This window comes from Herpailurus yagouaroundi, unplaced genomic scaffold, assembly GCF_014898765.1.
Source record: "Herpailurus yagouaroundi ecotype Mexico unplaced genomic scaffold, PumYag 187, whole genome shotgun sequence".
In the NCBI taxonomy this organism is placed as follows: Eukaryota; Metazoa; Chordata; class Mammalia; order Carnivora; family Felidae; genus Herpailurus; species Herpailurus yagouaroundi.
The window spans coordinates 5,979,142-6,050,067 of record NW_024412418.1 but is presented as its reverse complement, the minus strand read 5'-3'; the positions used below and the strand labels follow the sequence as shown (position 1 = coordinate 6,050,067).

At 48.7% G+C, this 70,926-nt stretch overlaps 1 long non-coding RNA gene across 1 annotated transcript; it reads left to right on the top strand.

The window, feature by feature from the left end:
• The first annotated feature begins 10,670 nt into the window (after positions 1 to 10,670).
• On the top strand, positions 10,671 to 24,026 carry LOC121043427 (uncharacterized). The gene is made up of 2 exons (XR_005796828.1): positions 10,671 to 11,064; positions 23,949 to 24,026. It is a non-coding gene; the product is annotated as an uncharacterized LOC121043427 (long non-coding RNA).
• Positions 24,027 to 70,926: the final 46,900 nt, after the last annotated feature.

Sequence of the window (70,926 nt, the reverse complement as noted above, 5' to 3'; positions counted from 1 at the left end):
GGAGCACAAGAGAGGAGCCAGACAGTATTACCTACATGAGCGAGGCCATGTCTGAGACTCCTGAATGGACAGCTGGACTTGAGGGCCATTCCCAAAGGTAGCAAGGCCATCTTCTGTGGGAAGGGTGTTGCCTAGAGTCATGCTGTGGCAGAAGTAAAATGCTTCCAAAAGCCACAAAAGATAAGGGTATCTTTGCTATAGATACGTGATAAAGGCTTCCTGAAACTTTGGGGCCTTGGCTCCAATCAAATGAATGACATGTCTTGGCCTTCCTGTTGTGAATGTATTTGGGTTTTGTAGAAGTTGAATTTGGGCATGGGTGACCTGGCTTCAGAGTGTCCCGTAAGAAGAGGAGCACGGCCTTTGGTATCAGCAGAAGCGTGGATCCAAATCCACACTCTTATCTTACACCATGAGCCCCTGCTGTCTCCCCAGGTGCTTATGCTTCTTGTAACCCGTTGTGTCATCTGGAAAGTGACAGTGGTTGCCAGGCCATGAGTTATTAGGGATAATTGGGGAAGGTGTATAAGGCACCCCGTCCAGTTTATGGTGTTCAGTAGGTACTTAATTTTCCACTTCCGATATACCCCTCTTTATTAACACAATGTCTCCCGGGGATGCAGTTGCCATGTGCCCAAGGTTGGAGGAGAACTTCTCTGAAGGTGTTCAACTTTTCCTTTGAGGGGGGGAGAGAGGGAGAAAGAGGGAGAGAGAGAGAGGAGAGAGAGAATCCAAGCAGGCTCTGTGATGTGCTTGAACCCATGAGACTGTGAGATCGTGACCCAAACTGAAATCAAGAGTCAGAGGCTTAACCGACGGAGCCACCCAGGTGCCCCTGAAGGTGTTCAACTTTTATGAACCTTGATGCCTGGGAGTGTTATCTAAAGTGGCACCAAATCCTACTGCCTGAAGAGAAACTGTAGGAGATGTAGGCATAAGAGCTCTTCCTTAAGACGTGTTGGCCTGTCTGAGGATTGCCCTGCTAGACTCTGAACCACAACTGTCTCTAGGAAAGAATAATGTTAGTTAAGCTACAGCAGGAGAGCATGTGTGCGCGTGCGCACAAGATCACATACAACCAAGTGAGCCTTTCCTGTAGGCGAATAATGGTCCTGCTTGCCATTTCTCCCTGCTGGCGGGGCCATCCCAGTTCATTAAATTCGTCCTCCGGGAACCATTTACGAAGCACTAGCCACATCTTTCAGACCTAGAGCTTTGCCAGCCTAGCTCATCTCTCTTATGTCGCAATACACCTGCTGCATGTAGCTTGGCCTCATCACCAAATGCCCATCTTCTGACTTCATGCCTCGACCCATTTCTCCAGCTCATCCCATCCTGCAAACTGCTTTCCCTGAAACCCCCTCTTGCCTTGTTCTCTGATCCTGCGTTCTCATTAGAGTTTAGACTTGATACTGAAATGGTTTTCATAGCTCAGATCGGGGCTTCTCTAAAATCATTGATAACCTTGAATGTAGCTTCCTGGTATCTGGTTGCTGGGAGTCTGTTCCTGTGATTGTGGACATCAGACGACATGAAGTCATCTTTGTTGATAGTCTCACTCTGGGCTCGTTCATGGGACTGAGTATAGTGCAGGGGTTAAAACCTGGCTTTGGAGCCAGATGCCTGGATGGGAATTCCTTGTTTCACTTTGATTGTGCTCAAACCTTCCTGTGCCTCAGTTTTCTCAACTATAAAATAGTGGTGATAACGTGACTCCGCTCTAAGGTTGTTACAGGAAGTATGTAAAATAAGTATGTATCACAAAGAATTGTATAGCACACAAATTAAACATTCAAAAAGGGAGGAGAGACGTATTGGGGGAGGGGTAAGACTCAGACCCTCAGCCTCTGCCTGACCACTGAGTTGGCCAGCAGTCTTGATTTCTTTTGGGAGACGTGCACATAGCACTTAGCCTTTGCTCGCCCCTGGAGTCTGGTCTTTAGGCTTTGCAACTGTCCAACACTGTGGTTGGGGTGAGGGTGGGTGGGGACCTCTTTTCCTTTAGCCCAGGATTTTTCAGCCTCAGCACTATGGATCCTTGGGGCCCCGTTAGTTGTTTTAGGGACTGTCCTGTGCGTGGTAGGATGTTCAGTGGCATCCCTGCCTCTGCTCGATGCCAGAACCCCCACCCCCTCCACTTGTGATAATGAAAAATGTCTCCAGATACTGCCAGATGTCCCCCGAGGGGGACAGCGTCCTGGTTGAGAGCCACTGCTTCAGGCAATGCCTGTTGGGAAGGAAAGGTATAGATTGCCTGCACCTGGCAGTCTCAGTAGTGGGGACCCACCCTTCTTCCATTTTCCATGTGACGCTGTTGGTAACTGACTTCCTCCTACCAGTGAGACAGTAGCTATAAACTAAGCACAGTGTTTACAGATGCGACAAACAGCCAGGTTGCTCAAGAGAGGCTTCGCATCTGACTCCCTGCTTGTTTTAGGGATGCTGTGGTAGAGCAAGCACCGCCCTAGGGGTCTTGGCACCCGGGCGTTGATTCCCATGCAGCATGTGTTCGCAGCCTCAGTTTCCTCCTCTGCAAAATGGGGATAACTGACATTATTCTCCTTCTCTCCAGGGTGGGAAAGGAAGCCAGTGTTAATGCGGTATGTGTGGGGCCAAGGTCTGCTGTTGGGATGTGAAGTTGAGGGAAGGGCCCAAATGCGCCAAGTTCCACACAAGAGATAGACCCAGTCAAAGCGAGATCCCATGACAAAGAGATTGGCTGCCAAGTTCCCCCTCCCACTAGCTCCCTGGAGCAGTTTTCCCTAGAGTGTTTAGAGAGGCCCCAGGGCTGTCCCAGCCGAGGCAGGGAGACCTGCAGGAATGAGCTGGAGGAGGAACCCAGGAAACCCACTTGAACTTGATGGTGCTGCCAGCCAGCAGCGAGGAGGGTTGGCTTTCTGAACACTCGCTGTGCACCAGCTTTTCAGGAAAACATCACTTTGTGAAGGCGAACAAGTGCCCCCAGCTCAGTGCTGGTCAGACCTGGTCTGGACATACTGTTTTTATTTTATTTTTGAGAGAGAGACAGAGAGACAGAGTGCAAGTGGGGGAGGGGCAGAGAGAGAGGGAGACACAGAATCGGAAGCAGGCTCCAGGCTCTAGGCTCTGAGCTGTCAACACAGAGCCCGACGTGGGACTGGAACTCACAGACCGTGAGATCATGACCTGAGCTGAAGTCGGACGCTCAACCAACTGAGCCACCCAGGCGCCCCACAATAAAAAATTTTAAAAGAAGATATCCATCCCTTCATTAATTCCCTAACATTTAACTCTAAATCTGACCTCTACCTCTGACCGCCTGGCTCATATCTACTTGCCCCCTGGACATCTTCACTCAAATATGTATGTAATAAGCAAATTAAATTTTTGAAAATGTTTTATTTATTTTTGAGAGAGAGTGAGACAGAATGTGAGCAGGAGAGCGGCAGAGAGAGAGAGGGAGACACAGAATCGGAAGCAGGCTCCAGGCTCTGAGCTGTCAGCCCGGAGCCCGACGCGGGGCTCAAACTCATGAACCATGAATTCATGACCTGAGTCGAAGGCGGACACTCGACCGACTGAGCCACTCAGGCGCCCCTGGGTCTCCATTTTCGTTCACCCAGATTCCAGCCAGTTATTCTGAGATGTCCTCAGTGCTCTCATACCCTGTGTGCTGGACCCCACTTCATCCTTCAAATGACCTTGTCCGTTTTAGAAGGGAGGCACCAAGAGATGAAGGGACTTGCCCAGGGCCAGGGAGGCGGCTGTTCACGATCTCGCTTCCACTGCTTTGTGACCAACAGCAGCACAGTGCTTTTAAAGGCCCGAATTTTCTCATGTGCCAAATGGGGATAGTAAATGCTTCAGACGATTGTGATCAAGATTCCACAAGAAAATGTATGGTGCCTGGCATACAGAGAGTGTCCCACAAATGCCAGCTGCTGTCCTTATTATTGTTGCAACTATCAGTGATAGCACTGGTGATCACTTTGATGAGCCTTTCCAGGAACAGCCCTGGCTGGCCCCGGAGTCTGTCTCAGGCCCTGTTTGGGGGTGCAGCTGCCTGGGGCAGGATGCCACCTGGGGAGGACAAAGAGTCTGAGAGTCAGGGAATAAAGCAAAACCTGCCCTCAGGGATGGAACGTGTGATCTCACAGTCTGGCCTCCGACCAGCTGAGCTCATTGCCATGCAACTTGGTAGTTAATCATTACTAGTAAGAAGATAAAAAGGCTCAGCGCCTCAAAGAAACGTCAGAGTGAGAAAGGACCTCTGAGGACATTAGGCCAGGAAGACAAATGGGTTCCAGTTTGTGTCCATCTTCAAGTGACTGATAGTGGCTGCTCAGGGTCCTGCGTGTGGAAGGGAGTGTTAGACCACTGGGGTTGGGCTAGCTCAGCAGGAGAGTGTGCTGGGATCGATTAGTGATGTCTGCCGTGGCCACAAGAAAGGCAAGGGGCTGCGTACCCGCTGTTTTATTTGCCCTTGCCCTCCGAGGCTTAAGACTTGCTCACTGGAGGGTCACCCAGCAAGTCTTCAAACCACAAAAATCTCTTTGGAAAAGGTGTCTTTGGTGTCTGGTTCTTGAGTTTCATCTCTGAGAAAGTGATCTTTGTTTGTGCTCAGCAAAGAGGAACTTGCTGTCCCAGAAGGCAGCACGTTCTGTTTTTGGGCACTTCTCCCAGGTAGTACTTACACCATTGAGGGGGAAGAAGGCCTTCGAAGCCACTCGACGTGGGCCCTTCTCAGCCGTGGCTCCTCCTGGGGAGCTTTTAGGAGATCTCGATTGGAGGCCTGCACTCCTGAGTCGTGGGTTTTGAGTGTCTGGATGGGTGGGCATCCCTGGTGCTGTTGTCTTTCTTCCAACTCCTCACATGATGTTAATGTATGGCCAGGGCTGACAACTACTGAGACCACTTTTTTTTTTTTTTTTAAGTTTTTTGGAAACAGAGGCCCAGAAAGGACATGATTGTCCAGGGTTACAGAGGGTTAGTAACACAAGGACAGGGAAACCCAGGAAGAAAGATCCTTTATGAAGTGCCAGCCCTGCGTGAGGCTCTTTTTCTTTCACCCCGAGACTCTTCTCGTCCCACTAAGTCACATTATGCCCCTGCCTGAAACCCTCTGTGGCTTCATGTCTCACTTAGTATCAACCCCAGTGGTGGCCTGGACTGTGGATCTGGATGTGAGCAGACCCCTCCCTTCCCTCTCACCTCCCCTCATCCCCCTGCCCCTTTTTACCAACCCCAGTCACAGCCGTGCTGTGGACGCTGGACCCCACCCCACTGTCACCCTCAAGGGGCACTTGATACACCATGACCCACGGCCTCCTGACTGTTCTTCTCAGACCCTTCTCTCCCGTTGTCCTGCCTCATCTCCTCTGCCCTTACCACCGCCTCAAACTCTGTCATTGGTTCACGGTTTCCGTTTGCCCACCCCCTGGAGTCGGGACTTCAGGAGGGAGGAACCCTGTCTGTACGGTTCTCTGCTCTGTCCCTCGTGCCTCAAGCAGAGCCTGCCTCAGAAAGATGTTTGTTGAAGGGATGAATTGAAAGGGCACAAAGCCAGTATTTCCCCAAGTTACGATTACCTGGAATCCGGGTTTACTGCCTCCTAGTCCCATATTATTTCTAGTTATTTCATGATATGTTAATCTTTTTAAGAAAAGGTTATTTTTTTTATTTTGAGAGAGAGAGAGAGAGAGAGAGAGAGAGAGGGAGAGGGAGAGAGATTGAGCAGGGGAGGGGCAGAGAGAGGGAGAGAGGGAATCCCAGGCAGGCCCTGAGCTGCCAAGCGAGGAGTCGGACACAGGGCTCGAACTCATGAACCTCGAGATCATGACCTGAGCCCAAATCAGGAGTCAGATGCTTAACCAACTGAGCCGCCCAGGCGCCCCTCGTAATATTTTTATCTTTTGCCGTGACAGCCCTAAATGTGAACCGTAGAAATCCTCAGGGTGAGGGGGGTTAGCTTGCTTCTGTGAAAAGAGTACAGATTTTTAAAAAGAGTAATCTCTGTGCCCAACGCTGGGCTCAAACTTATGACCGCAAGATCAATAGTCATAGGCTCTACGGACTGAGCCAGCCAGGTGCCCCAAAAAGAATACAGATTTTGAAGTCCCCACCCAGCACTGCCTCTTATTAGCTATGTGATCTTGGGAAATTTCTGAACTTCTCTGAGGCCCCGTTTTTCTTGTCTGCAAAATGGAATCACAGTCCTACTGATTAGCTGACACCGACTGAATGCTTTCTGTGTGCCAGGCACTGTGCTGAGTGCCTTATCCGTTTCGACGGAGTGTATCCTCACAACCACCTGATGAGGTGGTTCTCTTCTTGCTGTCATTTGACAGGAGCGAAAAATGAGGCACAGAGAGGTTAAGCCACCAGCCCGAGGTCACATAGCTAATCAATCAAGGAACCAGGTTTGAGCTTTGGCAGTGTGGTTCTAGAGTCAGCCTGTTAGGAGTTTATGAAATCTTGTCCAATGGCCCCAGCACAGGTGGTGGTGTAGAGAGGCTCAGTTAACATTTGTTTCCTCTCCCCCTTCGTTTGGCCTTTACTCCTACAGTGACATTTAAACTTTCTTGTCGTTTTTGTTCTCAACTGGGTGACAAAAGGACCCATTTCCTGTCTGTCGGAGGTGCTCACTTCCAGACCCGGTTTCTGTTGATGGGACCTCAGGGCTCACACCTTGCAGGCCCCGGGGGTTCAGGGTGTATTGGGCTCTGGTGCTCACAGAGCGTGGGTGAACAAGTGCATTTTCCCACCTAGAAATTTCTGCCTCCAAGACCTATCGAGTGCCTGTTTTTGTGCCAAGCAAGCATTGTGACCGTGTTCAGTGAAACAAAACAATAATTCTTGGTCCTATCGCCTCAGCTCATCAACCCTCCATTTAATGTGCCCGGTTACCCAGGCCCTTTGCTGGGCTGTGGTCACTTTAATTGGAGTCGTAGATTTATGATCGGGACAGGCCTGGGTTGAGAGTCACCTTGCTGGGGCATTTTCTGGGAGGATTTGCCCTGTTAGGATAAACAGAAGAATGAATGGCCCACACCCCATTTCCAGTGGGTGCTTTATTTTGGGGCGGGCAAGCCTCTGTGTTAGCATGAGATCAAGCGGTTCCAAAATGCGTTGTTTAATTTTTTACTTTTTTCTTCATTATACAAGAGTGGCACAACAAGATGAAAAGGAATTTAGAAACTAGAGAAAGGGAGGAAAAAAAGCCACATATTGCCTCGCATCACAGAACTATAATTCCAAAGTAGTTACGGCTACGATTTATTCCAGGTGGTTTGTTATCTAAATTAATTGTGATCCCAGAGCAGAGACAGTTTCAGATTCTTTAATGCCAAACAGCTAAACGAAGAAAACGTTTTTTTCCACGGTGATACGTGGACGATAGGGACATAATTTTGAAGAGCTGCAGGATGCTACAGGGAGTGGATGTTCTGGAAGTCACTTACACTTTCTCCTATTTAGATGTTTAAGCGGCAACCAGTTTTTCACTATTACAAGTAGTGCAGGGATGAATTTTTTCACATGTACAGCATTTTCGGTGAAATGGAAATTATTTCTCTAGATTCATTTCCAGGCACCTCTGTGATCTTTGACGACCCTCGCCAAACGACTTTCTGGAAGGAGTGCGTCTCTTCCAGTGCCATTGGAATGGATGAGGCTGCCTGTTTCGTTATGCCCACCCCGGCGCTGGATGTTCTCTGTTTTTACAAGCAGATTTTACATTTAATATTTGCATTTGCAGACCTGGGCCGTGTGGTGGCTGCCTCGCATGGCTTTTGGACTATGTGTGACTCCCGTAGAACCTGTTTTTTTATGTGATCTTTAAAAAAAAAAAATCATTAGTTTTTTTTTTTTTTTATACTGAGAGAAAATGTCAAGTCACTGTGTCTTATACTGCAGTCTCCACTTGTCTGTGGGTACCTAGAAAAATTCTAAGTGCCGTCAGCCGCCAGTTGGGCTGAATTGTGTATTCTTACTTACCTGATTGCAAAATCAATCTGGTGTATTTATTTCATTAAAAAAATCTTTTTTAATGTTTATTTATTTTTGAGAGAGAGAGAGAGAGACAGAGTATGACTGGGGGAGGAGCAGAGATAGAGAGAGAGAGAGAGAGAGAAAGAGAGAGAGAATCTGAAGCAGGCTCCAGGCTCTGAGCTGTCAGCACAGAGCCTGACGGGGGCTCGAACTCTCAAACTGTGAGATCATGACCCTGAGCCGAAGTAGGATGCTTAACTGACTGAGCCACCCAGGTGTCCCAGTGTATTGATTTCATTTTTAGAGCTGATGTTAGGGGTGCCTGCTCTCCAATAAGTAGTGTTAAACTCAAGTTATGCGATGGTTGGATGGACATTGCAGATTGAAATATTACCCGGCACCTACTAGATATCTAGCCTCTTGGCGATTACATCTTAGACGTGTGGGAAGACAAAGTTAACTTCCAAATCTCAGGTTTGCCGCTTGCACCACGACCTTGATTAGCTTCCTCCTTACCCCTCCTCCATTACCTGCCTGCTTGTTTCCCCACCTGTAAATTCGTGTGATAGTGCCCATCAAGGAGAGCTGAGGTCAGGATTAAGATACTCATGTTATCAAGGATTTAGCACACTGAAGGCAGGGGGCCCCTGCTGTTGGTAGTGACATAACAGCGGCCTGAGGGGTGGGGAGGCAAACTGGCGGTCCAGAGCCTTTCCTTTTTTTTTCCCCCCCTCACTTTAAAAAAAAGTTTGTTTATTTTTGAGAGAGACACAGAATGGGGGAGGAGCAGAGAGAGGGAGACAGAATCCGAAGCAGGCTCCAGGCTCTGAGCTGTCAGCACAGAGCCCAATGCGGAGCTCAAATCCACAAACCGCGAGATCATGACCTGAGCCCGAAGTCGGCCGCTTAACTGAGCCACCCGGGCACCCCCGGATCCTTTCCTTTAGGAGGTTCTGCTTTCATTGGAGAGATAAGGTGGGCTGCCTGGAGATTGTTGCAAGCTGCATACGTTGCCAGCCTCAGGGTAACAGCCAGGAGTTGAGACACGAGTAAGGCCGCACGAGTAACCTCAGTTGTTTTTTGGGGGTGAGCGTTGGCAGCTTGGGCCTGCAGTGTCATTCTGGGTAGTGTGTGTGTGTGTGTGTGTGTGTGAGACAAATGGCAAATTCAGAGTTTGTGCCCCGGGAGGCTGGGACTGGACTGGGAGATCTTGGATGACTGCATGATTTAGACTCTGTCTTGTAGAGGATGAGGTACTGGGGGAGGATTTTCTTTCCAGATTTATTAACTAATTAATTTTAAAGTTTTTCTTTTTTTTTTTTAAGTGTATTTATGTAAGTAATCTCTATACCCAATGTGGGGCTCGTACTCACAACCCCGAGATCAAGAGTCACACCGACTCTCTGAGCCAGACAGGTGCCCCCCTTTTCAGATTTTTTTAAAGTTTATTTATTTATTTTGAGAGAGAGACTACACAGGAGGGACAGAGAGAGAGAGAGAGAGACAGAATCCCAAGCAGGTTCCATACCGTCAGCGTGGAGCCCGATGCGGGGCTTGAACTCATGAACTGTGAGATCATGACTTGAGCCAAAACCAAGAGTCAGATGCTTAACCGACTGAGCTACCCAGGCGCTCCTCTTTTCCGACTTTACATATGAATCATTTTATTTTGTTATATTTTTTTAATGGCAATTAAAAAAATAACAGCTTTGGGGCGCCTGGGTGGCTCAGTTGGTTGAGCATCTGACTTCGGCTCAGGTCATGATCTCATAGTTTGTGGGTTCAAGCCCCGCCTTGGGCTCTGTGCTGACAGCTCGAAGCCTGGAGCCTGCTTCGGATCCTGTGTCTCCCTCTCTCTCTGCCCCTTCCCCACTCTCTCTCTCTCTCTCTCTCTCTCTCTCTCAAAAATAAAATAAAAACATTAAAAAAAATAACAGCTTTATTGAGATATAATTCACATACTATAAAATTCATTCTTTGTAAAATGTACAATTCAGTTGTTTAGGCATGCAGCCATCACCGTTACCTAGTTCCAGAAGATTTTCATCACCCCCAGAAAGAAACCCCACCCATTATTAGCAGGCATTCCCAGCTCCCCTCCCCCCAGCTCCTGGCAACCACTTAATTTGCTTTCTGTTTCTAATTTGCCTCTTCTGCGTTTTTCATATAAGTGGAATCATACAACATTTGACCTCTTGTATCTGGCTTATTCTACGCGGCATGATGTTTTCAAGATCCATCCTTATCAGAATGTGTATCAAGACTTTATTCCTTTTTATGGCTGAATAGTGTTCCGTCATAGGGATGCATCATGTTTTACTTCTCCTTTCATCAGGGGGTGGACAGTTGAGGGGCAGAAAGGGAGACACAGAATCTGAAGCAGACTCCAAGTTTTGAGCTGTCAGTACAGAGCCTGATTCAGGGCTCGAACCCACGGACCACGAGATCACGACCTGAGCTGAAATTGGGCGCTTAACTGACTGAGCCACCCGGGTGCCCCACTGCTCCCTTTTCTTTTTTTTTTTTTGTTAAGTCTATTTATTTTTGAGAGAGAGAGAGGTAGAGGCAAGACATGTTTGCACGCATGAGTTGGGGAGGGATAGAGAGAGAGGAGGGAGAGGTCCCAAGCGGGCTCCATGCTGTCAGTGTGGATCCTGATGCAGGGCTCGATCCCACGAACTGTGAGATCATGACCTGAGCCAAAATCAAGAGTCAAATGGTCAACCGACCGAGCCATCCAGGAGCCTCGTTAGTCAAGTTTTCGTGAACATTTGTGTACACATTTTGTGTGGACATAATGTTTTCAACGTGGGACGATTCTGAAGTGGGGAGTGTATTTGGAGCCTGTGGGCAGAGTGGGCTGTGGGGAGGCCCGTGCACGCATTTGCTGTTACCAGGCCAGTCTGGGGCAGATGTTATGTGCTTCATTTCTTTCAAATAACCTTACAAGGCAGGGTCTGTTATTTCCCCCTTTTTTTTACAGGTGAGGGTACTCAGACTCAGTGAAATTAAGTAAGCTGCACAACCAGGAAATGGGAGATCTCAGCTCTGTCCAGCTCTTAGCACGTTAGCATGCGTCTGCTCCTGGGAGACCAGGTGATTGCAGTGGCCTCGCTGGGAGGGGAGGCCGGGCGGTGCTGTGGAACTGGCAGTAAGCTGGACAGAATTGTGTGTGTGTGTGTGTCTGTGTGTGTGCGTGCGCCGGTGTGAGTGCGCTGTGGGAGTGAGGGGAGGTGCTTCCGAGGCAGCATCGGTGGGCCTTGGTACATAGATATGGCAGTATCGGACTGTGTTGGATTCTTGGCACAATCTTTGTGACCTTGGGCTGATCTTGTCTCCTTTGAGCACCACCTTCCTCTCCTGGAACCTGGGGCTCTTCTCCTAGCCTCCTGCCTCCTGCAAGGCTGGTATAAATAAGGGAGGGAGGGGAAAAGGGAGGAGGAGAAGAGGAGAGCGAGGAAGAGGTTGTAATAGAACCTGTTAGAAATGCAGAGCCGATGATCTGGGAGGCAAGAAGGGATGTGCAGCAGGTGCAGGCAGGTGCAGGAGGAGGTAGCCAGCTGGTCTGGGAGGACATCCCTGTCCATCTGGGGATTCTGAATCCTGTGAAAGCACCTACACAGAGGCTAATGAGCTGCTTGTAATCCAGAGACTATTGATTTTTCCTAGTATTTGAATCTCAGCCTTTGTGATCTGGAAGAGTCCAGTGTTGACCCATCTACAGCATCAACAGCCTCCCTTAGCACATCCCTCCCACATTCTGGCCAGGCATCACCTTAAAACAGTGAGGCTTTCCTGGGTCTTAGAGGTCACTTGGGTGGCCTCTCCTATCTGGGCCTGTCTCTGTTCAAGTGGCAGGGCCGACTGTCCCCTTTATCAGTGACTTGCAGCTTGCCTGAGTTTTGTGAAAAGCTTGTCATTGTCCGTTAGAAAATAAAGACAGAAACCTCTCCTTTGGATTTGCGTTGCAATGACTTGCTCTTGTTCTGAGTCCAGTATTTTGCTGGGTTGTTATGAATCAGTCACTTAATTTTTTTTTTTTTAAGTGTGACAAGCACATTAGTCTTCCTATGAGAAGCCCGGCTTATGGGATGCAAGTCAGGTGATTTTTTTCTTAGCGTAAGTCAGACTCCTACCCCTTCCCCCCATGGGGGAGCGATCTGATGTGTTCTTCTTTATCCTGACTTATGAGGACCTGAGGGGACATACTTGTGAGATCCTTCCTTTGTGTCTTGTCTCCAGGCAGCAGCTGTTGTTGGGGCTGCACTTAAGAGTTTGCATCACGTCGTATAGTCACCGTTCATTTATAAAATGGGTCAACTCCAAGGGTCTCATTCAGAGCAGAAGGGGCCTTAAGGATCATTTGATCCAAACCTTTCACTTTGCAGAGGATGAAACTGAGGCCCAGAGAAGGTAAGTCACTTGCCTAAGACCACACAGCTAGTTACAGGGTGAATCCAGTTTCCTGGCTCCGTGACCCTGAACTGACATTAAACTTTGAATAGTGAGCACAGTGGGGATTCAGGGACCATACCTATCTTTGACCTGTTTCTAATGGATATGGACTTGGTCTTTGGGGGTTGAATTCTGATGTGTGTCTGCTGGATTCTGGCACCTGTGCTGTTTCTGGCCATTTGAGGGGAGGGGGAGCATGCTTAGCTCACCCAGAGGTGTTGGCTGCTGGGTGGCCCCTACCTGCCCCTCCCACTTATTGCATTTACCTCAAATAGAGAAACTAACCCAGTAACCAAATGACCTGATGGTTGGTAAAGCTGGGAGGCCGTGTTTGGGAGGTGGGTTGGGGAAGAACAAGCGTAAGTTTCCTTCTATAATAAAACTTGCTGATATAACGTTGAAAGTCACGGTCTTACTCATCGTCATTCAAGATAAGTCACACAATGGCTGATATCTGAGGTGCAGAGTTTCCCCCTTGAGAACACAGAGAGATGAACTTTGTGTGGGCTGGTCATTAGAAGAAAAACAAGAAGCCATTGGTCGGAAACACTCTAAATGTTAAGAGGTGGGAGATTGCTAAACTACTACCGTCAGTGAGGCTTGACAATGCTCAACGATAGGAAATGATGTTCATAACATGAGACATTTCGAGATGTGGACTACAAAGTAACAAAAGTCTAAACCCAGTTGGGCAAAACTATGGATGAGGCTTCAAACTCAAAAATGTGTTTTGCATGGCCATGTGAGTATGCTCTACGGTACGATGTTTGAAAGGCCAATTAGGCTGACTTGGGCCAAGGCTGGGCTCTGCCACGTCGTTGCTGTGTGCTCTTAGGCAAGTGACTGGACTTTTCTCGACTCAGGCTTCTCATTTGTAATGTGGGCACGGTACCTTACCTCTGGGTTGTTGTGAGAGGTGAATGGGATGTCTGGGACAGGGCTTCATGCCTTCCGTCTTGGACCTCCTCAGTGGAGGCAGTGCCCTGTGGCCGTGTGCTCAGACCACACCATGTTACCTGCTGCTTCAAGCACATCAGAGCTCCCCCGGCCTTCTGGATTCTGGATGCACGCACTCTCTGGGCTCGCCACACACACCACGTTCTTTGCAGATTCTCTAGTGTGCCGTGCCCTTTTTTGTCACCAGGCCCTTAGGGTGAAGTAACTCTTGTTTTTTTTTTTTTTTTTTTTTTTGTAATCTCTCTAAATAGACTAACTTCCCCAAGGGCACCACGTCACAGGGCCTGGTACCCAGTGGGTGCTCAGTAAATGTTTGTTGAAGGAATTGAAGAGCTGGCCTTGAATCGGGTCTTTAAATACAGTGTGGGGCTTGGCGAGCAGGGTGGGAGCATTGTTCTAGGAGGTGGGCAGGGCACAGGGAGGCGGGGGTCACTACTGCCTGTTCAGGGGCCAGACCCACCGAGCACAGCAGAGATTCACACAGGTGCCATCTGACTTTCAGTGTTCCTTGTCACATGGGAGTTGCCACACTGTAAGACATTTAACCCATAAGGCTTGATCAGTCTTGTTACCTTTTGTAGTTTGGGGCTGTGTGTGCTTCTTTATGAGAGAGACCCATCAAGGCCAAGCCTGTGCGGTGATAATATATGTACATAAGGCTGCTGGCATCGTGTTGACGTAAGACAAGAACTGGACGTGGAGGCAGAAGGCAGCCTGGGTTCTGTTTTGGGCCTTACCACTTTCTAGACTGGCGATCTTAAGGGGAGTGACATTAGGGAAGGGAGTAATGCTTACGAGTGTTCCAAGTGCTTTTACACACAGGGTTTAGAGCAGGGGTGCGGCTCAGAATGTGATGGGCCACACATGTGTGATTGGCGTTAATGAGGCAGTAGGGAGTAGTGGGGACTCTGGCAAGCTAAGACAACGTGCCCTGTTTAAAGGGGAATGCCCCCTTCCCCACCTTTTATTTATTTATTTTTTTTATTTAAAAAAAAATTTTTTTTTTCAACGTTTATTTATTTTTGGGACAGAGAGAGACAGAGCATGAACGGGGGAGGGGCAGAGAGAGAGGGAGACACAGAATCGGAAACAGGCTCCAGGCTCTGAGCCATTAGCCCAGAGCCCGACGCGGGGCTCGAACTCACGGACCGCGAGATCGTGACCTGGCTGAAGTCAGACGCTTAACCGACTGCGCCACCCAGGCGCCCCTACCCTTCCCCACCTTTTAAAATTAGAACTTTTTTTTTTTTATTTTTAAAAATTTTTTAATGTTTTATTTATTTTTGAGACAGAGAGAGACAGAGCATGAGCAGGGAAGGGTCAGAGGGAGACACAGAATCCGAAGCAGGCTCCAGGCTCTGAATTGTCAGCCCAGAGCCAGACGCGGGGCTCGAACTCACGAACTGTGAGATCATGACCCGAGCTGAAGTCGGATGCCCAACCGACTGAGCCACCCAGGCGCCCCTAAAATTAGAACATTTTTTAAGTTCATTTATTTTGAGAGAGAGAGAGCACGGGTATGCGTGGGGGGAGGGGCAGCGAGAGAGGGAGAGAGAATCCCAAGCAGGAACTCGATTCCATGAACTGTGAGATCATGACCTGAACGGGAATAGAGTCAGACACTTAACCGACTGAGCCATCTGGGTGCCCCAGCACATTAGTTTTAAATGTGTTAGGCACTGTGTGCTTTTTGTTTGTTTGTTTGTTTGTTTTAACTGTAGTAATATAGCTACAGCATAACACTTAGCATCTTAGCCATCTCTGGGTGTAAAATTTAGTGGCATTGTGCGTATTCTCAGTGTTGTGCACCACTGTCCATGCAGGCAGTTTTTTTTCGTGCTTTGCAAAACCCACTTAATCCTCACTCCAACCTGGTGAAGTATCTCCAATTTCTAATCCTTACTGAAGAGTTGAGGTATCTGAGGTACCTGGCTGGTTCAGTCAGTTGGGGCATGTGACTCGTGATCTCTGTCTGGGTTGAGGGTTCGAGCCCCATGTTGGGTGTAGAGATTACTTAAAAACAGAATCTTAAAAAAAAAAAAAAAGGAATTGAGGTACCTGACAGGCAGAGAGGTTAAATAGCTTGCCCAAAGTCCATGCAACTGGTGTTGGACCCGGGAGTATAACCCTCGGGAACCCAGAGTTGTCGGTTTTTCTGATTCTTTTTTCAAGAAAAGCTGGAAAGAGTTTTTAATGTTAAATTTCCTGCTTTAAAAAAATATTGACTCAAATTAACCAAACAAAACACTGTTGGGGCCAGATAACACCCATCTCTATTGTTGGCTGGGTGTAGTTCTCCCACCGACACCCACCCCCGCCTGTCTCCAGGAGGGGGTGGGAGGATCCAGGGAGATAAAGCACGGAAAGTCTTTTGTAACCATGAAGAGCAATATAACTGTCAGATACGGGGTTAGCGCAAGTGGCTGGTGCGCATGTTGGGTGCTTCCTACGTGCCAGGTCCTGTTCTGAGCACATTAGAGCCCTCGAGGTGGGGGTAGTGTTCCTTCCTGTTGCAGATGAGGAAACTGAGGCACGGAGGTCAGCTACTTCCTCCGAGGCCGCACAGCTGGGCGTGGTGGGTGGAGTCAGGCTCCAGAGGAGGGGGTGGGGTTCTGTCTACTGTGCTTGTTGCCTTGGTTTGGGCCCAGCTCTGGAGAGCCGCTGGCGAAGGGGAAGGGATGGACCCCGTGTTAGTGCCCGGGCTGGCCTCCGATGCCGTGCGGGGCTCTTGCTGGCTTGATTTCACCGGCCCTCGCCACCATCTGGAGGCGAGGCTGTGGTGGGGTTTCTCACGTTGCAGATGTGGAAACTGACGCTCCAAGGGGTCTGGTGACCTGCCAAGGTCACACGGGCAGGGAGATCGCACGCCAGGATTTGAATTTGGATCAGAGAGACTGCAAAGCCCGCAGGATTCTTTCCTCCACATGGAAAAGTAGTAAATGAACTGATTTCCAGTTTTTTAAAATTTATTACTATTACTATTTTTAATACCTGTGGAAGGGGAGAGAGCACTGAAAAGGGCAGTAGGGAAGACTTACATCAGCTCTGCCGGCTGGACCGAATGGTGTAGCAGTTTCCCTTCTTGTGCATTTGGGTGGCTCCTTGGGTGGGGGGAGGGGGGGGTCACATGAGTCTAGACTGGGCTAGAGCCGCATGGGGGCACGGGTGGGTATTCCTGGGGTGAGTGTCCCAGTCTTCTCATTTTTTCTTTTGTGAAGGCTCTGTCAGTAACAACCTCCTAATTCTGCTTGTTTTGATCCACACCCTCTCTCTAAGTGGCGTTAATTGAATTAAAAAAAAAAAAACAAAAAACAAAAAAACAAAACAAAACAAAACAAAAAACCACAGTCCTGACACAGGTGTTTTCAAGGTTGGCATCTGGGAAGCGTTGTCAGGAGGCCTAGCCAACCAAAATGTTGACTGCCATCCCTGTTCGTTCAGCAGGTTCCTCTTGCCGCCTGCTGTGTGCCAAGCCCTGTGCTGAGTAGCAGGGGGGAAGGGATGGAGGGTGAGGTCCCCGTACACCAGGACCTCCCGTCGGGTGGGGGAAGGGAGGGGCAACTGCTCTGCCTCTTGTAACAGCAGATACAGCCCTTAGGGAGGCTGTTTCTGGCAGCAGGAAGAAGGCTCGCAGGGGCGGGGGGGGGGGGGGGCAGCTGGGAAGGCAGAGACACATCCAGAGGGGGCCTTGGGAGAAGAGGGCTCGCGGGTCTCATCTGTCTTCCTCTCCCCAGCATCTAACTCAGGGCCCTGCAGACAGTGGCTGCTGAGAATTTCAAGGTTGCTTTCAAGATGTTGAGCCCCACGGGGCAGAAGGTGAATGACACGTGATTTTTAACTTCATTGGGGCCACTGCCATTTCTTCCAGACACAGGGACTAGGCCTTAGAACTAGGAGGACCAAGAATCTGGTGCTGTGGAGGCCCACGTTAGGTGTGGACAGCAGGCCTGGAGTCCATGGCGTGCAGGGGTCTGAGGTCAAGGTCAGTGTTCTGGTGTGGAGGCCTGAGCCAGTACTTGGTACTCGTCAGCTTGACAGCTGCTTCATAGACGAGTGCCTGTGCACCAGGACCTGTGGGGTGAGGGGGGGCAGAGGCTGGGAGCAGCCCTCTGCTGCCTGGAAGTGCTCAGTAAACACTTGTTAATCATTTCCTGCCTGGCAAGCCCTGCGGTGTGCCCAGGGGAGCCTTGGTTCATGTGGGGGAGGGGATGCTAGTCACTCGGATGGCCTGACCTCCTGCCCTTCTGGCTCCCCGGGAGCCGGGGTGCTGGCACCAGCCTGGGGAGGCAGGCAGTGAGAGTGTTGGTGAGGGTGTCAGCGAGGGGACCTCACTGTTGCCAGGCGGCCTCTCGGCTTAGTGAGCTGCACGGAAGCATGTGACGTACCCTGCAGGTGGCCACCCAGGGACTCCGGGATTCTGGGGGCCTAACTTGGACATACACCCAGATCCCTCACTACCCAGTCCTCTTCAGAGGAAGGGCCGTCCTCCCTGGGGGTGGCGAGGACCCCTCCCAGCCTAGTCTCTGGGACTGTGCTTTGACTTTTGGGTGTTTCTCTGCATGCAGGTGGCCCTGAGCCAAGAGGCTGGGGGTTAGTCTTGCTGAAGTCAGGTTGAGCAAGTGGGTTCTGGAATGTTCAGAGGCAGCCAGAGTGTCCGTGTGTCCAGACGAAGGGGGCTGTTTAGGTCTGAGGGATCCGTTTGATTAAAAGAAAGCAAAAACAGAAAACAAAAAACAATGATGTATTCCACAGTTAATAGGTGGTGGTGGTGGAGGGGGTTCCCACGGACAGTGGGTATGTTCTTTGTTCCTCAGCTGTGATGGGATAGTCTCTTATCTCTGGAGTGTCCCCCTTTCCATCTTAGCATCAGTTAGAGTCCCCCTAGGGTTGTGAGAACACTTGTGGGTCTATCTCCTGAGAGAAAAAAGGCATTTGTGGTCAAGCAAATTTGAACTGTGGGCTAAACCAAATCAAACAGATGTCTTTCTTGCAGGACTTCTTAGAACCTTTAGTATGCTTATGAGGGAGTAGAAAGACCTTATTTACTCCAGATTTTTATTTTATTTTATTATTTTTAAAAGTTTCTTTTGAGAGAGAGAGAGAGAGAGACAGAGACAGAGACAGTGCGAGTGGGGAAGGGGCAGAGAGAGAGGAAGACAGACAATCCCAAGCAGGTGGAGCCCAACGCGGGGCCTGAACCCATGAAACCGTGAGATCGTGACCTGAGCCGAAACTCAGAGTCGGACACTTGGCTGACTGAGCCACCCAGGCACCCTTTCACTGCAGATTTTTGTCTCACCTCCTGTTTCTCTCCCTTTTTGGAAGTATCCTACGGGACTAGGGTGTTTGAGAACCTGCTGCAGGAAATTCATTCGTTCTTTCAACAAATATTTACTGAGTACTTACTATGTACCAGTGACCATTCTAGGTACCTGGGATACATCATGACGGATTCAGACCAAGAGCCCCTCCTCTCCTGCCCCCCCACCGCCCCGGGGTGGGGGGAATTTACATTCTCGCAGAAGCAGTGAACTGACCTTTGGGGGGCACTTGCTGTGTGTCAGGCATGTGAGTTCTCACACATTTTCCTGTTGAACCCTCACATCAACCTGGCCAGGCAGATGGACCATTTTACAGATTAAGCACCAGACTCTAAGGGAGAGGAGGCCTTGTCCACTTTGGCTGGATTGTTCTTTTCGGCCCGTGCCTTTGAACTGCAAGAGGAGGTGGTCAGTGAGGAGCTGGAAGAGATATTAGGGTCCGAGGAGGGGGTGTTAAAGGCTGTGTTGTTCTTCCGTTGTGTCCCTTTATGACGGGCCGGTGAAGAAGTTCCTCTGAGGCTCTGAATCAGGCAGGGAGAGATGAGTGGCTCCAGAACAAGTGGTTTGTTTTCATGTTCTGTGCACTGAGGATCTCGTGGCTGATCATGTTTCCCTTTGGTTTTGGTTACTAAGCACCCGAGAGCCTGATGTGTGGCCCGTCTTGACAGTTCTGCAGAAAGGGACGAGGTGGTATACCTTTCTATGTGCCGATCTTACTGCTGGCTTTATTATTTCCCCGGTGCTTATTTTCTCTTGGCCTGCCTCCCTTGACTGTTTATTTTATTCTTTTGTGTTGTTTGCATTATTCTAAGCCACCGTAAATACTTGGTGGGTGGAGCTGGTTATAACTAAATTTAAAAAATAGGGGCGCCTGGGTGGCGCAGTCGGTTAAGCGTCCGACTTCAGCCAGGTCACGATCTCGCGGTCTGTGAGTTCGAGCCCTGCGTCAGGCTCTGGGCTGATGGCTCGGAGCCTGGAGCCTGTTTCCGATTCTGTGTCTCCCTCTCTCTCTGCCCCTCCCCCGTTCATGCTCTGTCTCTCTCTGTCCCAAAAGTAAATAAAAAACGTTGAAAAAAAAATAATAGGAGGATGATTTGTGTAGGGTCCCCCAGCTAGTCTGTGGGGAGGCAGGCTCCACCCTTCCCACCGCACTCCGTGCCTCTCCAGACTGGGATCCACCAGCAGACAGGTCTGTTTGCTTTTGCAGCCACTGCGTTGTGGCTTCCAACGGAAGCTAGGCTGGCTGGATTGGAGGTCTTGAGTGGCTTGAACTGACCTGAATGTCACACACGTGGTTTGAGCAAGGCTGTGGGCTGTGGATTCCTTCTTGGTGCTTCTTCCTGCTTGTGGTGCAAAGGATTCCAAGCTGGGACACACGAGGCGAGCACTGGATGCTCTTTGCAGCGACTTGCCTTTTCTTATGCTCAAGGCAACTCTGGGGACAGAAGAAGAGGAGCAGGTGGTATTGATGAGGAGACTGAGGCCTGGAGAGATTGATTGACTTCCTCCACGGGGTGATGGGTCAGCCTGCACCCCAACGTGGTGCAGACATGCTGCCCGTTGCAAAGAAAACAAACAAACAAAAAACCCCAACCCCCCGCAAAAAACCAGACAGCCTCAGTGCAAGCTCACTGCACCCACTGTGGGTCAGAAGGCAGCATGGGAAGAGCTTAGGATTTGGGATTTGGACCCCATAAGTAAGTAATTTGCTTGAAACAGTTTAAGTAGTTTGCTCAAGGTCACAGAGCTATTACGTGTTAGAGTCAGGATTTGAACCCAGGCAGCTGACCCTACAGGTGAACTTACCATCACTATCATATAGAAAGGGGCAGAAGCCTGGGACTTTTTTTTGGGTAATGGCATCTGTGCACATGAAAGGAAAGGTACTCCTGACCCTCTGGGGTAGGGACTTGGTGTGGGTGGTCCCTGGAGGGCCGTAGAATGGGTGGGGGGACTTAGCCGGATAACAGCTCTGGGTGACTGAACTCATCTCTGAGCTCCAGATTTCTCACTTGTAAGATGAGATATGATAGTATGCCTCAGGGGGTTAAATGAAATAGGGACACATAGATGCTTGTACGTTGCTCTAAAAATGTCTGTGATGCGTGAATGACATTGTGCAAACAGGGAGAGTGGATGTAAATTAGTTGGACCACCATCCAAAGCCCATCTCTGGGTTTTAGAATCCTGTTCCTTGCCAGATGGCTTATCGCTGCCAGAGCTCTGCCAGTACGCAGCATTCGGTCACCTCCCGGCTGGGGAGCCGCGGCTATGTGCTAGTCACGCCAAGCAAGCCACTGATGCTGCTGGTTCTCATCCGTGAGGAGAAGGCTCCCCGCCCTCCTACCTGTGTGCACCATGTCTGTGGACGTGTTCGGTTGGAGCTGCGAAGCACCTTGCAGAGGGCCTTCAGGTCTGCCCCCTGCAGAGTGGCTGGTTGGGGTGGGGGTGGGGGTATGTGGACGAGGGACGAAGGTGAGGACGGGTCAGTGGGTCTTAGTTTCTCGGAGAGTTCTGGGTAATCAGGAAGCAGAAAGTCCTAGGAGCATCATTGAGTCCTGGAAACTTTTGTGGTTTTGAAAGTACTTTATAAACTGTAAAGCACTTTAGAAATGCAAGTTAGGAGGTTCCTGTACTACATGGAATAAAAACAAAATGCACCGAAAATGATGGATCTACCAGGCTGGGGTGGGGAGACAGACACGCATGTGCTTGCGTGTGTGAATGTGACTTACTTGTGATTTTAAAAATACTTCATTTATGTGGAACTTGGAAAGCAGAGAAAAGCCTTGAAAATACAAATCATCTATCATCCTACTAAGTAGCTCTCTCATGTAGTATGTTAGCCTATATCCTTCCAGTGTTTTTTGTTTTTTTGTTTTTTTTTTTTTGTGCTTCTTTGTATAGGCAGGGGGTTTTATAACCCTTCGCCTTCTGGAATCTGTTCAACGCCAGCTTCTTCTCTTTGTTGAGTGCGTTTGTTGAGAATCCATTTTGCAGAGTCCTAGCCTAAGGCCAGGCACAAGTTGTACCCCCAGGGATGTTGCTGGGGTTGGGGCCTGGGGAAGGGGGCCACCAGTGGCATGAAGCTGTGGGGCCTGACTTCTGGAGATGTGGGAGAAATCTTGAAAGCGACATCCCTGGGACCAGCCAGTGGGATCCTAGGGGCTCTGAGGTGGGAGGAAGACTTCCTTCTCTTTTCGTTGGTTAGGTCCTTTTTTTCTTACCACCGGGTATAAGTAACAATAACACTTTAAAAATTATGTGGGGGCTCCTGGGTGGCTCAGTCAGTTAAGTGTCCGACTTCGGCTCAGGTCATGATCTCAGGGTCTGTGAGTTCAAGCCCCGCACTGGGCTCTGTGCTGACAGCTCAGAGTCTAGAATCTGCTTCAGATTCTGTGTCTCACTCTCTCTCTCTCTGCCCCTCCCCTGCTCACGCTCTGTCTCTCTCCCTCTCTCAAAAACAAATAAACATTAAAAATTATGTAAAAAACAGTTAGTTAAAAATACAAATACAGTCCCGTTGGAGACCAGAAAGAGGCACGGGAGAAACAGGTTAAGTGAGGGCGAGATCCTTGGCAAGTGCCAGGAAGTGGGGGTGGGGAGGATCGAGAGCAAATCCCTCATTCTGAAGGTGGGAACAGGACACTCCCTTTAGTGTGACTTGAGAAGCTTCAGACTTGAGTGAGTGACAGCCCCTTTATTTCCTGCTTTGTTCTCTCCCAGGTACAAATTGACCCCAGTCTTCATTGATACCTGGGAGGGTAGATCAGAGGCCTTCCTTTCCTCTTGCCTGTCAAGTCCAGTCACCCCTCTCTGCAGGCTTCCCTGGTGTGTGTGTGTGTGTGTGTGTGTGTGTGTGTGTGTGTGTGTGTGTGTTGGGGATGGGGTGGCCCCCTTACAGTGGGGCCTGCAGGAATCCTGGCGTAAAGTGAGGCAAGCCTATTAGTTCTGTCCTTCCAGGCTGCTGGGAGTTTAAAATCACCACCTCCTAATCTCTGTGTTGTTTTCCTGCCTTTGGACACCCTCTGTTTAGGAACGGGATGATGGCAGGGGGAGGCGGCTACTTGGTCTTTATGAGAACAGCAGAGGCCTCTCAGTGGAAAGGAAACATCCTCCTTGGTTTCACTCTTGTCCTTCTGACCCTACTGCACAGATGTGCAGGGACAAGCCTGTCCGGACTCAGGACCTCCTGCTTCACCCATCTAGAGACACCAACCCCCTCCCCCTGCCAACCTCCCCCACCAAAAAAAACCCTACCTCCTTTCTCTGAGCCTGAGAGGAGTTAATTGTGTTGAGGGGACCCAGGAGCCTTCAGGAAGGGGCCCTACTCCCTGAGTTGACTATTCAGCAAACACATTTGCCCAGGTCTAAAAATAAAATGCACCAGGGGCACCTACCTGGGTGGCTCAGTCAATAAGTGTCCGCCTCTTGGTTTCAGCTCAGGTCATGATCTCAAGTTTCGTGAGTTTGAGCCCTGCATCAGGCTCTGTGCTGACAGTGCGGAGCCTGCTTGAGATTCTCTCTCCCTCTCTCTCTGCCCCTCCGCTGCTCCCTCTCTGTCTCTCTCTCAAAATAAATAAATAAACTTAAAAAAATACACCGATCCAGGTTAAGGAGTGCCATAATGTTGTGCTGCACATTTTGCTAGGGGGCCAAGCGAATGTTACCACTTCTGAGGCATTACCCTGAGACCTAGAATTGGGTTTTTTTTCTCCCATTGTGGTGTTGAATGCTGTCAGCTTTTCCTTCCTAATTATTTAACCTTACAAACAGAGTAAAGTTGATTTGCTGCTAATGTCAGCATTAAGCACACCCTGTCTTCCTGCACACAGTTGAGGGCTGAATGCGGTTCTAGAGAACTTGTAGTCTGTGCTGTGCACAGAATGGTTGTCCTGGGTGCTGGTCACATGTGCAACTGGTAACAGAAGAGGAACCATAAATTTTGCAGGAAAGAATTTGTTTTGGTGCCGTGTTCTATTTACTTTGCATCACAGATTGTTTGAAAGAGGGATATTTTTGTTAGAGGAAAAGGAACTGTATGTTTGAGATAAGAAGTAGAATAAAGTGAAATAAATAGTTGAGTTTTGTCAGGTCGGTGTCAAAATGGCATGGTTTCTGAGAGCACCCTTTCTCTGTGCTGTTCTAATAGTTATATGAAAATTAGAAAATACGAAGGAAGGGCCGGTTCCGAGATCCTGGTTAGATTGTAATTCATAATGGTGTTCCTTTTTGTTTGTTTTACAGAGCCGAGTTTGGTGAAATTTCAGGAGGTTTTAGCCAATGGCGATCCAAAGACAATAAATATTGCTTCGTGGGAAGGTCTCCACCCTGTGTCTTATTTGGTGACCGTTAAATGGTAGCCACATGTCAGAACCCATTATGCAAATGTAGAAGCGGCCAGATTTGAGTCAGTTAGCTTGGCTCCAGGCGTGAGACACCCTAGTTTTTGGTGCTGGTGGTGAAGGGTGTTGGCACAGAGAGTGGGGACGCTCTTTGTTCCTTGCTGCTGTGGGAATGTCTCTTGTCTCCTCCAGTCCCTTGTTTGGTTTGGTCCCTTCTTAGGCCATTTGGAGTTCCCTGAGTTGTGAGGACCTCGTGCATGTCTGTTGCCCATTAAGCTCACATTTGGAGGTCTTGTAGCTGAGCTGATACCGTCTGGGTGCAGAGCGAATGCTCAGTGAATGCAGCCATCGGAGCCCGGGTGCCTGGGATGGGTCAGCAGCTTAGCAGCTTTCAAAAGCCTCTAAAAATCCAGCCATGTGTTGGTGCTGCCATTGCCAGCCATTAGCTTGGTGCTTCCAGAAGGAACCATTGACTAAGTTGGGTCTTAATGCTACTCTTGCTCCTGCCCCTCTTTGCCCTGGCTGTGCCAGCCAACCATGAACAGGCTGTAGGCAATAAATAAAGAAACGGTAAAGAAACAAGAAATTTGGACAGTTCACCCCTGGCTTATCCGACTTTATTTATTTTTTGTTTTTTATTTTTTTCTATACTAGTGGCTTATTATAAAGAAATAATTGAGGAGCGCCTGGGTGGCTCAGTCGGTCGAGCGTCCGACTTCGGCTCAGGTCATGATCTCGCGGTCTGTGAGTTCGAGCCCCACGTCGGGCTCTGTGCTGACGGCTCAGAGCCTGGCACCTGCTTCGGATTCTGTGTCTCCCTCTCTCTCTGACCCTCCCCCGCTCATGCTCTGTCTCTCTCTCTCTGTCAAAAATAAATAAAACATTACAAGAAATTTAAAAAATAAAGAAATAATTGAAATGCATACAAACAATTCAACCTAATAAATATTCATAACAGCATTTCGCATATTAAAAAAACACAAACCGCCTATATGCCCAACATGAAAGTGATTAAACAAATTAGGCTATATCTATGGAATGGCAAACTACACAGACGTTAAAATATTATACAAATTGTTTGATGGTTAGGAAAATGTTCATAATGTTTCAAGTGAAAATTTATATTGCAAAGCGTTATCTGCAGCAGGAACTCTTTCTTGTGAAAGCACAGGGATACACAGATGAAAAGAAGGATTTTGAAGAATTTGGTTATTTTTTCCTTAAAGGAGGGACTTGGGGATAGATTTCTTCTCTCTTGTGACTATCTATATTTGCTAAAATTTCAGTAATAAACAGGTATTTTTCTTTAATAAAACTGTAAAAGCTTTTATTAAGCAAAAAATAATGTCTTCCTTGTTTTGTGTTTATTTCCTCTCCCTGTGGAATAAATAGTTGGCATTTCATTACTTCAAATGGAGTTTATCTGACTTTATTTTGAGGGGCATGTGCCAGAGTTGGGTGAAGAAAGATCCCTGATAAAAAAAAGAAAAAAAGAAAAAAAAAGAAAGATCCCTGGATAGAGACAGATGCCTTTTTTTCTTTCTTTCTTTTTTTTTTTTTTAAAGAGCCATTCTACTCATGGTTGTGGAAACACCAGGGTTTAAGGCATCAGGGATGGGAATGAAGCCAAAATGGGTATGTGCAAAGGACAAACGCATTGAGAATGGGTAAAAAAATGTGGGCCACCCTGTAGATTACCATGTGATTACACTGCTCTAGCCCTTCAAGCATGCAAACACCCTGAAAAAAAAAAGCAGACACTTGGTGTAGGTCTGGCACACTTAGGCTTTCAGTGCAATCTCCAGTGTTGTCTTTCATACATTTAAACAATTTTTCCTTTTTATGGGTCTTTTCTTTTGAAGGGAAGCTCTGTGTGTATTTCATTTGTCAAGTAAGATACAACATAGTAATCCCTTTCCTGCCTGAAGGTGGCAAGTAATTCCTTCCAGCAAACTGCGTAAGAACCACGGGTATGGAGCCAGGCTGCCTGGGTTCCAACCCCTGCTCTGCCACTTACCAGCTCTGTGAGCTTGGCCAAGTTCCTTAACCGCTGTACCTCAGTTTCCTACCCTGGAAAATGGGGAAAGTGAAAGAACCTACGTCATCACATTGTTGTGGGGATTAAACACGTAATCCGTGTGGAGGGTTTAGAGAACTGCTGGGCACGCGGTGAGTGTCGTGTGAGTGTTAGAGAAGATGATTAGGATGTCTCGCGGGGCACTGGTTGAGCCCTGGTCTACTGAGTCTGGAGCCCTGGTTTCCAGCCTGATGCTAACACACTGGGTGCCTTTGGGTCTGGCACTTTCTCTCTCTGGGGTTCTGATTTCACATCTGTCAAATGAAGAAATTTGACTTGAATAGTGCTGTTTTTGGACTCTGTGGTAAGGGGTAGAGGTCGGGGCAGCCCCAAGACATAGTGGCAGAGGCCTGTAGACTCCCATCTTTGCTTCAGCTGGAGCAGCTGCGGCTCTTCCATTTATGGGTTTTGGTTTTAGGGAAAAGAAAGGTTCTATAGTGCACACGTGCACGTGTGCATGCATGTTTGCGTGTGTGTGAGAGAGAGGCAGATGGATGGACAGACAGAGAGAGGGAGACAGAGAAGTGTGGAGGTAGCTGAACTTGAGGACCCTTCCTAGGGAAGAATTGTGGGGGGTGGGTGAGCCGAGGGGAAGTCAGTGGGGAGGGGGCTGACAGGTGTGATGGGGCCTGGGGAGCGGGATTTGAAGGGCTGAGGTCACATGGGACAAGACAAGACTAACTGTAGTGTGGGGCAGAGCAGTGGGGGAAACGCTGTCATCACTTTTGTCCAAGTGTACGAGCTGATTTGCTTACGGGGGAGGTACAAATGCCCGGTGTTAAAAGGCGACCAGAGTTTTGAGGAGACATTAAGGGAAACGTTAAGGGTAAGAAAACTGAGAAAAATGACTAGTAAAAAAGTGTAGACATTCAATGTTGTTTCAGTTTTGTTTTTTTTTTTTTTTTTTTTAAGCAGTCTCCACACCCAGTATGGAGCCCAATGTGGGCCTTGAGCTCCATTACCCTTGAGGTCAAGACCTGAGCTGAGATTCAGTTGGATGCTTAACCGACTGAGCCACCCAGGTACCCCTTTAGCTTAGTATTTCTTGCTGGAGGTCACCCCAACTTGAACAAAACAGCTGTTGCCTTTGCCGGAATTTAAACCAGGGGAGCCTGCTGGTCATTAATACTCTTGCTTCCTCCTCCTTCTTTCCTTTCTTTTCCTTTCCATTCTAATAATCACTAGGAATTTCCCCGATAAGAAGTCCCATTCATTCCTTTGTATCATCACTTAGTGATGAAGGGCTGTCTTGCCAAGTGGAAAACCCATTCACAGGCGAAATCTGTGTCTTTCTGAACTGGAGTTTCCCCTGGGATTTTGACCTTCAGTGAATGTTTCCTACCGTCTTTTCAATTATAGTTGGATCCGCAATCCAAAGGAGGGCCTTTATGATTGGTCCAAAACAGGATTTTGATTATTTGTGCCCTCCTAGGCCACCTCTTTGGTTCAAAAAGTCTTTCTGCCCAGCTTCTAGCACACCTCGTCCAGTGGACCTCCCCCCCCCCCGGACCCAGGCCCATGTTCACATTCCTCCCACACCTCTCTTAGTGACTTCATCAATCTCTGGGGTTTGATGTTTTGATTCCGAACTAGACTGTATACTCACTGAAGACAGGAAATGTGCTTCAGTTTCTTTTCTGTTCCTCTACCGTGACCAACCTTTTTTTCTTTCTCTCCGTCTGTCTCGAAGATCGAGGCGATGGGGGAAACTTCCTCGCGTGTGCCATCAACAGCCGAGGCTGGTGCGTATCGGTATCGGGGGCTGTGTGTTCCACCCTGTTCAGAAACACTGTGCTGCCGCCCTATTTACCGGCCAGTGAGTACCGAACATTTGGTTGTAGGGTGTATGTGGATCACTAGGTTTCACGCACGAGCTGTGTTGTTATTTCCCTCATTCAGAGTGGCATCTAAGCCAGGGCTGCTTGGGGTTTTTCCAGGTCTGCTAGACCTGGCCAAGGCAGCAATCCCGTGTTGTTCAGCTGTATTTCTTGAGCCCTGCTTGGAAGGCCTGACACACGGCGGGTAGTCAGGAAGAGCTGAGTCAGGAATAGAAGGAAAAGTAAGGGTATATGGACTTTCTTCTGAGCTTGCTGTCCATGGCTCTCGAGGGGGCCTCTGATTTCTTTCAGTAGTGCCATCTGCCAGGGCCCAGGAGGGTGTGGAGGAAGTGAGGATCCGGGTCTCGTCGGTGGGCTGTGTGCCCTTGCTGAGGGATTAGTATCCGGGACTGGAAGCGTCAGGACGGCTCAGCCTCATACATGTAGTTTAAATGTGGTGGGGTGTCGCAGACTCAGAGGCCTCTGGGGGTGTGGTGGGCGGCCTGGCAGAAGATAAGTGGGCAGTGGATGTTGATTGTCAGTCTTGGAGGTTACAAAGAGGTGACAGGGACGCCTGGGTGGCTCAGTCAGTTAGGCATCCGATTCAGCTCAGGTCCTGATCTCGTGGCTTTGTGGATTTGAGCCCGGCATTGGGCTCTATGCTGGCAGCATGGAGCCTGCTTGGGCTTCTCTGTTTCCCTCTCTCTCTGCCCCTCCCCTACTTGCGCTGTGTCTGTCCGTCTCAAAATGAATAAATAAACTTAAAAAAAAAAAAAAAAAAGACGGCATGACCCGATGGGATTGGGGGTTGCAGGCTGCACGAGGAAGCGCAGTCCTAGGAAAATCCAGAGTTTTAAATGTGACGTCTCCTAATTTTGAAGGGTTTTGGCAACAAATTCAAGTCAAAATCGTGTTCTGCTGGCCTGCGAGTGGGAGACGAGGTGGGTGAATGCCAGAGGTCATCAGGGGACACGCACATGCCATAGGGTCAGATTAGGTGGGGGTTAGTCACCATCCAGATGGTCAGATACCGGGATCGCCACAGAAATGGACACGACATGCAGAGTGCGTGGGACAGATGCCAAAAGTTGGCATCCAGGAGGCGTTGGTGACAAAGGCCAAGTTCTTTGCCCACCCAGAAAGCCTTCTGTCCCTTGTCTCCTTCCCTCCCCCATGCCTTCAGGGGCTGCTCACTGTTCCCCGTAGCATAAGTCCAAATTTTCCAGTCTGCATCCAAGGGCTACCATTGGCTTTGCTGTGACAGTGACCCCCACTTCAGTGGGTGACCTCAGTTTACCCTTCCCCTTGGTCCCGCTGGACTTCCCTGGCTGCCGTTGCCTGAGCCCGCTGGGGCTTCTGAGACCTGCCCACAGTTTCTTCCTTCCTGGCTTAATTCATGCCGTTCCTGCTTCCTGGAACGCTCGTCCCCCCCAGTTTACAGGAATCCTACTCTCCATTCATCCTTCTGAAATCCGCTGCCCTGCCCACTTGGTAAATTTAGAATAAATCACATCCTTCTCTCAAGTTTCCGTAGCACTTTCCCTCCATCTCTACCGTGGGGTTTGGGTCACAGTTGTTCAGAAGTCTGTCTTCTGTGGTAGATGATGATAAGGTCATGGTGGGATGGTTCCAGTCTTAACTCATCACTGGGCCCCCTCAGTATGTGGCTCAGGGTAATAGTCAACAGAAGTTATTGAAATAGACAACAGAGAGCTGCTTAAGGCCTATGCTTAAGGCATGCTATGGTGAGCATGGAAAAGGGGCTGTCGGCTGGAGCACGGGGGGTGATGGGAGCAGGTAAGGCTGGGTCTAAGTCCTCTTCAGCCTAAGGCAACACCCAGGCCATACCTTTGACCTGGGAGGCCACGTCCTGCGTGTCTTCTTCATACGGTGGTGAGCCCGTGTGGGCCTGACTTGAACACTGGGATTTCAGGTCTGTCCTTGATGCCCACCAGAAGCTGAACAAAACGGATCCAAGTCATCGTTCCCCGCCCCCCAGGACGGCTTCTCCCCCAGGAGACTTTCTCCTGCTCACTATGGCAGCCATCCTGGTGTCCTTGGAGGTGGTGAGGAGGTGGGAGGAGCCTAGGGGTTGTGAGCAGGTGGAGAGCTAGAGGAGGCAGTGTGTCGTAGGGAGAACCCTGGTTCTGGAGCGTGGAGAAGTGATTTCCAAGTGCCACATCTGCGGTCTCCAGCTGGGTGACTTAGAGCAAGACTCATAACCTCTGAGTTTATTTCCTCACCTGGTTTAAGCAGTTGCTAAGGTCCTTTGGGCCCTGACATTCCATGACCCAGGGTCTGTTGGGTCAGGTGACTTTATGGTAGGTTCACTAACCCCTATGTCATTCCACGTCTTCGTGGACTTCAGCACAGGAGCTGCAGGCCCTCAAGGGGACACTGTGGCATTGTCAGATTTTCTGCTTTTTCTTCAAAGAATGCTCAGGGTCCAGGCAATGAGTGGGAGTGAGAGGGGCTCCCCGGCTGAAAAAACACCTAAGTTGATAGTATTCACTGTTGCATTTGGCTCGCATATTAGACAAAGCAAAGGTCTCCGCTACTACAGAGTTATATATTTTCTCACCTTTTTTGAAACCCAAGATCTTCTTTTTTTTTTTAATTAAAAAATTTTTTTTAATGTTTCCTTTTTTTTTTGAGAGAGAGAGAAAGACACACACAGAAACAGAGACAGAGCATGAGCAATGGTGGGGGCAGAGAGAGAGGAAGACACAGAATCCGAAGGAAGCAGGCTCCAGGCTCCGAGCTGTCAGCACGGAGCCCAACACAGGGCTGGAACCCATGAACTGAGAGATCATGACCCAAGCCGAAATTGGACGCTTAACTGATTGAGCCACCCAGGCGCCCCTCTTCTTGGTTTATCTTACCATTTTGTGCTTTCGATAGAGGCATGGCACCAGGAAACGTTTCTCTTACAGGGGTGAAGTGGTTGTGAGGATGGGCATTGGTGCTGGAAGCACCCCTTCCCCCATGCTGTCACCTCCCCAGGTGGCCAGTCCAAGCACGGGGACCTGATGTTGCCACATCACCAGTTCTTCACGACACACTAGAGATGGGGGCTTCTAATGGGAAATTTATTAATTGTTGAAGTTGGCTTAGATTTGTTTCCAAACATTGTGTGGGGCAACCAAACTCATTCAGTTCTGTAGTCCAGTAGCTACTGGAGAGGGAAATTAAGACTGCAAGTTAGGGCTCCCGCAGTTGAAAGGTAGTTTGGAAGTGAACCTAAAGCAAGAGAGAACATTTTATTTATTTATTTTTGAAAAGATTTTATTTATTTTTTAAGTAATCTCTGTACCCGACATGGGGCTCGAACTCACAACCCTGAGATCAAGAGTCACCTGCTCTACTGATTAAGCCAGCCTGTCTGTGTGCCTTAGACCTTGTGACCTCATGCATATTGGTCCAATGACTTTTCCCTTTACAGAGCCATGAAAAATAATTCTATTATTTAAAAAAATTTTTTAATTTTGTAATGTTTATTTCTGAGAGAGAGAGAGAGAGAGAGAGAGAGAGCGAGCAAGCAGGGGAGGGTCAGAGACGGGGTGGACAGAGGATCTGAAGCAGGCTCTGTGCTGACAGCAGAGAGCCCGAAGCAGGGCTCAAACTCGGGAACCGCGAGATCACGATCTGAGCTGAAGTTGGAAGCTTAACTGACTGAGCCACCCAGGAGTCCCTATTAGTTTTTAAATGGGGGAAAATTGTGAAACATTGCATGTACATAGTTGCATACAGTTTAGGTTATATAGGAAGATATGAAGAGGGGTCATTACTCTTTGCTCTTTCTTCCCTTCCCAATTATTTTTACAAGAAGAAATGTCTAACTAGTTATGACTTCAGACAAATCCTCTAACTGCTCCATATACAAGTTTCCTATATGTTATGGGATAATAGTAAAACCTAACATGTTATTATTTCTTCAGTGTAGATTAAGTGAGGTGATACAAAATCCCCCAAATCCTATGTCCATGTTAGAGGTATTCATAGGACTTTCTTTTTTTCTTTTGTGTATTCAGGATTTCTTTGGCAATCCCCTTTGTAATTATTGCACAGTTTGTACCATGCATACTTGCTGAACATTCATATTTAGCTGCCTAAGGGGAAATAATAAAAATATTAAAGGCGAACATACTGTTTTCAACTTGAAGTCCTGTTCTGTCCTTCTTGCTTCCACGTGGGAGCCTAAAATTGCTTTCTGCACCGTCTCGTCCCCTGGACCCATGAAGACTTCTGATGAGGGCCCCACGGTAAGACTAGGGGAAATTTCTCTCTTAATTAGAAAGGAAATAGAGTCTTGTATGTTCTTTGGAGCTAGTGATGGAGATGATAGTATAGGAAGTTCTGGACATTCAAATGTAAAACAGATTAATTTGTAGGAATGTTGGATTTTTATCTGGACAGATGTTTTGCTTTTCATGGAGCTGGTTGGGAGTAAAGATGGGAGCAGAGCTTTGTTGGTGTTTTATTTTTGCTTTGGGCTTATAGTTAGTTAAGATTAGCTCTTGCTGTATATAACAACAACAATGGAAAACCGCTCGGTAATTTAACAGAGGCTTAAGTGATGTAAAGGATAATTTCTCTTCCACATAAAAGTAAGTTGGAGGTAGCAGCCCAGGGCTGTGAGAGCCCTAGGGTGTCATCTGGGACCCAGGCTCCCTTCTTCCCGCACGGGCTTCTACCGATGCTCCACGGTGCAGAGTGGCTCCCAGGACTCCAGTTTTCATGTCTGAGCTGTTATCCTGGCGGAAGGATCCTTCTCTGTGGAATCAGCTCTCTCTAAGCTCTTCCCTGGAACCTCCCTGGAACATGCCTGCTTACGCCTCACTGCTTGTGACTTAGTTTCACGCACGCGCCTTGCTGCAAGAGAGGCTGAGAAATGTGGTCTTTTAGTCCTGGATGCATTATATAAAATAGAAGTCTTTTACTAAGGAGGAAGAGGAGACTGGGGGCTGTGGATGTGGATGACGCCCACTGTTTTAAAGGACTTGAACGGATCGTAGACATTGGTAAACTGACTTCCGTCCTACTTCTCGGCTTGCCTCTGACCAGAAGAACCATCTGATCCTTCTGTACAGTGACCATTGCCTGTTGGAGTCTCGGTGTACAGACTCTTAGTTGCTTGCTTTTTTTTAAATACATGGTAGAATGAGGATGCGGGGAGCCTGAAAAGGTGTGTGTGTGTGTGTGTGGGGGGGGTGCTGAATGTAAACTATCACAGGAACAGAGGTAACCTGCGTTGAGATGTAGAATGAGCTTGGGCCCTGGCCTCAGGAGATTTGGGTCAACTCCGGTCCTCCTCTGGGACTCTGTCATCTCTTACGTCTCTGAGCTTTGCATAGCAGTGAGGTGGGGGGAACCACCAGCACAGGGCTACCCCCCCCCCCCCCCCCGCCGGAGCCTGTGGAAGTCCCTAGTGGACTCTAAAGCATGATGCAGACGATTAGTACTCAGCAGGCATGTGGGAAGCACTGACAGTATGGAAGGAAGATGTAAAAGATGGGGGTCTCTTTCTGTGGGGCTAGGATTACATCTCTGAGTACTGTCCTTGGATCGAAAGGCCTGTAAGGATGGATCTGAGTCTGGCTTAACACGCTGGTGGGGTGGGGTCAGATTCTGGCTCCGCTCCTTCTAGCTCAATGGGCAGACTTGGCCTGGGCAGAATGTGGGATTGGAAACGCACACCTGATCTTCCTTGTTAGTGTCCCGATGCCTCTCATGTGACGGTCATCTTGCCATGGTGAGTATGGTACCAGGGATTAAGGATACACCATTTTTGTACAGTGCGGTTCCTGAAGACAAGCCCGTTGCTTCTCCTGTTCCAGCGCTGGAGCTCAAGGGGACGGCGTGTCCTTCGCTGTGTTGGCACGCTTCAAGAGTTATCATGCTGATGCCTGATTCTGCCCCCTACACGTTGATGTTAGGACCCAGCCTCATGTTAGGGGCAGCATCCCTGTGACTGTGTCATAGGATTGTCATAAGGCTGAGTGTCCAGCTCAGGTGCCTGGTGCTGGGTCAAGCGACTGCTGTTGCTGCTGTGGCCAGCTGGCCAGATCAGGCCAGGTGGCAGAGGGTGATTTAGTCCCCAGCAAATTCCTGCTCTGTGTGCCCCAGGGCTGGGTCCTTTTTTTATGAAATTCTCATCCCTTGGCTCTGAACTTTCCTATGCCATCAGTTTCAAAACATTGTGAAAAAATATATTAGCGGGAGGGGTGGGGAGGGGAGGTGGGGAAGGGAGAAAAAAGAAACTGAGATGCCCAATCTAGCTCTGGCTGCTAAGCAGCTACAGAGACTCTTTGGCTTGGCCTCAAGTGCTTTTTAAAACTTCCTTTTAAGTTAGGTCCCAGATGTGATTTTGGTTTTGACCTTCTCTTTGATTACCTTGGCCTCTGGCTAATTAGCCAGTTAACTGATCATTCAATACCTACTCTGTGCCAAACGCTATTTATGTGTGGAGGATGTTGATAAAACCCAAACAGACCAAATCCCCATCTCGTGGAGCTTACGTATCATGAGAAGACGGGTAGACATCAGGGCTGTGAAGAGAAGTGAAGTAGGATAAGGGGATACAGTGTGATGGGGCCCGGTGCTGTTTTTACATAAGGTGGCCAGGGACTGGATGGGAGATCACCATCATGTTGGGTCCATGGCGCTGGCCAGGTGGTGCATATGTCCAGTCTTGGCAGATGTTCAAGGCCTATAATGCCTGCCCTCCTCATTGGCCTTGGATGTACATTTGGGCAGCGTGACCAAGGACCAGTCACTGAGCTGCTCCAAACCTTGTGTGGAAATCTCTCAGAATGCCACATGGAGGCTGAGAAGGAGATCATCACCGGTGGGTCTGTATGTGAGATCTGCCCTTGATAGCTGTGTGGTGGGTGGTTATTGCTGATGGTGGCCCAGTTGTGGTTGGTCAGCAGATACAGAGCATTTGCCTCTACCAGCCAGCTGAGCATTCAACGAACGCTTCACTTACTAAAGGGCTTGTCTCCAAGGCCAACTGGGGCATGTGTGAAGCAGGGACTTGGGACGATTTCTCAGTTTGAGCTCCAAGGTGCTGACGCTGTTGACAGTGGCTGAGTGGAGCCCTTCTCGCTTGGTCGGAGAGCAACTATAAACTTGGCCCCAAGTTTACTTTTCCTCTCCTTCAGCCCATCGTGTCTGGTGCTAGGCATTGGCTTGGACCTTCCCGTTGGCCTTCCCCTCAAGATGGCATGTGAGAGGGATGTGCTCTGTTGGGAAGAACTTGGTTGTACAGGCAAAGACTTGTTCTAGAAAAAGAACAGAAGGTCATTCATATGGTGCTTCCCATTAGCTAGGCTCCCTCCCCCTTTTTTCTACGTTCTTTGTAGAAAACCTTTAAGAAAGGAAGATTCCCAGGCCTTCCTTAGAATTTAGATCCCGATTTCACATCATAGGATTGTTTTTCTTGTGTTTCGATGAAGGGCTTAAATAACATAGTGGATATGAAAGCATAATATAGATAATAGCAACCATTGCTATAATTGCATTAAAGGACACCTCTGTTCTTCAGATTCCTATTGGTTCATTTTATTTGTGAAATTTTAAAACATGTTTATTTATTTATTTTGAGAGAGAGAGCAAGCAGGGGAGGGACAGAGAAAGAGGGAGAGAAAGAGAATTCTGAGCAGGCTCCTCACTGCCTGTGCAGAGCCTGACTCGGGGCTCAGTCTCCTGAACTGTGAGATTATGGCCTGAGCCAAAATCAAGAGTTGGACACCCAGCTGCCCCATTCTTCTTATTTTTGTTTTTATTTCTATTTATTTATTTACTATTTTTATTAAAAAAATTTTTTTAACATTTATTTATTTTTGAGACAGAGACAGAGCATGAACAGGGGAGGGTCAGAGAGAGAGGGAGATACAGAATCTGAAACAGAAGCCAGTCTCTGGGCTGTTAGCACAGAGCCCGACGCGGGGCTCGAACTCACGGACCGCAGGATCATGACCTGAGCCGAAGTCGGCCGCTTAACCGACTGAGCCACCCGGGCGCCCCTTCTTATTTTTATATAACAAATCATTAGAGTAATGCCTGGCACATACGTATATGTATATATGTGTACACACACACACACACACACACACACACACACACACACACTGTGGAAATGCTTTACACATACTAACTCATTTAATCCTCATAGCAGCCCTAGAAGGTAGGTACTATTATTTCGCCCATTTTACAGGTAAGGAACTAGGTATAGAGGTTAAAGAAGGTCAACTAAGCAGCAAGTGGTAAAGCTAGGAATTGAATCGGGGGAGCCTGGCTTCAGGGTCTAGGCTTTTACACATTGTACCCCAAGGCCTATTGGTTTTCCCACAAACCTTTACTAAAGAATAATGATGATGGCCTTGCCAACGATTGTGGCTCTTTATATGTTGTGCACCGTGTCATGCGTTTCAGATGTTGAGCAAAAATCCTCATCCTAGCCTGAGGAGGAAATGAAGGCTTTGAGCATTTGAGGAACTGCTCAAAGTCTAAGGACTGGAGCCAGGATGTAGTCTGGTCTGTCTGGCTTCCGAATTCTGCTGTTTTCTCAGCACAGCGGCCTCCCTGCAGGGCCGCAACGCTCCCCTTCCCTGGTGACTCATGGTACCTGGTTACCTTCTTTCGCACTCACTTTGTGGCCCGTGGCACAGGACGGGACAGTGGCCCATGTTTCTCCAGGCCTGGATCCAAGGCCACATGAGCCATTCCACGGAGGCCTGCTGTCAGAGCTTGGATCTGAAAGCTGTTAATCCAGCGGGGCCCCTCCACTATCCCTTACTCCATTTTATTAAGTCCAGGGTCTTCCCAGAGCACCCAGATCTGCTTTTCCTGTGCAAGGAGATTAGGCCAGTGTGGTCATGTGCAAGCATCCAGTTTCTGGTCACCATCAGGATGAGCAGTTTCGAGTGAAGTGCCTGGGCCTGGCGAACCCCTGGGAAGGGTGGGGACCATCTGTGCTGTCCTGTAAAGGAAATTGTGGTTTCTTTCTTTCCTTTCCTTCTTCTTCTTCTTCTTTTTTCCCCCCTTTTTTAGTTTATGGGAAAGGGAGACTTGTGTCTCAATTGAGTCTTTGTGGCGTTGTATTACAGAGAGTCACAGAGAATGTTCTATGTAAATGACTGTGTGCCCCGATTAGAGCCTCAATAGGTGCCATTGTGTCATATTGCTATTATTGGCGATTGCAGGATACTAAATGCTATTCTCATCAGGCTGAAAAAGCTCAGTGTTAGCAGCGAAGCTCGGGGTTAATTATACTGCTCTGAATTAGAGCATAGAATTGAGTTGTAGGGAGAGCAGGGCTCTTGCTTTCTCCCCCTCTGTCTTCTCAGGGTTGTTGCTGGGGGTTTGATCAGAGTACCGTTTAACCCACGTTCTAAATTTGTACTTACTGGCATTTTGCTCTGCATGAGTTACTGCCCCTTTTGGCGTTGGGAAACACAGGGCCAATTTATAGGACAGTTGGAGAGGGGAGAGATGGTCTACTTAATAGTGCATTCTTCTTAGTCAATAGCTGGGTAAAAACTAGCATGAAGATTTAAGTCTTTGGGGAGTGTCGGACGCTCTGGAGGGGCCTCTTTTAATTGAGCTCTTCTGGTCTCTTCTGCCTTTGAATTATCTGCTGCTGTGATCCTGACTCACCTCTGAAGAAATGACACACTGACCTACATCTCGGCTGAAACTGATAGAGGAGTCTATCTCTGCTCTGCCCCAGCTTGGTGTTCCCCACACGACCTATGAGGGAATGTGTCTGAGGGCTGAGGCAGGCCCTCTCGGGTTTCATGCCATTGACTGCTCTGCCTTGGTTTAAGCACAGAGCTTGGCTCTTTTTGAGTCATCCCCGATTGTAAACTTCCTGCATTCCCTTTGCTGATTCATCTGTCTATAAATTTCATGTCACTTGCATAGGGTCTAAAGCCACATCTCCGCCCCCCCCCCCCGCCCCCCTTTACTGTTACACGGGCTGTGACTATAATTATTGTCAAAAAAATCTTCAAAAAGTTATTTTTAGTGGTGGCCTCATAGTTTATCATATATGCTTATCATTACTTAGTTAACCACTTCATCCTTTGGGGATGTGTAGGTTGATTTTTTTTTCTTTTTTTTTTTTTTGCGATCGTAAGTCATTGCCATTACATTGGCAGCTAGCCTAGGACAGATTCCTAGAAATGAGGCTACTGAGAATATGAAGTCAAAAGCAGAGACGGGATTTAAACCCAGATCTGTCTGCCTTCAAATCCAGGGCTGCTGTTTCTCTGATTTGTTCTCTGACCCGGCAGAACTCCAGCGTCCTCTGTGAGAAGCCAGGCATGCGCTGCCCTCCGCGAGCAGACGGCTTCCCGCCTGCCAGTCCAGGGTGATGTGGCTCCTCCTTCTCCTTCTTCATCGTCCTCCCTTGATTTGTCAGCGGTAAACTGACAGTGCTCTGGAGCGGCACTGGATAAGCCCACTCATATCGCAGAGCCCTGTCCTTTACGTGGTGTGAGCACAGCACATGCAAAAAGCACATGTTAAGAAATAGCATGCTGTTTAAAAAATTCCACTTAAAAGAGTAGGTAACGTTTGGTGACCATGGTGAATGCAATTCAATCCTTCCAAATTCAGGCCTCTTGCAGAGGGCCTCAATATGAGGTATCATTCTCAGTCGGGATAGAAACATATTTTCTATATTTGTAATATATAAAATAGACTTAAAAAAATTTTTTTTAACGTTTATTTTTGAGACAGAGAGAGACAGAGCATGAGCGGGGGAGGGGCAGAGAGAGAGAGGGAGACACAGAATCCGAAGCAGGCTCCAGGCCCCGAGCTGTCAGCACAGAGCCCGACGTGGGGCTCGAACTCGTCAACCGTGAGATCATGACCCAAGCCGAAGTCAGATGCTCGACTGGCTGAGCCACCCAGGCGCCCCTATAAAATAGACTTTTAAGAAAATATTTATTTTTGGGAGAGTGCAAGCAGGGGAGGGGCGGAAAGAGGAGGACTGAGGATCTGAGTCAGGGTCTGGGCTGACAGGCTGACAGCAGCGGGCCTGGTGCGGGGCTTGAACTCATGAACCATGAGATCATGACCTGAGCTGAAGTCAGACGCTCTAACAACTGAGCCACCCAGGTTCTCCTAAATAGTCTTCCTGAAGTAGAGCCCTGATCAACACAATAGTCTTTTCCATACTGTGCATTCTCTCAGAATCAGGACAGACTGTGAGGGGGGAGAAAGGGCCCTTTGGTTAAACAGGCTAGGAAAAGCTTCATTCTAAGGAGATTCCCGAAGCCCTTCGAGGTCTTAAGGGCTCAGATCCATGCTGCGGTCAGGAAGCCTGTTTGATTCTATGGAAGCTGGTCTGTCCCACAGGATACCTGTTGATGTCTTGTGGAACAAGCAGCTTGTGAAATGATGCTGAGCTAAGGATGAAAGTCCAGACTCCTAGCTTTTAAAAAACCTGCATGACGGCCCCCCTCCCTGCTGTCCTCTTTTCGTTTCCTATTTCTGGCCTCTGTGAGTTTGCATAGAGCATTGTCTCTGCCTGGAGCACTCTTCTCCTGATCTCCACGTGACTAAACTCGACCCTGTGTGCGGGGCTCAGTCCAGGTATCTTCTTTCTGTGCTATATCGTTACACATTCTCCATGTAATTGGCCCTCAGCCTCCTGTATTCTGACAACTGCTCTCTGTACCTGCTTATGGCGCGACTTCCTGTGTAGGATCACAGATACTTGTATCCGTGTCCTTTTGATGGATTCACCTCCTTGAAAACAAGGCCAGTCTTCCTGGCGTTGCTGCAGTATTGACTGTCGTGTTGGCTTGTGCATAGCAAGCTCTCGGCAGATGGGGGTTCGTGGTGTCAGTAAATGTCTCAGGGGAAGGAGGGCCTGCAAACAGCATTGACAGTGGCCTTGTTCCCACGGCAGCTTCCACACTGACCTCAACCAGGTCACGGCGTGAGACACCGAATTCGCCTTTGGCCCACTCGGCATCTCTGGGGCGGGCAGCTCTGCTTCTGAATTCTTTCTGCTCCATTGCACGAACGTCTCATCTGTAAGACGGGTGGCGATGGCCTTTGCTTTTCTGAGCACTTGCTAGGTGCCAACTGCCTTATGCACATTTTCTCTTTTACCCTCATCGACCGGGTGAGTTGGGTTTTGTTGTTCAGGCGGTGTCAAAAACTGTGGCCCAGAGATGTTGGAAAACCGGCTCAAGCAAGGTCACGTAGTAGATGGCAGTGCTGGGAATGAAGTTCAGGTCTGACTCTGGAGCCACGACATCACATAACTGTGTTGCCCTTTGCGCGTGTGTGTGGCATGTGTGTGTGCGCTCCTGTGTGTGGCTTTGATTGATTTATTGAATTGATGCTGGAGCCCTCCCTCCCCACTTCCCCACTCTCTTCCTCTCTGTCTTTTTTTTAAAATATTTTTTTAATGTTGATTCATTTTTGAGAGAGGGTGAGAGAGAGCGAGAGAGAGCGCATGCACAAGCGGGGTGAGGGGTAGAGAGAGGGGGAGACACAGAATCAGAAACAGGCTCCGGGCTCCAAGCTGTCAGCACAGAGCCCCATGTGGGGCTCGAACTCACGAGCTGTGAGATCATGACCTGAGCCGAAGTCTGATGCTTAACGGACTGAACCACCCAGGTGCCCCTCTGTCTCTTTCTGAATAACACTGTGTAATACCATTTCTTTTTCTGTCCTGGATGTGGTATTTGTGGAGTTTTAAATGTGGCTAGTTTGCCCAGCTTTACAAGCTCTCTTCATTCGGCTGCTTTCCCTCACCCCTGTCATCTTTGAAGCTTTGCTGAGAAACTGGCTGATGGGAGGCTAATGGGCTTCCAGTGTCAAGTTTGACATTCAAAGTTAAGTGTCTCCCTTGGTCTGCTGTTTGCCCCTTCTTGGCATCACTGATGCATCTGGTCCCTGAGACTTTCCAAGTCTCGGATTTGTGTTCTTTGGAAAACCACTGCAGGTACATGTTGCTTTCCAGATAGCACAGGCTTTGCTAAACAGCACAGTGCCAGGAACTCTATCACTGGACCCCCAAGATGCTGGGTGCGTGCATGTGCATGCCTAGTGAGATGTAAACATTTACAGGGAATAAAAGAAATTCCTTCCCCAGAGCCAAAACTTGGATAATCTCCTTATGTACGCAGCTTTGACAGTGATTCCATATGTTTCGTTCATCTTTGCTTTTTTTGCAGCCTCTACAAATTTATTTTCCATGCTGCTCCCACTGACAGCATGTTTCCAAAATGCATGTTATTCCGTGGCTAAAAGTCCTTCTTTGGCCCTTGGAGCCCTTAGGGTGATTGGCCTCTTGGCCGCTCACCTCTCCAGCTTCTTGTGTTCTTTATCTGTATTTGCGTCCGCCATGGTGGACTCCACATGGTTCCTGTGTGTGCGTGTGGTTTTCTCTCTCTTCTCTCTCTTCTCTAGGCATTCCAGGCTGGTGGCCCCCTCTGTCCGTGTCGCCTTTCTCCTCCACCTGGCTAATTCCTGTTGGCCGCTGCTGGAAATCTCTGTTGGGTCCCATCCATCCTGGGTCCGCCCTTCAATAGCATCTCTTCTGCTCACTGTGCTCTGTTTCATGTCTCTGTGTCTCCCTCAACCAGACTGTTTGCATCTTGCCTTCTAATCGTCTCTGTACCTCCCAACTCAGTGCCTGGCATACAGTAGGAGCTCAGTAACTGTTAAATGAAAGATTAGTCACAGGTGTTCATTTCCTGTGGAAATGCAGGGTGGTGGAAAATCTGAGCTTTTCTTGTTCCTTGTGCGTAATAACGACAGGTTTGCATAATAATGATAATACACACCGTCATTTTTCGACTGCATTCTGTGTGCTCTCTATAGTTTAGTGCTGTCCTTGTAGTGCTCCCGCGTATGTGGTATTATTACTAATGTCATCATGAGAAGGACGGAACTAGGGTTCTGTTTCTCTTTGTTTCTCAGTTAAGAAGTCTTTGCTTCAGAACAGACAATGGCTTCCGCATTTCAAGGTATTTTCCGGATTTAAAGCTGAAAGGCATCACCACTGAGACTCAGAGAAATATCATGACAGTACTTCAAACAGAATTTTAGGTGCTTGGGGCCTGAGAGGTTGCCAGTTGCCAAATCCTTGAGTGCAAAGAGGGAGAGAGAGCGAGAGAGCGGGCTTTCTTTCTCAAATCGTTTACATTGAAGTGAAGACCAAGTTGGACTTGTTTATTGATCCCCTAAGGATACTATGTCCTTGAATAATTCAGAATCTAATATCCCTATTAGAGTGAGGTCACCTTTTTTGAGGGACATTGGGCTGCTGCGTTGCAGAGCTGGGGAGTTATAAGGGTGTCTTCAGTGTCTTGTTGGTCATATGAATTTTATTTGCCCAGTGGAACATCACCGAGGCTCTGAATAGTCAAAGAAAGCATCTCTCTTATGTTTTCCTCATGAATAGAACACTCTGTGTCCTGAATTGTTGCCCCACAGGGGCCAGCACGTGGTGTATTTTCCTAATGTTTGAACCAGTAGGCTTTTTCATTTTGGGGCAATCCAGGTAAAGGGTTTCTGGTGCTCCCGTGTGGCGAGGAAAGCCTGTCTTCTCTCCTTTTCTCCCTCTCCCTACTGTCCCTGAGTTTGAAAAAGTATACTCTGAGTTGCATGACTAATTTTAGCATATTTACTAGAAATTAATGTTCTGCCAATGAACAGAAATTCTTTCCTCTCTTCCTTTCTGCCAAATCAAAACGGCTCTGTGGATTGGGATGAGGGGGTATTTAGAACTGGAGGACATCAGTTCAGCACATTGGAGACATTTGCAAGAATAAATTTATCGCCCTGGGCTCTGACTCTCTTTTGTCGTGTGTGTGTGTGTGTGTGTGTGTGTGTGTGTGTGTGTGTGTGAGAGAGAGAGAGAGAGAGAGAGAGAGACAGAGAGAGAGAGACAGAGAGATAGAGAGCCGGACACACACACACACACACACACACACACACACACACACAGGGATTGACTGATTGATTGGAGAAGGCTGTTGCATAGAGAAGAATAGGGCTTTCTGAAACCTGGGACCCTAAGAGATGCCAAAGAGACATCATAGATAATCATGTTTTCCAGTCTTTGAATTAGGCTTAAGGCCTATAGAAGGTTTTCTTATGATTTGTGAATCTGTTAATATGAGAAGCCTTATAAAGCTGTAAAAATGAGGCTGGTAGACTGCCTTATGAAAAAGAATAAAGCCCTACAGAGCGGGCATTGACCTGTGAGATCTGGAACCTGGTACGAGGGCAGACAATGGTTTTCTTAGTCTTTATCAACTCTGTTTTGGGTGGAACCTTCTCTTCTAGCCTGATATTCATAAACAGGGTCACACTGAGTCTGAGTTCTTCTTTTCCGATAGGAACAGAACCACACCCTTGGGACCAAGGGACCTAGGTGGAGCTCCGGGAGGCTTGCACCTCTTGGCTAGAGGGCTGGAGAGCTGAGGATAGTCAAGTGCAGGAAAGCAGCAGATTCTCGTCTTTAGAAAAAGTTCAGTGTTCACTTGACTGGAACAAGTACCACCTGTAGGACACTATGGAAGGTCAGACAGAATGGGCAAGGAAATGGCTGAATAATTTTTTTTCTTGAAATTTTTTTCCTTCCCCTCCTATCAAGAGGCCTATCTCGAAATTGGCAAGGTTCAGTGAAATAGCTCTTGGGATTCGTGGGGGTGGGATTGCTGAAGGGGCTTGGCCAGTTGACTGCTGTTGATGGAATGCTGCCCTGTGCCAGCACCATGCTTAATCCCCAAAACATCCTACGGGTTGAGGAAGTAGAGGCAGAGAGGGCGGGGACCTGGTATCTCAGAGCTAGCAGGTGCAGTTGAAATCCATTCTGGTGGGCAGCCCCTCTCCCCACCCTGTGAAGGGAAGCTTAGTCTTTTGGTGTTGCTTTGCTGCCCTGGAAGGTTCCAGACCCAGGTGATCAGTTTACTCCAAGGGCTCCTGGTGCTGGACTCATTTCCTCCTGAGGGGGAGGGTGGTGGCAGGGGGAGACTGACCATGTGGGAAGGTTGGGGGAATCTGATGTGCTGGGCTGTGGGAGGCATTGGCCGTGGCCCACGTGGCCTTCTCTGGGGTGGGGAGGTCCACACTTGGGCTTCACACTTGTGTTTATTTTGAGGCATATGTGGTTTTTGTTCTAGTGGGGTTGAACTGATTCTTTTGCCCCGCTGAACGTAGGGTTGACTTCCTTAGGGGTCCCACCTGGGCGGTGGGAAGTGCGATCTCTAGTGAGGGCCACGGCATGGTTGGAAGGATTCACAGCTGCTCTGAGGTCAGGCCTGATGGGCGGTGAGGGCCTTGAGGGAATCGGATCACCCAGGGGCCAGGCTGGGGCCCAGGATGGTTGCTCCTGATTACCAGCACCACTCTATGTGGGCTCTCCAAAACTTTTCGTTCTCAGATTTTCGTTCTCAGAAGACACTGGGAAGGTAGATAAGTCTATCCCATTTCATACCTGAGAAGATGGAGACTTGTTTAAGATCATGAAGTAGTTGGAAATCAGCTACGGTTCCCAAGTCTGCTACTCCCTCCACTACCCTGTAAAAAACCCACGTCGGGCCTTTGGTGACCAAAGCTGCAGGGGAGGAGAGCGCCAGCTGGACTCAACAGTGACCAAAGACCGAGTAGATGCCCTCATATCTGGGGTTTGTCTTGCTCAGGACTGTGTCTCTAGCTCCTGACAGGACCTGGCCACAGTAGCTTCTCAAGTAAGTATTTGCTGAGAACATGAAAGAATTTCTTAGGTGTGGGGAATAATCTGGCTCACTTGCTCAGCGCCTTCCAGAATTTCCCCCTTCTCTTTCCAACTCCCTCTTCTTTTCCCCTGGGTATCACTTCTTACCCTGGGAGTGGGATGCTCTCTGGGACACCCATCCAGCTCTTCCTCTCCCCCATAAATTATGGGATTTGGGATTGCTCTCTGGGAGAAACAGGTAGCTGTTAGACTCAGTGCATTAACATGAGATCTGGATTTTGTAGCTTGCTTCTCATGCAGATAGACCACCTTTGATCTGGAAGAGTGTCCTGTAACCTCTTTATTTTGACAGCTGGTGAGAGTGGGGCCCAGAGAGGTTTTGGGAGCTGCCTGGGGCCTCCAGCCAGTGGTGGCAGAGCTGGGCCTGAACCTGCCCCTTTCACTCTGGTGCTTTCTCTGCAGTATCCACTTCCGCCCCAAATCCCAGTGGGGGACCTTGCACATCTTTTGAGATTTAAGTCTCTCTGGTTTCTGCCACTCGGGAGCTCAGCAGGAGACCTTCTCGTCAGTGCAGAATGATCGCGGGGGTGTCTCTGTCCAAGCTAAAACTTGGGGCTCTTTGCTCAGGACTCTTCTTGCAGCTCTCAGCTTAGGACCCCCAAGGGTTTTTTCTCTTGAGTTTGGTTTTCTCCCCTTTCCTCTGCCTCCCGTGTCTCTCCCCACCTTGTGTTTTGAGTCCCTCATGGCTGCCCTGGCAGGGATGAGTGGAGGGGAAGCGGTGGAGTATTTATTTGAGTGTGGAGCTGGCTTCTCAGACCCTCTTTGGGTCAGTGCTGGTGGTTTGTGGCCCAGGTTGCTCGGCCTTGTGGTCTGAGGTCTGCAGGCCACACCCTGCCCCAGCCTCTCCCCAGGGGTGGGGGGTCGGCCACCTGGCACTCACGTGTGGAGTTCTACATCTGTTCCTGTGACCGGAGGAGAAAATAAAAACGCCATCCGATGGTGTGCCTATGGCTTGTGACCATTTCAAAGCTTAGTTTTCTTTGTGGTTTTGCTGGAGCCGGATAAGCTGTGGATTGGTCTTTAGCAGGCATCTGTGTATGAAAAGTCCCACACAGGGCGCCTTCTTCTACATGAGCTCATGTAAACTTCACAACATGTGAGGGGATGATCTCTCTGTCTTACAGATGAGGACACGAGACTTAGAGCCTTTTGCCAAGGGTTACTTTGTTCATTCAATAGGTAGTTACTGAACATCTGCTGTGTCCTGGGCCCCACCCTCAACTTGGCCTTGGTGGATAAGATTGACAAGGTCCCTGTTCTCAAACAGCTGAGAGCCCCTGGTGGTAGTGTGGGTGAGGTGGCTTGTGGGAGCAGGGGTTAGGGGCTGTAAGAGAGGGTTAGGGTTTTAGCCCGTTGTACTCAAATGCTTTACATTGTACCCTGTTACCACCCTTGACCTTGTGTGCCTCCCTCTCCCCTGATGGGGATTATTAGCGCAGTTTATATATGGTTAAATATAGGCTCAGAGAGGCTGAGTGACTTGTCTAAGGTTGCACAGTAGATGAGCTGGAATAGACTCTAGATTGAGCTCTGTCATCCCATGCCTACCTGCGAATAATGTGGTCCTGCTTTCTTCTTCTTACTGCAACTAAAAAAAAAATTGAGATACAATCAACACAGAGCATCGTATTATTTTTAGGCGTACAACAGTAATGTGTTTTTATCAAAATAAAAAAATAAGCAGTTTGCAGAAGAATATTCAGTCCTCCTGCTAGCATTTTGGTGACCTCTCAGACACATTAAAAAAAAATTCAAAGTTGTTAATAAGCAGAGGGGAAGCCCTGCACCTCATTTTGTAATCCGGATCCAGCAGGGTGGCACATCTGTGGTCTGAAAGCTAGGGGGTTTGGCTCTCTGCGACCTGGGGTTGGCCACGTCGTGGTCGTGTGCCACTGAGAGTTTGGGGGAAAAGCTCTTAAAAGAGAGCCCTCACATTTGTTGCCAACATTAACCGATAGTAATTTTTGACCCTTGCTCAAACTTTAGAAAGCAGAAGTCTGGAAATTCCGAGTTGAGCCACGGGCGACCGACCTCCTGGTACACATGAGCATGAGTGTGACACGGGATCAGGGAGGGTGACGTGGCCCCAGGGCAGATGCCTTTGTAGTTTTCTTTAAAAACACAAGTCCACGGCACGCAGAGTCCTTCCTCATCCCTCACAGAGCTTTTGTGGGGGCTCTGAGCCTCTCTAGTTACTTGGTTCTGGCCATTAGTGGCCTTCTTGGGGGGATGCCTTGCAGCGAGTGGGCATTAGGGGGGACCTGTTGGAGGCCCTGACCACTGCATTCTCAGTTGCTTTTGTCACATTAGTTAAAGGACAAAGTGAAGGGGGCTGTGGTTTAGTCTTCGGCTCGTTCCTTTGGGGTCTGGAAGAACCCAGGCTGAACATCTTTGATAGTTATTTGCTCTTTGCCGCCAGACGCTGACCTGCAAGTGGTCTGGCACCTGGGTCCTTCTCCCACTGTCTTTACGTGGTGAATCATTGTCCCCACGCAGAACACCGTTGGGGGTGCAGGTGACTCCAAGAAACTCTGCTCAGTTGCTGGTGTCTCTTCTCAAAGAATCCTGAGCTGCCCCAGACTTCAGCCTCCCAGTGGCTCTTCTCTGCTTCTAGAAGACTCATCTGCTTGCCTGATGCTTCCTCAGGCCGGCGGCTCCCCATTTTATGGCAGCAACGGCTGTCACGGTCCAGAAGCTGTTTCAGTTTTGCCGATTAGTCTCTCGTGCATTTTGTGTTTGCGATGCGCAGGGCGCTGGAGGACTCCGAGCCTTTTATGCGTGTAACCTCACTCCATTTTCACCCAGATCTTGGGAGGCAGGTATTTTTATGGTCCCTATTTTACAACTGAGGAAACGGAGGCCCGAGGAGAGAGTCCATCGCTGTGTTAGCTCACACGGCTGCCGATGCAGGACAGCCCTTCCCAAAGGAGCACAGTTCTGCTCTGGAATTAACCTTCTGGTCCTGAGGCAGGAGTTTTATTTTGAGGCTCCCTCGGCTTCCCCTGCTAAGTTTTCGAGTTGTGGGAGGGCCTCTCAGCCTGGGCACTGCCGACGTGGGGGGCCAGGTAAGTCTCTGTTGTGAGAGCTGACCTGTGCCTTGTAGGCGATGGGGCAGCACCTCTGGCTTGTGCCCACTAAATGCCAGCAGCACCCCTCCCCTGCCCCCTCCCCTGCCTCCCCTGCGCTGTGGAGACCACCAAAAATGTCTCTAGATGTTGCCAGATGTCCCCCGAGGATACAAAACTGCACCCGAAGGAGAACCATTGAGTTCTGGTAACCATTTGAAACCCTAAACCCAGATGTACGTACAGTGTGGGGAGACAGAAAGGTAGAACATTTAAAATCAGGCCTGTCTTAGAAAACCCAAAACTGGGGCTTTTAGGTACAGCCCTCTGTGTGGGAGGACAGACTGACAACGGCCTTTATGTGGGGACAACCTTTCACAGTGAAATTTAAATTACACCACCTGCCTTTTGGAAGCCTCACTACAGAGCCTCCTGAAAATACTTTGTCTTGGGGAAAAATCAGTCTTACATTTATTGCAGTTTTGTGGTTAACGGCACTTTTTGTTGAAAAGAACCAGGTGAAACGGAGAAGGGCCTCCTTTGAGTCACTTTGGACGCTTGGAGCGCTTACAACAAGGGGCACATTCCTGTGCCTTTGGTAGAGCCCTTGGGGAACCCGCTTTTCAGGTTTCCTCGCCATTCCCCTGGGTCAGATGATTTGAGAAATGTGTGTTTTGTGGTGTGTGTACACAAGCCTGCATGAGTTTGTTTTCACACTCATGGCTGGCAAACCTGTCATGTTTTGTCAAATCTGATTTCTTTTCCTCCGTGTATAGCTTCTGTTTGTTCACACGTTTCTCCCTCAAAAGTGCTTCAGTGTCTGCAGCGTGCCAGGCTGTATCTGAAGCCTCTGGACTTTTATTTATTTAATTTCATTTCATTCCATTTTATTTATGAGAGAGAGAGAGAGAGAGAGAGAGAGAGAGAGAGAGAGAGCGCGCGCAAGTGCAAGCAGGGAAGGGGCAGAGGGAGAGGGAGACAGAGGATCTGAAGCAGGCTCTACGCTCACAGCAGAAAGCCTGATGCCGGGCTCCAACTCACGAACCATGAAATCATGACCTGAGCCAAAGTCAGACGCTCCACCGACTGAGCTACCCAGGGGCCCCTGTTCTTTTAAAGCATTGTGAATTGTATAATATTCAGCATCTGTTCTAACCTTTTTAAAATTTTTATATTGCTGAGCATTTAATTATTTTTTTAAACATTTTTTTAATGTTTATTGTTTTTGAGAGAGACAGAGAGAGTATGCATGCACAAGCAGAGGAGGGGCAGAGAGAGAGGGAGACACAGAATCCAAAGCAGGCTCCAGACTCTGAGCTGTCAGTACAGAGCCTGCTGCGGGGCTCGGACCCACGAACTGTGAGATGATGACCTGAGCTGAAGTTGGACGCTGAAGCAACTGAGCCACCCAGGCGTCCCTCTTTTTTTTTTTTTTTTTAATTTTTTTTTTAACGTTTATTTTTTTTTGGGGGACAGAGAGAGACAGAGCATGAACGGGGGAGGGGCAGAGAGAGAGGGAGACACAGAATCGGAAACAGGCTCCAGGCTCCGAGCCATCAGCCCAGAGCCTGACGCGGGGCTCGAACTCACGGACCGCGAGATCGTGACCTGGCTGAAGTCGGACGCTTAACCGACTGCGCCACCCAGGCGCCCCTTTTAATCTTTATTTATTCCGAGAGAGAGAGCACGAGCAGGGGAGTGGCAGAGAGAGAGGGAGAGAGAATCCCAAGCAGGCTCTGCACTGTCAGCGCGGAACCCCACGTAAGGCTTGAGCTCACAACTGTGACATCATGACCTGAGCCGAAATCAAGTCGGATGCTTAACCGACCGAGCCACCCAGGCACCCCTAGTTATTTGTGATATTTCAGTATTATAAGTGGCTGTCACTTCAGTGCTGCTCTGCTTGTGACATTTGTGTGTGAGCATGCGTGGGTTTATGTGTGTGTGTGTGTGTGTGTGCCTGTGTGTGCAAACTCAGTCACAGCATCAAGGCTGTGTGCTGGGCCATTGGGATCCAGGCTTGAGCTGGAAGGTTCTTATATGTGATTTCTAGGCTAAGTTGTAGTTTTCTTCCTTTTCATTTCATTTCTTTCTTTCCCTTCCTTCCTCCCTCTCTCCCTCCCCTCCCTTCCTTTCCTTCCCTACCCCATTTCTTCCTTCCTTCCTTCCTTCCTTCTTTTCTTTTTTCTAGAAATTCGCTTGATCATATTTTCCTCTCTCTCATGGCATAAGGAAAATGGTGCTTCTGATGATAGTGCTTATCTGTGAATGTGGGAAAACCTGCTGCTGGTTTTCAGAGAGGGTTTCCAGGTCATGTGAGGTGGGTCTCAACTGGACATTATGCTAACAGTAACCGACAGTGGTTGGGCACTGACTGAACCAGCCACTGACCTAATTGCTTTGGATAACTAGTTTCCTTTACTCCTCACATGGGCCCTGGGAAGCAGATGCCGTATCATCCCCATCTCGTAAAGGAGGGGACCGAGGCACGGGCCAAGAGCAGGGCTGGGATTTGAGGCTGAGCTTATACCCAGGGCCCCACCATGAGTTTGTGTCTTTTCTGCCACACAGTCCTGGGCCCTGGCCTTGGTATTCCGTGTGATTCATAGCGGGGGATGGTTTTGCCACCCACGGGGCATTTGCCAACATCAGGAGACGGTTTTGGTGTCATGACTGGGGGGGTGCAGAGGATTCTGAGGGTGTTATTGGCATTTAATGGGTAGAGGCTAGGATTGCTGGTAAGAGCCCCCACCGTGCAAGGACAGCTCACAACAGTGAACCCTCCAACCCCAGATCCCAGCAGTGTGGAGGCTGAGAGGTGCCATTAGGCGAGACAGCCAAGAAAACGAAGAAGATGCGAGCTCCTAGAGAGGCACCTGGGAAGGAGTGGAAGAAAGAGGTGCTTGTGAGTGAGACCTCTCCTTAGTTTCGTCGTCTTGCACAGACGACATGAACTTTGTGAGGCTCTGCTTCCTCATCTGAAAATCAGGAAATGATGCTTCTCTGGCATTTATTTTCAGCATGGATTCAGGAGTCAGACTCCTTGGGTTTGGATTCTAGTTCCCTCTATGAGTTTGAGCAAGTTACTTTAACTTTGCCAAGCTTCAGTTGCCTCATCAGTTAAACAAACAGGCCAGTGACAGTTGTACTAAAATGCGTAATGAGAGTCAAATGCGTACCATATGAGCTGAGACATGGTGAGCACTTGATGAATCTTAGTGCCTTGAGAAAAGCAGTGATGGTGGGGGTGCTTAACCAAGTAAGAAGGTCAAGTGTCTATGCTTCCTAAGGGCAAGTTTTGTCTTGTCTTGCGCTCTCTCTCTAGTGTCTACAATTGCCTGTAGGTTTGCCCCTGGATCCATCAAGGTGGGACTGAGTATAGAACGATGTGAAACAACACATCTACAGTGATGCAAAGCTTGGCGTTTATTCCTGGTCTGTGATGTAATGGAGTCACGATTCAACTGTGAGTGGGTGTTGGGAGCAGAGATGGGCAATTTTCAGGTTCTTGAAATGTGGGAATATGGTTCCCTCGGGGCAGGCACTCGCCATTCCTGGCTTCAGCCTGGGATGTCGGCACTCGTCACCCCAGCCCATGCGTCAGTGCCATAGCTGTGATGGCAAATCCCTCGGCACCTTGCCTACCCTGCTGCTCGACAAAGACTTGTGCTTTCTGGGTGGTGGAAGGGCCTCTGAGGCCGGGTGAGGCTGGCGATCTCACGTGTCTGCCTCCCTTCGCTGGCAGGAGGAGCAAGAGCCCAGCTCTGAAGGAGTGGGACAGATGGATGCGGGCAGTGGGGAAGAGCCTTGGGGAGTGTGTGTCAAGTGCACTTGCCGGAGGGGGCTGGCTCCACATTGCTGGCCGTCAATGACACACCCTTCATGAGTCTCCCAGGTAACTGGGAAGTGCGACCGAAAATCTTACAACATAACAAAGACCTGGCGGCCCTGTAGAAACTAGTGATGGTTGACCCGCTGTACCATCTCACATCGCCTCACTTGATGCGGTGCTTCCTTTATACGGGGCCTGGGCCACCAGTCCACAGGGGCCTGGCAGCCACACACATGAGGGAAGTAGGCTGGGGGCACTGGGGATGAGTTGGAGAGGTCAGGTCCCCCAGAAGTCAGCCATTCCTGCAGCCCTGGCCCTTGTTGTTAAGCGAGAACTTGGCCCCGTGTTGCAGATCTTCTGATTTGTTTTTCCCCCCGCAGAAAAGCAGAAATTCTACTTTTATGGGAAACCTCTTTCAGGAAGGCCGTAGCGTGGTACCTGGCACATGACGGGCACTCAACAGGTATCCCTCCAGAATGATCAGGACTTGCTCTGTGTGGATTAGGGATTCTCCGGTGGCGGTGGGCTGCATTTTTTGCCCGGCTGATTGCCTTTTGATACAACAGTGATTCTCAGAGTCCAGGAGGCCCCACATTCTCCTGCCGGATCTCTGGGTTTAACATATACTCAACTTCTTGCTCTGCTTTCTCAGCCTCTGTGTCCCTCCCTCCCCCTAGTATGACAGCTACATCCTCTCTAGAATGTTTCTGGTGAATTCTGACCTTGGGAAGCTTGAGGGCTGGTCTTGTGATCAACGTGTGAAGTACAGTTGTCCCCCACCCCCAGCCACTGAAAGGGCCCCTGGGCTCCGTACTTCAAGGCAGATTAGCTTCCAAGGCCTGCTGACACATCCTTCTGTGGTTGCTCACACAGGCCTTGGGGGTACGAGGGTTCCATTCCACCGGTAGGTCTCAGGGTCAGGTGACACAGGTAGGTCCCTGAAGTCAGGTCCAGAAAAAGGCCACTGGGGCCAGCCTGTCTCTGCCCTGGGACACTGATCTCACAATCCAGCAGGATGCTGCTGGCTAGCTTGGCTCAGCCTTGCAGCATAGCATTGAAGACACAATGCATTTCAGTCCAAGGCGCTCTGCTCCCTTTCCAGGCGTCAGGAGAATGTTTTTCCAGCTCGGTTACTTGCTGGCATGCATAGGTCAACATACAAGGTGTTCTTGGAGAAACTGGAGCTGGATGTTGACTTTTGCTTCCTGGGATGTGTTCTGGGAGGAAGTGGGTTTTTAGGTTGTGGTGGGTATAGGATGTGGTCTGGAGTGATTAGTATCACACACTGTGGATGAAGTTAACAAGAATCATGGAGGTTTTTTTCCTTTTGTACTTTTGGGCTGAGGCTCCTTCAAAGGAGCTTGTGTATCAGAGATTCTGCATGTATTTTAAACATTTGTGTAGAACGTAGAAGCATTCTGATTGCCTTGTTTTATGCACCAAATATGTTTCTGGCAAGTAACTTGTTCAGTACGACCTGGGTTTGACACTTAGTAGTTGTGTGAGCTCTAGCCAGGACACCGAACCTTGCTCTCCAGGGCTCGGATTCCGGAGGGTCAAAGGGGGAAGGGACAAAACTCATGGATCGTTGTAAGGGTTTACTGAGTTATTGCACGTAAAGCACTTTGTGTACGGTTCTTGGCACAACGTATTTAGTAATGGTAGTTATTATCCTAATTATTAGAGAGGCAGCTTAGTAATAGTAATAATGGTGGTGATGACAGTTATTGGAGGCTTACTATTTGTCACTTATTCTTCCAAGTACTTTCTGTCAATTGACTCCTTTCATCCTCACAATAACCCACCAAGGTAGGTGCTGTCATAATCTCTGTTTTATAGATGATAAAACTCAGGCACAGAGAGGTTAAGTAACTTACCCAAAGTCACCCAGCTCCCACATATGAAAAGATGATGGACTGGAGAAGCGTGGACTGAGTGGCATGTTTGCACGTCACCTCCTGACGGTGTGGCTTGTTGCAAACTACTGAAGTCTCAGCGTTGCCTTCTCAACTGTGAAATGGTGCCGGTGACCCAGTCCTCGCCCCCTGATCCTCCCCTTCATTGCCTAGTGTGGTGCTTGATGGTGGGTATGTAGGACTCAGGCGCTGATTGACTGATGATGCCAGGAGAGTGTTATGAGGGCCCAATGAGTTGTGAATCTCTGGACAAAAGGTAGTTGTTATTTTAAATGCCCCGAGGTACTTACTGTTGGGGTTTAAACACAGGGCCTGTTTTTTAGATTTCTGAACCACTTAAGAGAGAGATATAAGTTAAGAAGGCACAGATCAAAACGTCACCTTCGTTACTGATAAAAGCTCGGTTGGAGGATGTGGCTTAGGTGTGGGGTGGCACGGGCTTCCTGATGGGACTGTTATTAGCCAGATGTACCCACCCAGTCTCGGGCCGCCTTGAGCACCCAGAGGCCACCTCACACGGCATGGTGAGTTGGCCTATAGCAGTGGCGCCCCCCGCACCGCCCCCAGGAAGCTTCTGGGTGCAGGAGCGGACCGCCAGAGCGAGATGAAGCACCTCTGCATGGAGGAAGTGCTGGGCGGCGAGGCAGGAGTTTTGAGGGAAAAATCCTTTTTTGGAGACCAGAAGTCAGGAAGAAGCTTACCAGCTACAATTACTGTTTAAAGAAATATCCCCCCTCCCCATAAAGCCCCCAAGAACCAAACAGCCACTGCCAGCTCATGATGCTACCCACGTTCCCCCCTGCGCCTTCCGTGGCTGTTGCATCTTTCCCCTTGCTCACACCCAAAGCCTTTGAGTCATCTTTGTTCCCTCAAGCCCCGTATCCGTCCGTCTGCTAGTCTGTGGGCTCGACCCTCAAAGCAGATCCAGCATCCAACGGCTTCTTCTGCCTGGCCAGCTGACTAACCCACTGGGGCAAGACGCCGTTCTCTTGTCCGGGTCCTCCTTGCTGCTCTGTTCACTTCTGCCTCGGCGTTTTCTCAGTCTGTTCTCAGTGAGGCAGCCAGAAGGACCCTTTTGGAAACTGAAGTGCTTTAGGGGCCCTTGGGTGGCTCAGTCAGGCCTCCGACGTAGCTCAGATCATGATCTCGCGGTTCGGGAGTTCGAGCCCCGCGTCGGGCTCTGGGCTGACGGCTCAGAGCCTGGAGACTGCTTCGGATTCTGTGTCTCTCCCTCTCTGTCCCTCCTCGGCTCGTGCTCTCTCTCTCTTTCTCTCTCAAAGCATAAATAAACATTAAAAAAGAAAAGCGGAATGCTTTAAAAACTGAAGGACCACCTCCTTCCTCTGCTCCAAACGCTGCCGTGATTCCTTGTTTCATCCAGACGAAAAGGCTGGGTTCTCCCAAGGGCCTGTCCATCTGGCCCCATAGCCCCCTGACCTCCTTACCTCCTCTCCCTCTACCCTCAGCCCTGCTGTCTCTGCACAGTCACATACTCCTGCCTCACGGCTTTTCACTGCAGTTTTGCTCAGAACAGCCTCCCCAAGTCCTCACTTCCTCCAGCCTCCGAGAAGCCTGCCCTGACTTCCCCACACATGTACAGCAGCGTGCCGGTGCTCCTGATGTTCCCTCCTCCGCTCTACTTTTTGGCCGAAGCACACATCACCTCCGATAGACTGTATTGCCGTTCCCGGACTTAAAATGTGGGCTCCCTGAGGAGTCCGACCTGTTTTGTTGACTGATGCCTCTCCAGCTTCTAAGGCGGTGCCTCTAGAGCAAAGAAGGTTCAGAAGATGGCCTTGTAATGGGAGACTGTGCCACGTGCACTTGGGCCAGAGCGGGAGCAAGACGCGTGCTGCCCTAGGCTCACGGGGCTGAGGTCTCGTGGGTGAAACGACAGCGTACAACTTCTGTAGCCCTTGCGGTGCCAGGCACTGCACCAAGTGCTTCCTCACGACCGCCTGACCAGGCAGCTCCTGTTACCATCTTCATTTTCCAGGTGAGGAAACTGAGGCAAAGGAAGGAGGAGTAATGGACCCTAGGTGACACATGTGACTTCAGCTGTAGGTGACCACTCCAAGAGCCTGCCCTTAACCACTGCACCTTCCTTCTGCCCCCACTAACACAAACCCGAATCACGGCAAGGAACATGAGCCCAATTTCGGTTGAGGCTGTAAAGGAGCTTTGTGGCTGGTTAATGGAGGGTTCTGGGAAGCCTTCTCTGTGGAAGGAAAGTTTTATAAAGTGAAGATGCCTGGTAAATGGATGATTGCCCCCCAAATTAGCTTGTTTTTTGGGCTATGATATATCAGGCTTTCAAAAGTAAAGGGGTATGTGCGTGTGTGTGTGTGTGTGTGTGTGTGTGTGTGTGTGTGTGTATGTTTCTAAGTCTAAGAAGTAGATTTTTGATATTGGTAAAATTCAAAATGACTGGGGTTACCAAGAATTCAAGAGGTGGGTTAACGAGACAACATTTGAATGCAATTTTATCCTTTGAAAAACATTTTTGATAAGTCCTGTTTCTAACCAGGAAGCTTCCTGGTTCATGAAAACTCTCTTTCCCATTAAAGTATGTATGGTCTACTGTAAACAAAGATCGAGTTCCTGTGAGCTGCTTTCTCATAACTTATAGGAGCTATTTTTTTTTTTAAAGGATCCAAGTTCATGTTGCCACACAAACAGCAAAATAAACCAGTATGTTCCAAGAACAAACATTTGCTTTACCCACCCACAACTTGGAAAGACGCAGGGTGGAAGGAGAAATCGGAAGCCAGGGAGGTAACGCCAGAATATTTTAGCGGCTCCTATTAATTTCAGTAAGCCTGGAAGAAGCTCATAAACCTTTTGATGTTTTCATTAGAACCACCAGCTCGGGGTGCCCGGGTGGCTCAGTCGGTTGAGCGTCTGACTTCGGCTCAGGTGATGATCTCACAGTTTGTGAGTTTGAGCCCCACATCGGGCTCTGTGCTGACAGCTCAGAGCCTGGAGCCTGCTTCGGATTCTGTGTCTCCCTCTCTCTCTGGTCCTCCCCTGCTCACGCTGTCTCTCTGTCTGTTAAAAATAAACATTAAAAAAAAAAAAGGAGCAACCGGCTCAACAAACTTGTTAGGAAAAGTATGATTGTAGAGATTCACTGGGCACTTTATCTCTTGGGCAGCCGGGAGCCCCAGCCCCTTAACAAGGGAAGAGAGCTTCTGCCCCTGCCTCTCTTCCTCATCCCCACTTTTGCAGAAGGGCTCTTGTGTCCTGTGCACCTAGTGGCTTCTCAGGGAGTCTCAGGAGGGGCAGAGGCTGCTCAGTGCTCCGCCTGCCCCCCAGGTGCCTTCCTCCCTGGAGGTGTGCGCGTGTGCCGGGCCCTGTCCTGGCTCCTCCCTCGCGTGGTCACTGCCAGTGTCGTTCTCAATTCCTGTCTCCTGTGTCCTTCCTGATGGAAGCCTGCTCCTCCCGGTCTCACTCCTCGTAGGGGTGGCCACGTGACCCTGTCCTGGCAAATGGTTGCACGTCGTCATCACTGGGGGAAGCTCCAGGGAAAGCCGTGTGTGTGTGTGTGTGTGTGTGTGTGTGTGTGTGTGTGTGTGTGTGTTGGCGGGATGGGGGGGGATAGACTCTGCTCTGCTCTCAGGGCCGTGTGCCCTTCTGACCCCAGTGTGGATGCTGTGCTTGGAGGTGTGACGTCCACAGCTGCTGCTGCTGCTAATCACAGTAATAACGACCGTGACACTGCGTCTGTGTATCCAGGGCTCCTCCGAGCCCCTTTTATTAATGCATTTAAGATAGGTAATATGATGATCTCCATCGGATGGATGAGGAAACCGAGCAGAGGAAGGAGAGTGGGCCCTCCCAGGGCCCCGCACTGAGGGAGCGACAGGACCCTGGCACCAGAATTTGTATCCGTCACCTCTCTGTCATGCCATCATGCCGCCTCTCACGAGAGTGCAGGTCCTGTCCCGAAAAATGGGAGCAGGAAGTACCTTGAGCAGCTCTGAGTGTCCTGGGCTGCCTGCTTCTGGAGTACTTGTTATTCAACAACAACGAATCCCTTACTTGTTACCAGTGGCTTTACACGAGTTGATGGAAGCATTCCGTGTTGTGTGACTTTGGACATGTTCCTGAACTTTTCTTCTCTTTAATTTTTTTTGAACACTTATTTACTTTTGAGGGAGAGACGGAGTGCAAGCGGGGGAGGAGCAGAGAGAGAGGGAGACACAGAATCCGAAACAGGCTCCAGGCTCCGAGCTGTCAGCACAGAGCCGGATGCGGGGCTTGAACCCACGAACCGTGAGTTCATGACCTGAGCCAAAGTCAGATGCTTAACTGACTGAGCCACCCAGGCGCCCCTTAACTTTTCTTTATTTTGGTCTTTTCATCTGTCAAATGGGGATAATAATGGCACCAACCGATGGGTTGTTTAGAAAAGCTCCGTTGTTACTGTCCTAGCATGTTATCGGCAACACTGGCAGGGAATTCATGTACTGATCTCCTACTTGGTACCAACCTCAATGAACATGGAGACAGAAATTGCCTGGGAGCGATGGGCAGGGTCCTGGGGGCAAGGAACTTAAAAAGAGAGAAGTATTGAATAGTAAGACTTTTCGTCCTTGGACAGCTTTGTTTCTGAAGCACTTTTGCATACATGTGTCTCAATTTAGTCATCTCCTCCCAGCCAGATTTGCTAACAAGCACATCCCTAGGCAGAACTATTCCTTACCAGCCTGGGGCTGATATTTGTGCCTAGACAGGTTGTCCATGTGTGTGCCCAGACGGATGCAGGGGCAGCAGGTTGGCATGAATTCCGGGCTAGTTACTAGCTGGGCAGAAATGAGCAGATTGACAGGCATGAATGAGGGGGTAGGAGAATGTCTTTGGTGTCATTTCCATTGTGAAAACCAGAGAACGGATGCCTGTATTTAAAAATCTGGCTTTGGAGAAGTTAAGCTGCAAGGAGAGATGTTTTGTCTATTTTTGTTTCTTTCTAAAATTGTGACTGGAACATAGTAGGTGCTCAGGAAATATTTGCTGACCGAGTAATGAAAGGAAGTTGGCCTTCCTTGCTGTGTTGTCACTGAAAATTCTGGTTTCCACACAAGGGGCAGTGTGCTGCATAGGCTGCCGGAGGGCGGCTGTTCGTGGTTCCCTTACCAGTCTCTCCTGACAGGGCGAAGTACACATTTTTAAGCTACTTTTGCTCTGACTGATACACTTGGCTGCCTAACAAAAAGCCAGAGGAGAACTAAAATTTTTAGCATCATTCAAAATGCTTGCCATTCTTCTTGCTTTGCGAAATTGTGAGCCAGTTATTTAGAGTTCATATAAAGGTCAGAACTTGATCTGCAGGAAGGAGGTTCCCCTTGGTTTATGCGAGGGGGGACTTTTCCCCCCTTCTGTTTATTTTACCCAAACGCTTCTGTTTTTCTCCCAAGCTAAAATCTGGCATTTGTTGTAGAAAGTTTCTCAGCTTATGTGTGGTTTTTTTTTTTTTTTTTTTTAAAAGAGCTCATGTGTTTAGCTTTGGTTGTGATTCTCAGTGATTTTTCTGCTGCCTAAGAGTTGATTTTCTGCTCCTTGAAAGGCCGGCTCTTAAAGTGGGAGCCCGAAGTTCACTTTCAGTTTTAGAGGGAACTTAAAAACCATTTCCCTAGGCCTTTTAAGTGCCTCTCCAGCTTGTGTTTCCTTCTGTTTTTAGTTGATACGGGGGGCAGTGTCTCTCAAAATACATGGGGCCCTCTCCCTACCCCTCCACCCGGTTTGTGGTGTGAGATTGAGTCCCCCTTGGTCCTTCATGTGTAATTCTTTTGTGGGGAGGAGGGTGGAGAAGGCCCTTGACCCCTGGCATTGTTGCGGCCCCTCCCCTGGGGAACTGGAGGTCTCTTTCCCTAAGGGCTGGGTTCATTCAGAAAGTGGGAAGGGTTGGAACTCTGGGGGGCAGGTACGAATGGGCTGAACACGAGGTGGAGACTGGGCTGAGGCCCAGAGACATTTTTGGCTGCAGGGTCAGTCCACTGCGGCCCAGGCGGCTACCCGGGCTTTGCCTGGTCGGGCAAGGTGGCTTGAGCCCTTCCTGCTCCACTGGGATCCTCAGAATGTTTTCCTTCACCTCAAGGGGTGGAGGATAAACCCTACCAGTCAGCCAGTTTAAAGGAGGAGGTGAGGGGCACCTGGGTGGCTCAGTCGGTTGAGCATCCGACTTCAGCTTAGGTCATGATATCATGGTTTGTGGGTTCGAGCCCCACGTCGGGCTCTGTGCTGAGAGCTCAGAGCCTGGAGCCTGTTTCGGATTCTGTGTCTCCCTCTCTCTCTGCCCCCTCTGCTCTAAAAAATAAATAAACATTAAAAAATTAAAAAAAAAAAAAAAAAAAGGAGTTGCTGGGCACAGGGATTCTCCCCAGCCCCAGCAGGGCTTAGACCTGTTCTCCCAGCAGGCTTTGTTCTTTAGGCCTTTGCAGGCCTCCTGGCCCCTTAAGGAAGGGGGACCCTCCCAGGACCCCTTGTCCTACTCTGCATGCTTCTCGTCTTCGTTCTCTCTCCCTGTGGAACCCTCCAGTTTTTTCTCCATGACACAGATTTGCATTTCAAGTTCTCCTACAGCTGCACGTGTTTTTCCTGTTGGTAAACTGTTTATCTTCTGGTAGAGTTTAAACCTTTTCTAAGTGAATGTCTTTCTGTGATGCTGTGATCTATTTGTATAGTGCATTACAGATTACAAAGCGCTTTCCTGCCTTGTCTTACTGAGGAGCGGTGACAAGGGCAGACACCCAGGTAGCACTCACTGGGGGGATGGACTGTGTCCGAGAACCGTAGAGTGCTGCCTTGTACTCTTGCCGCCCCCTGTGCTGCTCTCACCCCTGTTACAAAGCGGGGAGAGCTGAGGCACGATGGCTAAAGGATACTCCTGAGGCCACATATCTGCCAGATGGAAAGCTGGGATTTTCACCCAGGCAGATGAGCTCCTGAATCCTGATGTTTTTAGCCACGATACCATACTGACCCTCGTAGTAGCAAAACAGGATTAGGATTTGCCGCTCTTCGTTCTCAAAATCAAAAACCCAATAAAAACCAAGACAAAACAAAAACCCAAAAACCTTCTCTTGAAAAACTTCGGAAGTAATCACCGCAGGAAAAGCTTAAATGATGTAGGTGCGTGAAAGCCGAGAGTGAGAATGCCCCCCTTCCCCCCCCCACCCCCTCGCCCCAGCCCGTGCCTCTGCTCCCGCTGCTCTCAGACAGACCAGAGTGTTAACAGGGGAGGTCCTTGCAGACCATCCATCTAGAATCATTATGTATTTTATACGTTAAGTATGAGAACATACACAATTACACTAACGGGACCTCACCATAGACCTGCAGGTGGTGGGAGGGAAGTGCAGGTGTTAAGTCTACTCAAGGGCACACGGTGACTTAGAAGGAGAATCTGGACTTGAACCCAGATCTCATCTCTTACTGTGACCAGCCTCATGGGGAACTAGCCAGAGGCTGGTTTCCTAAGAACTGTCCCGCTGTATTGTTGCCAGATGGTCTTTGACACAGTTGTGGGCACCTTCCAGGGTCATCATTAAAAAGGGAATAGGCTTCGGGCAAGAGCTGAATAATGCAAATCTTCAGTTTCGGTTTAGAAAATCCGAAACTTGCGGTGGGGATATAGAAAAAAAGGAAGTAGGATGATTGTCTTTCTCCCTCTTCTTTCTTCCAGAGAGAGAAGGGGTTTAGGAGGCCTCCTGGAAAGCAGTCCAGGAGAGTCCTTTCCTGTGATAAAACCAGCCCCTCCCCCTCCCCCAGGGTAATTACAGAGCCTGGGGCCTGGAACCGTCGTCACCAGTCTGAGGAGACACCATTCTGCAAACAATGGGGGGAAGGAAAGGAAGGCAATGCGTTTGCCAATGGTGCCGATGACTTCCTCAAATGCAAGGCTCAGGCTGTACTTAGAAAATCCCTGCTCCGAGGTCCCCCTGGTAGGACATGCAGCTAGGATTTGCTTTCACTCTCTGCGTCCTATTGTCCAGGGCAGAAAATTTCAGACTATGGATGGGCCCTCTGACTCTGAATTCATATGGAAGTTTGAAAGCAAGGGAATCTTAAGTCTAGGGAGCTTTTCTCTTTTTCTGGATTTGACTGATCAGGAAACAGTAATTATCCAAACCGCAGCTCTGTACCAAGAGGCAAACCACAGGAAAAAGAAATCTGAACAAGTCAAGAAAATAGAGGTCCCGCAAAGCATGCTTCAATGTTTTTCTCAGAGGAGAGTCTCCTTATTCGTGTTTTAAAGACTTTGGTCCAGTAAATATAGCTCTTCTGGGTTCCCATGCTGCAGCAGAGAAGCAGAAAGTTGGAGGGAATGGGGCAGTCAGGGTGGAGATCAGAGACCCTGGAAAAAGAAGAAGCACGTGTTTAAACACCCCCGTAGCGCCCCCCCCCCCCCCCCGGGAGACTTAGGTGCCCGGTTTCTAACAGGAGTGCAGAAGGCCTGGGAAATGTAATTCAACCCGGTATGTAATGTGAGTGGCTGCTAGTAATATGAGTGGGCATGGCCACAAGATTCAGTGATGATAAGGGTAATATTATTGTTATTAAAATTTTTTTAACGTTTGTTTATTTTTGAGAGAGAGAGAGAGAGAGACAGAGCACAAGCAGGGAAGAGGCAGAGAGAGAGGGAGACACAGAACCTGAAGCAGGCTCCAGGCTCTGAGCTGATAGCACAGAGCCCGATGTGGGGCTCGAACTCATGTACTGTGAGATCGTGACCTGAGCTGAAGTTGGACGCTTAACCGACCGAGCCACCCAGGCGCCCCTGTGAGGGTAATATTATTATTATTATTTTTTTTTAATTTTTTTTTCAACGTTTATTTACTTTTGGGACAGAGAGAGACAGAGCATGAACGGGGGAGGGGCAGAGAGAGAGGGAGACACAGAATCAGAAACAGGCTCTGAGCCATCAGCCCAGAGCCCGACGCGGGGCTCGAACTCACGGACCGCGAGATCGTGACCTGGCTGAAGTCGGACGCTCAACCGACTGCGCCACCCAGGCGCCCCCGAGCGCCCGACTCTTGATTTGGGCTCAGGTCATGATCTCATGGTTGTGAGATGGAGCCTGCTTGGGGTTCTCTCTCTTCCCTCTCCCTCTGCCCCTCTCCCATCCGCAAAAAGCACAGGGGAGAGAAGATACATTTACAGTGCCGTACTGTATTTATTGAAAAAAAAAAAAAAAACAAACCCTGTGTAAGTGGACCTGCACAGTTCAAACCTGTGTTGTTCAAGGGTCAGCTGTACTCTGTTTAAGAAGACAAGAGGGTGTGTGATACATATGGATTTCCATCATTTGTTTCTCATTTGGAGAGGCAGTGCCAGGTTGATTGATTATTGATTGGATAGCTGGCCTCTTCCAGACAGCAGGCACTGCATACGCATTTCTTAGTCAGCTGGCACAGGTCAAGAAGTGGGCAGGTACGAATGGACCGCCCAAGGTCTGTCTGCAGGGAGTTTGCGCTTTAGTGGCGGTGAGAACGATGTCATTGGTGCAGAGGTGAGAGGGAGAGCTGAGGCAGGAGAGCCCAGAGCCAGGATGAGCTGTGCCTTGAAGCTGATTCTACCACTTGCCTGAGCAAGGGGTGCTGGCTGTGTCCCTCTCCTCCCTACTCTGCACTTTGCTCATGTGTGAAATGAAGACCATGAAAGTTCCTCCCCGTGGAGCTCTCCCAGGAAGATTCAGCCAGAAAAGGCAAGGAAACTGCCTTTGCACACAGCCTGGCATATCCCGATAGCAGATAGCCGCTGGCTGTCTTCTTATTTTTATTCTCCTTCACATTCCCAGTCTGCCCCATGGGGAACTCCAGGACGCTTTCTCGCTTTCTCGAGAGGAAGGGATCTTTGAACCCAATGGGGAAGTCATCGTAGTAGGTGCAAAAGAGGTGCCACCAGGTGAGAATAATTCCAAAGGGCTGTGATGAAAAGTGTGTTGACAGTTAATTTGTCTTTGTGGAATGCCATATGGCCTGAGGACGGTGGGAAAATGCAACTTGACTGTGTAGTACTTTGATGTTGGACTCAGGTCGCCATTAATGGTGCCAAGTGGGAACACAATCAGTTGGAGCATAGATTCTTGATGGGAAATCGGTGCTGTGGGAGAAATGCTGTTTAGCTGGAATCATGAGTGGAGATTATTCCTGGAGTCATCCCAAAATACAGGGCACAAAGTGGTACTTACCTGTCACGTTGGGGAATACCTCCATTTCTCAGTAAGCCTCCCTCAGCTAGTTACTCTTCCGTGGTTGAAAAAGGTACCGTCTGTTACTGAGCATCAGGGAAAATATTATATTTAGGGGCTCCACGGAATGGAAAGTACGTCCTGAAATGTTGTATCACTAGAAGGGTGGTGAGAAACGGTGCATGGGACTTGGGACTTACTGAGGGAACAGCAGATTTGGGTCTCCCAGCTCAGGCTCACTCTCTCATAATGTGGGGCAGCGGCGCTATTTAAATTATTTTTCTTTCACTTCTTCCCTCCCTTTGGCAGGTAGAGTTTAATTCACTCAAGTAAGAAGCTTATATGATGGGACCTCCACGCTGTTTTGATTTTGCCACTGCTGGTAATCTGATTTTAAACAGGAATATGTCATTGCTCAGAGTTTTTGTTTTTATGTGTTACTCTTTGTGGAAAATTTCTTGATGTATACCTCATTATTTACCCCCTGGCAATTCACCAATAGCAGCAAATCTCATTCGTTGTTATTGTTTGGAGGAGCAGACTATTTTTATATTTTTCAATTAAAAGTGGCTTTGACGTTTTCAACCGCAGAGGGAAATTTGATGAGTTAGTGTCATAGGATAGCTGGTCTGAATGTCACGTGATTGTGCTAATTGCCATAGCAATAATGTGTATTATTACCTGTTTTCGGGGGGGGGGGGGCCGGGGGATTTGGTTTCCCTGAGATTTCATAATTCTTAGTTCGCTAGCACTGCAGACAAGTTAATAGAACAGTTAGAGAATTTGCCATTCACCTTTCTTCCAGTGTGGAGAGTCTTCTACAAGGTTCTGTATGGATGTACCAGGTCATAATAACGAGGGCTAGAGCTCAATTGAGCTCTTTCTACAAAACAGTGTGAGAAGTACCAGCGGAGGTGGCAGTGAAGCATCAAACCACTAGGTCCTTGGCACTGTGCTTAGTACTGGGGTGACTTTTAAAAATAATCCTGACAGCCACCCGAATAGAGAGAACGCTATATCATACCCATTTGCAGGTGAGGAAACGCACAGAGAAGGTTGGCAGTTTTAACGTAGAGGGGTCTAATTCAACAGCCAAATGTTTTATGTGACTTTTTCTGATCTGGCCTTCTAAACATGGTGTCCTGTGACTCCTGGTGCGTGAGATGATTATAGATGCAACCCTGATGAGTATTTATTTATTTATTAAAAAACTTTTTGAAAAATTAGTTTTCTTTATTTTTGAGAGGCAGAGAGAGCACAAGTGGGGGAGGGGCAGAGAGAGAGGGAGACACAGAACCCGAAGCAGGCTCCAGGCTCCGAGCTGTCAGCACAGAGCCGGACGCGGGGCCCGAACTCATGAACCGTGAGATCATGACCTGAGCCGAAGTCGGACGCTCAACCGACTGAGCCACCCAGGCGCCCCGAGTATGCATTTTAATAGTCACTTGTCTTAATATGTATTAGGGAAAAACCATAGAGCAGCGAACCTCATGGTTTTTTGGATCGTATCACATAGGGTGAAGCTAAATTCATTTCAGTAAAATGTGTAAGAAAAATCTTAAACTGATAAAATGTGGGTGGTTTGTGACTGTGGCCAACACAATGGTGGTGGTACCTGAACGCCCAAGTAATTTCAGGGATGGATCTGTTCGCAGATGCCAGTGTTTTGTTGATGTGTGCTGCTGATCAGGGCCCTTACAGCCGGCGGGGGGTGTCTCCTTTTGCCTGCACATTCTGTTTGGTCCTCCTGGAGTCACACGCTGGGAGCCTGCATGCATCTTTCTCGTTCTCTCTGGTATTTTCTTCTGCAGGTTAAACATCCCCAGCCATTTCCACCATTCCCCGCATGCCTCGGTCAGTCCTGCCCTAGTCCTTCCTTACTGACAGTATCTGTCCTAATGTGGGCTTCCCACATGAGGTCGTATTTCCTCCTGCGATCTTGGGCCATATGACCTCCCTCCCGTTTCCCCATCTCTTGCTGTTTTTCTCATGAGCCACTCACCTCTGTTTTCTCATCTGTAAGATGGAGCGATAGCCTGTCTGGAAAGCGCTTCACAAAGTGTTTACGGTACACAGACCACTGTTGCTGCTGGCAAGTCACTTTGCGGCTCTTGGGTCATATTCTCTGATTATGGCTTGTTCAATAGGAAATAGTCAACTGTGACTTGAAAATGGACAGATTTAGGACTTTGGGCCTCATAGCGAAAGGACCCCTTCCCAATTCCCTTTATCAGTTTTTCCTCTCAAAAAAAAAAAAAAAGATGTTTTACATCTTTTCACTTTCGAGTTCAGTTTCTCTCTTCTGCTTTTTTTGGGGTGATGGTTAAATTTACTTGAAAAAAAAATTTTATGTGCATGTGCTATAACCTAAACCTACGTAGCTGAATGTGTCTAAAAGGTTTTCCTCGTATTTTTAGTTGACCCGTTCACTTTATAAGTCATTAGGACATTATAGTTAAGACGCTTGCAGCATTTTATGTATGTTTTACACAGCAAAGTGATACTTAACAGCATATTAAATTCTTTTTAAACTATAAAGTGAAATGTTATCCAAATTTTAAAAACTAGGGAAAAAAGTGTTTAAAGTACTTTAAATTTGAGAACTTGAAGTATCTTCATGTGTTCTGTGTTATCAGTTTATATTAGTAGTGGTAACGATTTCAGCTAACATGTTGGAACATGGGACTAATTTGTGCAGAAGTATATTTAGAGCCTTTTTTTTAATTAACAGTTTTTTGTTAATGCTTATTTTTGAGAGAGGGAGCACATGTGCATGCCTGCGAGAGCAGGAGTGGGGCAGAGAGAGAGGGAAGATGTGAAGCAGGCTCCTCACTGACAGTAGAGAGAGCCCCGTGTGGGGCTCGAACTCACGAACCGCCAGACCATGACTTGAGCCAAAGCCTGATCCGTAACCGACTGAGCTACCCAGATGCCCTAGAGCCTTTTACTCAATTAGAATTACTCATATCATGTTTGGATTTGTAATTATCCAGCATGGGCCCAAATTAATATACAGTGTTTAGAGTCTAGGCAACAATGCATTGGGTAAGCTGGCATCCTTTAATTGTTGTAGGGTCTCTGAATTTGAGCAAAGTGTGCTAACTTTTCTGAGCCTTAGTCTCCTCATGCATCAAGTGGAATAATTAGACCATTTCTCCTTGTAACTTACTAGGGTGTTAGTCAAGGTAATGTGAAAAGAATCTGTCGTTGTACCAATGCAGTTCGGGCAAAACCATGTTTGGTGTGAACGTCCCCATCCTGGAGGCTTTGAACCTTAGGTCTTAGGTTAGTGCTTCAAAGGTTTTTTGACCCTCTTGTTCGATGTTCTCTGAAGTGCACTGTGGTGTAGTAGTTTTTAGGTATTTTTGAGAATACTAAAGCACTTGCCAAAATAATTGTGGAATGTCACCATGTTAGGCCTAGGAGTCAGTGCTCTTAGCGAGGGATTGCTCAGGGATTGCTATCAGACCGGATTTTCTTTGCTGATAGGGAAGTTTGTGAGAGCATATCATAGCAGATGAGGTGTTAGCTTAAGGAGGAGAACAAAAGAAGGGATACTGGCGACTTCTTGAATCTCCAAGATTCTTTGGTCCTTGTTTAGAACTCGCAGCTGTCTTTTAGCCTCTTATGCCTTTTCCAGAAGACTTGAATATTTTGATGTATGGTGATATCCCTTACCTGCTCCGAAGCCCTTGGTGGCTGCTGCTTTCTGCACGTTTTACTTTGGCCTCCAAGTTCCTTACTGTGGCTCCTTTCCCAGCCTCACTCCTCTACACATAGGTCATGTTCTACTTACTGTTTTCCAGCCTACTGTTTCCTCTGCGAGTGTCGGGGGTTGGGGCCTTCTGCATGGAATACTCTTTCTTCCCAGCTGTATCTACTAAAGTCTTGGTCATCTGGTTTGTTCCTGAGACCTTTCATGGTCTTTCCTCAATCCCAAGCAGGCATGCTTTTTCTCTTCTTGGGACTACTCTGTGGGAAGAGCATGGTGGCTTGACCTGGATTCAAATTTCGACCCGTGAGTTTCCCTGAGTAATGATCTCGGGTGGGTCAGTTCACGTGCTTACAGCCTTAAAACACCCAAATTCCATGAAACAGGACAGCCGGAGTGCTTCACACAGGGCCTGGACTTAGGTTCTCGCCCAGCATTGGTGTCTTACTTTTTCTTTCCCTAATGGTTTTTACATTTGCTCTTGCGTTAGAGTATTTTTTTTTTATCATGTCTTGTTTTAATAAATTATAATCTTATGGAGGAAGACTGTATCTTTTCTTTGTTTCTCAAAGAGTGCCTAGCACAGTGCATTCACAGAAATGGGTGTTTTGCTGATCTCCGTAGATTCAAGTGGTTCTGGAGTCATTCTGGTTAGGGGATGGTATTGGAGAGCTTTTGTGTTCAAAGGGCCTACTTCCCCTTTTTCATCCTTGTATTTCTGTCTTCTCCCTATCTTTTAGCTTCCATTTTTACTTCCTTTAGTACTGAGAAAGAGCCAAGCTCACTTCAAAGAGTTGACTTCAAAGCCCCTTTGGCCGAGAATTGCTCGCCGCAGAAGCCTATAGGAGTTGGCATCAATGGAAGACCTTGTGTTGGTTGCATTTAAAAGTTTTTTGGGACTTCTATTTTTATAATCCTTTTAAAGGGGAAAGGGGGGAGGGTTACAGAAACATCTGCTTCTTAAAAAAAAAAAAATCAAACATAAGCCAGCGTGAGTCCAAAAAAAGTTGAGATCTCTTAAAAGAAAAAAAAAGTGATTTTCTAATTGGTGGAAATGAGTAAGTCTTTTTTCTCAAAAAAGTTACTTTTGCCGTTTTGTCCTAGTTACAAGGGCTTGGGACGGAAATGTAGTCTTAACTCCTGTGCAACGTTTTCCAAGATGGCTCCAAGACGGTTGCAGGTTACATAGCCGAAAACAGCGTTTGGGCCTAGCGACACCTCACACTCAGCTCTCCTTTGAGCCGTGCGTGTGGGCTGAAGGAGAGGGCAGAGATTACAGAGCAGTGATGTCCCACCATGGACACTTTGATGCTCTTGTTTGTTGACTTTTTGAGGCTTGGAGTGAGGGACTCTTCCAGGAATGGGAAGTGGAACCCTCCTGCTTTCTATGGTAGTCCCCAGATATATTTACTGAAGGCCTACTGTGTTTCAGCACCTTGCCAAACCTCCCTGACAGCCTTAGTGCGCAGGCTCCTGAGCCAAGCTCTTCATGATTTCACTTCTGCCACCCGACTAGTCATACCCCCTCTGCTCCAGCCCAAGACTTTGTGCGAATCTTTCCAGCGTGCTCCCAAACCCTTATGTCTTATTGGCCTGATGAATCCTCACTCTCCTGGTTTAAGGGTTAATCCTTTATAGAACCTTCCCCCAATTTCCCCTCAGCTGGCTGCTTTGTTCTCAAATATGACCTGGGAACATCAATTAGGACGTTTATTTTATTCTTCGGTAATTATCTATTTACACTTCTCTCTTTGCAAATTGCAAGTCTTTTGAGGGTTCAATGAATGGAATAAACAAGTGCTGTAGGAATTGAAACTAGGTGGAGGTTAGGTTATCCGGGAGAGATCTGACTCAAATCTGTAAAGATTTGATACAGTTTGTTTGCAAAATGTAAGGGGATGGGCTGAGGCAGTTCAGGCTGTGAAGAGACAAGGGTGGGAAAACATCTTTGAGTCCAATGGAGACAGGCCTCAAATGGCAGTCAAGATGTTCGGCCATTTTTACCAGGGGGAGTGAGATGATTAAAGCAGAATTCTTAGGAAGCTCTGCCTGGGTAGTAGTGAGCAAGACCGATTTAAGGGGTAGTAAGGGGGGACCAGGAAGGCCAGGTAGGAGAAGATTGCTGAGGTCTGGGAATGAGGCAACAAGGGTGCAGAATCTGGCGTCACCCGACTATGTTCTGCCACCTGTTTCTGTACAGTCAGAGAGTTAAGAAAATATGTTGTGACGTGTGGAAATTATATGCGATTCAGATGTCAGTGTCCACGAATAAGGTTTTGTTGGAACACAGCCATGCTTATTCATTTACATATTGTCTGTGGCTGCTTTCACACACTCTCATCAGCCTTGAGGAGTTGCAACAGAGACTGTGTGGCCTGCAGAGGTGAAAGTATTTACTCTCTGGCCCTTTACAGAGTAAGGTTGCTGACCCTGGGGTTGGGCCAACCAGGGTGAGTAAGGATGTGAATGGGGAGGAAGGGACAGGCAGGGTCAAGGGACAGTTCAGAGGAAGAAGCAGTGGAGGAGAGTTTTTCCAAGTCATTGCTCTTCCCTTCTTCTGTGTACTTCCATGTCTTGGGGGTGGTGCTCTAGACGGGGCATCGTTAGGGCAGCGGGGTGTGGAAGGGCAAAAGGGTTGTGCTTTCATGATGCACACATCCTGGGCCCATCTGGGTGGCTCCAAGTCCAATGTGGGCTCCTCGTGCCTTGACCAGGGACAGCTTGCCGGCTCCTAGGGGCGGGACAAGATGGGGGTGAGGCCAAAGGGTCCACATCTGACTGACTGACAGAGCTTTTGGGAGTGACTGTGTTCTACAGAGAGGACAGGAGTGGTGGAGGGGCTTTCAAGGAGGCCGCCTTCTACCCCCTGCAGCTTCCCAAGGGTGTGTTTGTGCGTGACCTGAGCAGTTGGGAGCTCTTTGTGGCTGGTGTTGACACATAGTTTCCCTGCCTTTGGGGCCCAGAGAGGAAGCTGATGACTCCCTTTAGCCTAAGTGAGGAGAAGGCTGGTAGGCCAACTTCCCTGCTGTCCTGTGTCTGCCTGGGGGCAAGTGTCACCCATGGAGCTCTTTGAGGATGAACAGATACAAAGAAGGAGCGTGGGGTGAGAGGGAGGTCCGAGGGAAAACAAAATAGCCTGAGGCATGTCCCCAGTGAGGGAAAAGGCATGACTTTCAGCCAGCCTTAGGAATGCCAGATGGGCATCTCAGGCGCCATGAGTCAGAGACGACATGCCCATCGGTCCAGGACAGATCCTGGGGACTGACCGACCATTGCCACTTCTGGAAAAATGTTTGTTGTCAGAGGAAACTTTGGGAGGGTCTGGTCTAAGCCTCTTGTTTTATCGGTGAGAAACCTGAGGCCCCAGATGGACGGATTTACCAGAGCTGGTTGCTGATGGAAGTGGGGTTTAATTTCAGGCCTTTTAGGATTATTGCTGAGCAATTCCTAACTTTTTTGGACGTGTGTCACGTGCCAGAGGCTTTATATGCAGCT